Source organism: Cervus elaphus, chromosome 32, assembly GCF_910594005.1.
Source record: "Cervus elaphus chromosome 32, mCerEla1.1, whole genome shotgun sequence".
NCBI lineage: Eukaryota > Metazoa > Chordata > Mammalia > Artiodactyla > Cervidae > Cervus > Cervus elaphus.
In genome coordinates, this window is record NC_057846.1 from 9,530,567 (window position 1) to 9,602,655 (window position 72,089).

At 37.0% G+C, this 72,089-nt stretch overlaps 1 protein-coding gene and 4 pseudogenes across 1 annotated transcript; 2 read left to right on the forward strand and 3 right to left on the reverse strand.

Moving 5' to 3' along the window:
* Positions 1-6,712: 6,712 nt before the first annotated feature.
* On the reverse strand, positions 6,713-7,642 carry LOC122688053 (olfactory receptor 4A47-like). Its single transcript, XM_043893864.1, has one exon. It carries the CDS (start codon positions 7,640-7,642, stop codon positions 6,713-6,715), a length of 930 nt encoding a protein of 309 aa, XP_043749799.1.
* Positions 7,643-17,290: 9,648 nt separating this feature from the next.
* On the reverse strand, positions 17,291-31,334 carry LOC122687742 (annotated as a pseudogene).
* Positions 31,335-32,140: 806 nt separating this feature from the next.
* On the forward strand, positions 32,141-33,078 carry LOC122688067 (annotated as a pseudogene).
* A 7,987-nt stretch (positions 33,079-41,065) lies between these two features.
* Positions 41,066-41,981, reverse strand: LOC122687686 (annotated as a pseudogene).
* A 21,693-nt stretch (positions 41,982-63,674) lies between these two features.
* LOC122688095 lies at positions 63,675-64,572 on the forward strand (annotated as a pseudogene).
* The last annotated feature ends 7,517 nt before the right edge of the window (positions 64,573-72,089 follow it).

A 72,089-nucleotide genomic window follows, 5' to 3' on the forward strand; every position in this document is an offset into this window, starting at 1 on the left:
CGCATTCCAGTACTTTCCCCTGAAAAGTCCCAAGAACAGAGAAGCCTGGCAGGGGTCCATGGGGTCACAAAGAGTAGGACACAGCTGAACAGCTAAGCACAGATACAGTAGCTGTTAGTACAATCTCAAGAGCAATAGTTTGGAGTGAAGTAAGTCAGAAAGAGAAAAACAAATATAATATATTAACGATCTATATGGAATCTAGAAAAATGGTATTGACGAACCTATTTGCAGGAAAGAAATGGAGATGCAGATATAGAGACAGGACTTGTGGACGCAGTACGGGAAGGAAAAAGTGGGTCAAACAGAGAAAGTAGCATCGGCATATATACACTACCTGTGTAAAAGAGATAACTGTGAGAAGTTGCTATAAAACACAGGGAGCCCAGCTTGGCACTCTGTGGTGACCTACAGGGGTGGAGCTGGGGAGGAGAGGGAGGCTCAAGATGGAGGTGGTGCTGGTTCAGTCACTGACCGAGCCCGGCTCTTGCAACCCCATGGTCTGCAGCCTGTCAGGCTCCTCTGTCCATGGGGCTCTCCAGGCAAGAATCCTGGAGTGGGTTGCCATTTCTTTTTCCAGGCAATCTTCTCGACCCAGGAATCAAATCCAGGTCTTCTGCATTTCAGGCAGATTCTTTACCCACTGAGCTATGAGGCAAGGTGACATGTGCATAACTTTGACTGATCTGGGCTGTTGTATGGCAGAAACCAACACACCATTGTAAAGCAATTTTCCTTCAATTAAAGTTAATTTAGAACAAAAGAATGATATTTAGGCAATAAATATCAATATCATCATTTTAAATGCATACACTAACTGACCATTGAATCAAATGTAGTATCAACAATTCTACACCTAGGATTTTATATTTGCAGATATTCAAAAAAATACATTTATTGGAAATATAACTGTCATAGAAAAGTTTAGGAATCTCATGAAAGGGATGGACATTAATTTTGATATAAATTTATAAAGAGTGCTTTGAAAAATGAGAAAATCTAAGAAATACATATGGACTGGTATGGAAATATCTTTAAGATATTGCATAGCAAGAACAAGTGATGCATATAAAGAAAGAAACAAATATACATATATAGAATACACTTGCATCTGCAAAGATTATTACTAGATCATAATTAACAAACAAATTTAGGGTCAGCCTCTGAGAATGAGGACTGGAAGAAGCTGAGAGAAAAATAGAAAATTCATTTTACATTTCACCTCATATTGTATGGATTCTCTTGTGGCTCAGACAGTAAAGAAATTGTCTGCAATGTGGTAGACCCAGGTTCCATCCCTGGGTTGGGAAGATTCCCTGGAAAAGGGAATGGCAATCCACTCAACTATTCTTGCCTATAGAATTCCATGGACAGAGGAGCTTGGTGTATTGCAGTCTATGGGGTGGCAAAGAGTCCGATTCTCTGAGTGACTACACTTTCATAGAATTTAGCATTCATTTATGCTATTTATTATTATCTATTTTACTTCAGTTTCATTGTAAACACTAAAAGTATAAAAGTAAAAATGTTGTATATAATGCAAATGAAATACAGTGTAGGCAAGCCATACACAATTATGCATTTTAAACTATATAATTAAAAATGCTAACTTAAATGACAAGATGCTAAGTAAAAATTACACTGTCTGAAAAAGAATAAAAATATAAATGCATAAGTTGATGAAAAATCAGTGTAACTATATAAAAATTTACTCATTAATTCATTGCATATCAATTCCTTGCTATATAGGCATTACACCTTTCTAGATACTAGGAAAACTGCTGTTATACAATGGTTGTATAATTGTAATCTTTAATTACAATTACCATAAACTCTTTGAAGAAAGAGAAATCAGAACAAATTTTAAAATGACTTTTGCATTATAAGAAAATGAATCTTGATGTCAAATGACTCCTTCATGATGGATGATGCATTTATTTAATATGGGGCATGATGTGTCTTTTCCAGAGCTTCTTCATATCATAATTTAACTCAGAATTTCTTAGACTGTAGATTAGTGAGTTCAGCATGGGGGTTATAACTGTATAGAACATGGTCAATGATTTATCAGTGTAGAAGGTCTTAGCAGGTCTTACATACATGAAAATACAGGGAACAATGAAGCAGACAACCACAGTGATGTGGGAACCACAGGTCTGGAGGGCTTTCCACCTCCCTTCCTGACTCAGGTTCTTCAGAGAGTGCAGGATGACTCCATAGGAGATGAGTAAGAGCAGAAACACAATAGTGTAGATCAGTCCTCCATTTGCTGCTACTAAGAGGCCAATGACATAGTGTCAGTACAGACCAGTTTCAATAGCAGGTACATGTCACAGAAAAAATGATCAATGATATTGGGGCCACAGAATGAGAGCCCAAAAATAGTGCTAAGTTGAATAATTGAGTGCAGAAAACCTCCAACGCAGGACACCACCAGCAACACAACACACACCCTATGTCTCATGATCACCAAATAATGCAAGGGCTTACAGATGGTCACATAGCAGTCATAGGCCATCACCAGCAGAAGGAAGACCTCCAACCCACCAAAGAAATGCTCTGCAAAGAGCTGAGCCATACAAGATTGGAAGGATATGGTATTTTTCCCTACGAACAAGCTTCAAATCAGTTTGGGAGACATAGATGAGGAATAAATGACATCCATAAATGATAAGCTGGCAAGAAAAAAGTACATCGGTAAATTCAGGGTCTTACTAAATGTTACAGTCACCACAATAAGCATGTTGCCCACCATGGCCAAAATGTAGAAGAACAAGAACATAACAAAAAGGACTTTCTGCTCCTTTGGATTCTGTGTGAGGCCCAGGAGGACAATGTGAGTCACATTGCTTCTTGGTTCCATTTCCTTGGTTCCACCTATTCCTTATAGGTGCTGACTTCAGATATGAGGAACAGTTTAACTATAAATCAAATCAAAAACTTAAAAACACCTTTACATGGATTATAAGCTTAACATATTTTATTCATTCAATGTGTTAAACCTGACATTAGGATCACAAAGTCAGATAAGAATGTTTCCTATTTTCCCCAAATGCTTTATTTTGTTTTGAAATTTCATGGGCAGTGAACAAGTGCATTTTAAGAAGAAACCAAACTTGTTCTGACAGTACTCCAACATTTGACCAACAAATAGGTGATAAGTGCATCCAAAGTGAATATTTTTATAATGATGAGTTCCTATTATGGCCTCTCTTCAGATTTCCGAATGCCAACATCAGTATTCCTCTGACAAACAGTGTTTTCTTGGTCCTAAAAAACAGAAATTATCTTTAATACTTCACCAATTTTTAAATATATAGTTTGTTTATTTTACTGTGTAGTGCAGGGAATTCTGCTCAGTGTTATGTGGCAATGTGGATGGGAGGGGAGTTTGGGAGAGAATGGATACATGTATATGCATGGCTGAGTCCCTTTGCTGTCCAGTGCTGTTAATCAGCTATACTCCAATATAAAATAAAACATTTTAAATATATATTTATTTATTTGACTGCACCAGGTTTTAGTTGTGGCATGTGGGGTCTTTAGTTGCAGCATGGGAACCCTTAGTTGCTGTATGTGGGATTTAGCTTCCTGACCAGGAATTAAACCTGGCACCCTGCATTGGGAGTGCAAGTCTTAGTCACTGGACCATCAGGGAAATCCAACTCTTTATTCTACACCTTCAGAAATGCAAAGGTAAGCAGTGTTGTGAAGAAATTCTGAATCAAAATATGACTTCAGAGGGGAAATTATGAAAACAGCACAAAATAACTTTATCCCTTATATGATAAACAGTTAAAATTATTTTCTGTTTTCATTACTTCCCTTCTGAAGTCATCTTTTGACTCAGAACTTCACAGCAATTTTTACCTCTGTATTTCTGAGGATGTGGGATAAAGAATATAAGGTAAGAGTTAGCATAGTATAAAATATAGACATTGATTGAAAAGGATCTGAAGCATATACACAAATATGCAGGGCACAAAGAATAAAATAACCAGAGAGATGCGGGAGACTCAGATGGAGAGGGTGTTGCACTTACCATTCTGTGAGATTTCAAAGTGTATAGGATCACAACATGTGAGCTCATCAAAAGGCATTACATTTAACAGGCAGATAAATTCTTAGTTGGCAGCAATAAAATGTGTAAGTATTCATTTAAACGACTTTCGACAGAGTCATGTTACACATGAATTCTATGTCACTGGGGCAAAAAAAAAGCAGCCAGACTGTAAAAAGGATCCGCAGTGTTACATGAATAAATCTTCTAACCTGGGTGACTCCCATATGTGGCCACACCTATATAAACATGATAGTGAGGTAGTACAGATGGACGCATAGTAGTTGTAGGCCAGACCCATCTGTAGAATGATCTCAGCCACATCAATTGATGGTCAGCAAAGTTTTAAGTCATGAACTTCCTAAAGGAGATGGTTTTTCTTGCAGCAATAATGTCAGCTAGCACTTAAGAGGTCAGCAGCTATCTATAAGGGATTTAAAAACATAGAATATGTAAAGCACTAACAAAGAGGATAAAAAAGACAATGAAAACACCTATCCTCTTCATGGACAGGAGTTCTCAAATCTCTAAAGATATAAACTTTTCCTAAACTATTCTTTGTAAGTCAAAAGTTGAAACATATTTTTTGTGGCTGGGCCTTTATTATAAAGTTAATTTGACAACATATATATGCAAGAACAGACATAATTCTGAAAAAGAAGAGTAATGAAGAAGTTCTGGGCTTATTGGATTTCAAAATGTTCTATAGATGAACTGCAATTATACCATGCATTAAATAGTTCATGACTGAAGAAATCAGTGGAACAAAACAAAGTCCAGAATTGCATCCACATAGATGTGGAATTTTAGAATACAGTAAAGTTAGGATTTCATATCAGTGGTGAAAGATAATTATGCAGCTACCAAAAAAAGTTCATTTAGAAAACAATAAAATACAATTCTTATTTAACTCCGTATGTATCAAAATAAATACCTGATGGATAAAACATTTCATATAAAATATAAAATCACAAAAGTACTAAAATATTAATGTCTAAAAAATATGGAATAATATTATGTTTAGGGAGAAATGAGCAAAGCTTTTAATGATGAAACAAAATCACATAAAATATTCATAAATCTGACCAAGTAAATAACCAAAAAAAAATCTACATAGCCAAGAAAGAATTCTGTATAGTAAAAGAAACTCAAAATCAAATAACAGGAAAGAAAATTAAGTACATAGATAATGTTTTTTTGAAAAGATTATTTCCTTAGTATATACTTGCTCATAGAAGTAAGTATGAAAAAGAAAATAATCAAAAATATTAGTAGACAATTCAAAGATACATACATAAAACTTAAACATGTGAAAAGATGCCTAAAGCAATTATATTTAAAGAATTTCAATTAAAGTACACAAATGAATCATAAATTCGTTAATGAACCATATTGTCATATCCCCAAAACTGATCACTGGTTGTTAAGAAGGTAAACAGGAGATATTCTCAGACTATGGACAGAAGTGTAGGTATAATGAATCATGAATCATTTTGAAAATAACTATGAATATCAACATTTTAAACACATATTCCCTGTGATCCAAAATCTCTACTTCTGGAAACTAACATTTCTAAGAATACATAATCAAGAAGTTACATATTTATTGCAGAATTACACATCATAGGAAAAGATGTGAAATGACATGAAAAGTACTAGATACACTAATTCAGGAATGTTATAAGGGAAAATCACATATTATAAGACTAACTGAGAATGAGTTAGATCTATACAGACTGTTATTGAAAGATCCTCACTGTGTGTAATAATAAAATGTAAATATTTGCTTCATATATTTGTACACAAAATCATAGATAAATATGCTTGTATTTGTAAAAATTAATATTTGAATAATCTTAAGAAACAGACTTGTGACTACTCTGGGGAAGAACACTAGGAAACACTGAAAAGGATGGATAGGAGGTTTGGTTTGGTTTTACAGGTCATTTTACTAAGCTTTCAAGGAACAAATCATTCCAACTGTATATGAACACTTCCTATGAATATCAATTCAGTTTGTAACTTGCCTTTTTGCTTCCTTCCAGGTGTTTTTATTGAACAGAATCTCTTAATTCATTCAAATTTATCATTCTCTCCTTCTTGCCTTGTTTTGAACTATTTTGAAAGAAGGTATTTTTCACTTGCACCATTTCATGTGGTTTCAAACTTTATCAATTATTATTATGCTTTCCTTTTACATTAAAATTGTCACAGAAAATTTCACATGTAATGCAACTGAAATTGAACACATAGGAAAATGTATATAATTAAATATTTTCACTAATAAAAAGAATGGACAAAAATGAAAAAAATATCACTAAAAAATAAAACTAAGTCTCAGAAAATAATTTTAAAGATAAATAAATTGATTAAAAATCATTGAAATTGTAAACATTTTATTTATTATATATTTTTATCAACTTCCTCCTTATACATATTACCCCTTACTAGGCAAAGGGATAACCAAAATGCTATGTACAGAGCTGACATTTTACCAGAGAGGCATCTTAGTAACCCAATTATACAGTTAATTATTATAATTATAAAAATGCTTTAAACGAATGGGGTAGGTGAATCCATTTTAACAAGCTGTTGGTTTCTAAGGAGATGGGCCCTGAAGTTATATGAACCTCTTCATGGTGAATGTCAAACTTATTTGCTACAAGATATGATGTTTCTTCTCCAGAGTTTCTTCATAGCATTTGTCATCTCTGAGTTTCTCAGAGTGTATATTAATGGGTTCAGCATGGGGGTTATGACTGTGTAAAACACACTCAATGATTTGTCAATGGGGAAGGTCTTAGTGGGTCTTGCATACATGAAAATACAGGGAACAAAGAAGCAGACAACCACAGTGATGTGGGAACCACAGGTCTGGAGGGCTTTCCGCTTCCCTTCCTGACTCAGGTTCTTCAGAGAGTGCAGGATGACTCCATAGGAGACGAGTAAGAGCAGAAACACAATAGTGCAGATCAGTCCTCCATTGGCCACAACTAAGACGCCAATGACATAGGTGTCAGTACAGACGAGTTTCAGTAAAGGGAACATGTCACAGAGAAAGTGATCAATGACATTGGGGCCACAGAATGGGAGCCCATAAACAGTGCCAAGTTGAATAATTGAATGCAGAAAACCTCCAACCCAGGACACCACCAGCAGCGCAACACACACCCTATGTCTCATGATCACCAAATAATGCAAGGGCTTACATATGGCCACATAGCGGTCATAGGCCATCACCAACAGAAGAAAGACTTCAGATCCACCAAAAAGGTGCTCTATAAAGAGCTGAGCCATACAAAATTTGAAAGATATGGTATTTTCCCCAAAGAACAGATCAGAAATCAATTTTGGGGTAATGGCTGAAGAATAAATGGCGTCCATGAATGATAAGCTAGCAAGAAAAAAGTACATGGGTGAGTTTAAAGTCTTACTGACAGTGACGGTCACAACAATGAGCAGGTTGCCCACCATGGTCAAAATGTAAAAGAGCGAGAACATAAAAGAAAGGACTTTCTGCTCCTTTGGTTTCTGTGTGAGGCTCAAAAGGACAAAGTGAGTCACATTGTTCCTTGATCCCATCTATTCTTTTATAGGTACTGATTTCACATATTAGAAATAGTTTACCTATAAAACAAGGAAAAATATTTTAAACTATTATAAGCTAAATATGGCTTCTCATGTAGCTCAGTGGTAAAGAATCTGCCAGCCAATGCAGAGATGCAGGTTAAATTCCTCTGTCAGGAAGATCCCTGGAAAAGGAAACAGCAACCCACTCCAGTATTCTTGCCTGGGAATTCCCATGCAGAGAAGCCAGGTGAGCTACAGAGCATGGGATCACAAAAGAGTTGGACACAACTTACTGACTAAGCAACAAGAACAAAGCTTGATATTGTCTTTGTTCATTCAGTCAAAAGTGAATGGACCTACTCTATAGCACAGAGAACTCTGCTTGATATTATGTAACAACCAAAATGGGAAAAGAATTTGAAAAATAATAAATGCATGTATAAATACAAGTAAATCACATTGTTGTACACTTGAAACTAATACAACGTTGTTAATTAACTATACTCCAAAATAAAATAAGAGGTTTTTTAAAGATGCCTGTGGAGCAGCTCTTTGTATCAAACATCCTATCACAGAAATTAGGATTACCATATTGAATAAGATTGTTTCCATACTCTCAGTGATTTAATACATGAAGATTGGATTATATAATTTATAACCAATTTAATTATAAATATATTCCTGTTGTGCTAAGGAACACCTAAATCAAATTGATACCAGGAAATTCTTCCCAGAGGAAGCAATGCTTTGCCTGATTTTAAAGAAGAAGGTAAACAGAAGAGGATAGCAGGGAATAACATGAAAAGATGCAATATGTTTAAAGTCACAAAACCATAATACTGAAGATTCACTTAAGATAATCTACATATTCAGTCAGTAGAAAAAATTTGAATATAAAGATTAAAGGTCACTGTATTAGCTGTTCAGTTCAGTTCAGTTCAGTGACTCAGTCGTGTTCGACTCTTTGCAACCCCATGAATTGCAGCACGCCAGGCCTCCCTGTCCATCACCAACTCCCGGAGTTGACTCAAACTCATGTTTGTCGAGTCGGTGATGCCATCCAGCTGTCTCATCCTCTGTCTCCTTCTCTGTCTGCCCACAATCTTTCCCAGCCTCAGGGTCTTTTCCAATGAGTCAGCTCTTTCCATCAGGTGGACAAAGTATTGGAGTTTCAGCTTCAACATCAATCCTTCCAATGTACACCAGGGCTGATCTCCTTTAGGATGGACTGGTTGGATCTCCTTGCAGTCCAAGGGACCCTCAAGGGTCTTCTCCAACACCACAGTTCAAAAGTATCTTTCTTCGGCCCTCAGCTTTTTTAACAGTCCAACTCTGACATCCATACATGACTACTGGGAAAACCATAGCCTTAACGAGATGGGCCTTTGTTGGCAAAGTAATGTCTCTGCTTTTTAATATGCTCTCTAGGTTGGTCATAACTTTCCTTTCAAGGAGTAAGCATCTTTTAATTACAGGATAGCCCTCAAATAGGCAAAGTGCTTTTCCATCTCTATAGTTCCATTTATTCTTTAGTAGAATGTAATTTCAGAGATTGAAAACATTTTACCTCTAAAATGATGGGACATACTGTAGAACAACATATTGTAAGTTTAATCTTATTTATACAATTTACAAATATTTACCAGTTACTTTATGTTGTGTCACATTTTTCAGATAATGTAAACTCAGAGCCATCTCGAAGTGTCTACTAATTAATTAATGGTCAGGGCATATACCAAGAGTGATACTATCAGAGGACAAAAATAGTAGTGTGACTGTGGAAGCATCTTTTCATTAAACTCTCCTTCATTTCTAGATAAGGATACTTCTTGAGTTTAAAAGATGGCTTCTGACTTCATTTAATTTTTTAACCTTTTTGTGGCAAATGTCATAGAAGTCTTAACCAGCCACGTTCTAATCTTGTTCCACTTGTTACTCAGTGATAGTGAACACTCCTTGAGGTTTCCATTTAACAAACTATTAGATTTGATTATAAAAGTCTCTTTCTACTCCAGTGACCTAGTTTATATGACATGAAAACCAAAAGCCTTATGAAACTGGGTTTTACATAAACTTCATCATTAATATGTGTAACTCGAATGTCTTTAAGTCTTCTTTTAGAAAATATATATCATTTTTATCATGAAACCTATTTCAAAACCAGTAAAATATACTTTATTAAAAAGCAGAGACATTACTTTGCCAACAAAGGTCCGTCTAGTCAAAGCTATGATTTTTCCGGTAGTCATGTACAGATGTGAGAGTTTGACTATAAAGAAACTTGAACACCAAAGGATTTATGCTTTTGAACTGTGATGCTGGAGAAGACTCTTGAGAGTCCATTGGACTGCAAGGAGATCCAAAGCAGTCCATCCTAAAGGAAATCAGTCTGGATTATTCATTGGAAGGACTGATTTTGAAGCTGAAACTCCCATATTTGGCCACCTGATGTGAAGAACTGACTCATTTGAAAAGACCCTGATGCTGGGAAAGATTGAGGACGGGAGGAGAAGGGGCTGACAGAGGAAGGGATGGTTGGATGTGATCACTGACTCAATGGACATGAGTTTGGGTATACTCCGGGAGTTGGGGATGGACAGGAAGGCTTGGCGTGCTGCGGTCCGTGGGGTTACACAGAGTCAGACATGACTGAGCAACTGAACTGAACGGAAAATATACTTTTATAAATCTAGGTGTAATACTTTAAATAAGTGTCAATCACCACTCTGGGTCATACTTTTCATATTTGTAAAATGAGATTTTGATAGTTAACTGAGTTTTTCTGAGTATCTAATGGGCTACATATATGTAAGTAGCAGAGTTCTTGAACCAACATAGATAATCAGTCTTCATTGTTTTTTTTTTTTTTTTTACAAAATATCAGAAATTCAATTTAAGCATATCAGCAAGTTTATATCCCTCTGAAATGTAAAAGATGGTGAGAAAACAAATATTTTTATTCAATTATTTACATTAATATAGACCAAAATATCTTAATGAAAAGAAATAACATGATTAAAAGAAAATAAAAATTTTCACTTGTTATGAAGAATTATACACATGGGCTCAGTCACTTTAGTCACGTCCAAGTCTTTGCGACTCTATGGACTGTAACCTGTCAGGCTCCTCTGTTCATGGGATTCTCCAGGCAAGAATACTGGAGTGGGTTGCCATGCCCTTCTCCAGGGGATCTTCCTGATCCAGGGATTGAACCCGTGTCTCCTGTGTCTCCGGCATTGCAGGTAGATTCTTTACCATTGAACCATTGGGGAAGCCCATATATATACATATAAATATATATAATTATATTTAAAGCATCACATTTTAGGTTCACAATGACAAAAAATCTTAAATTTATAGTTAAAAAAAAAAAGAAAAAGCTGAGGCTCAGAATATCAAATTAACTTTCCCAAAGTTACCTGATTTTAAGTGACAGACCTGGAATTGGAGTCTAAGTTTGATTTATTTAATTTTTCTCTATGGTCAGCTTTTTTTTTTTAGTACAGTTCTTAGAAACTAAAGTGATGTGATTTCTTATGTACTGTAATGCAGAAATTTATACAAATGCAAAGCCTGGTTTCCACTATTAACTATTAAAGTCTTACCTTTTGTAAACTTGCTCACAATTTGAAGAATTTTTGACTTACTCATGAAGACCTGGAAATCTTTGGGCCATCTGCTTAACTCACTGAGGACAAAAAACTGTATTATTCTTTGAAGGCATATTTGATTTCATATGCCTATGTCTGTCCATTTTCTCCGTGATCTTCCAAGTATTTCAGAAAATTGTTACCTATGTTGTAGCTCCATTTCAAAAGAATCATAGTAGAAGAAAAACTAAAAGTTTCCCATTAGAAAATTTTCACAAAAACACACACAAAAAAATCCTATGTCATCCTGCGTCTATGTATGAAGGTAACAGTAGCTATTTTACCAGGGAACTTTCTATCTTATCCATTCTTCTCTAGTAATATCAATAAAGAATAACTACCATTCAGATGTTTAACTAGTCTCATTCTATTGTGTTGGTATGGCCAAACAGTTCTACTTTAGCTTTGGAGATGGCATTCTTGTGTCTTTTTTACATCATAGTTTAAGCCTACTAAAGCATCTCCTGAAATCATTACATTAGCTCTTAAGAGGACAGCATTGTCTACTTAATACAAACAAATGTCGTGATGATTTTGTACATTCTCATGATGTTAATCATAGAATCCTGCAATTGGAATGTATCCAAAACTGATGGTTGTTTAATTCAATTCAATGGGATTTTCCACCAAATCTTAAAAGAACATATACATATTAAAAAAAAATCTGTTAAGCCAATCACATCACATAAGTAGGGTACGGAACATGTAACAAGAGGAACAACAACAACAATAACAACAACAAGTCTCAGAACCATTATGGAAATATTGCCAGCTGAAAATAAAATATCAGCCCTGTCATTTTGTCCCAGTGAAAATGAGTTTGACACTCTCTCTACTTTGCCATAGCAAGACTATTTTTTCTTTGATTTAATCAACTTATTTCCATATAAGTGTGAGGTTGAACAGGTGAAAAATCTTATCTCCAATGTAGTTGTGATAGATATTTAATCATTCATTATTTTTAAAAAAATAACATCTATTTTTTTTTTTTGCCAGGTTTTATTCTATGAACTATTGATGTAAAGAAAGCCATGGCAACCCACTCCAGTACTCTTGCCTGGAAAATCCCATGGACAGAGGTGTCTGGTAGGCTACAGTCCATGGGATCGCGAAGAGTCAGACACGACTGAGCAACTTCACTTTCACTTTTCACTTTTATGCATTGGAGAAGGAAATGGCAACCCACTCCAGTATTCTTGCCTGGGGAATCCCGGGGATGGAGGAGCCTGGTGGGCTGCTGTCTATGGGTCACACAGAGTCGGACACGACTGACACAATGTGTTTGTAGCATGGGAGATCAGTTGGGGAGGCTTGCAGGCTCTAGAGCACAGGCTCGGTAGTTGTGGCACAAGAGCTAAGTTGCTCCACAGCATTCTGGCACCTTCCCAGACCTGGGATCAAACCAATGTCCCCTGCATTGGAAGGCAGATTCTTATCCACTGTACCATCAGGGAAGTCCCATATTTACTCTCAAAAGGGGTAACTGGAAGTGGTAGCTTTTTATTTGGAAAATATTTAGTAAGTATTTACTCTGTTCCAAGTCTATTCTAATCACTGGAAATGCAGTAGTGAGTACAATAGCCAATACCTCTACTACATGGAATTTACATACTAATTAGAAGAGAGAGATAATAAGTACATTAACCAATCAGATGATGAAGATTCTGTAGAGAAAATGTAATAAAGTGATGTGATGGAGAGTAAATCAAGGAGATAGACAATGATTTTATTTCTGGGGCTGAAGAATAGTTCTAAGAAGGTGACGGGTGAACTGCAATCTGAGTAGGGACTATGATCCAACCAGATGGAGGTCTAGAGGAAGAGAATTGTGGGAATAAAGAGATTTAGTTCAAAGGTTCATGGGCAAAAGCAAAGCCATTGCAGCTGGAGCTAGTGAACAAGGTAAAGAATGATATAGGATAAGTTTAAAGAGATGCATATTAAAAAGCAGAGACATTACTTTGCCAACAAAGGTCCGTCTACTCAAGGCTATGGTTTTTTTCCAGTAGTCATGAACAGATGTGAGAGTTGGACTATAAAGAAGGCTAAGTGCCAAAGAATTGATGCTTTTGAACTATGGTGTTGGATAAGACTCTTGAGAGTCCATTGGACTGCAAGGAGATCCAACTAGTCCCATCCTAAAGGAAATCAGTCCTGAATATTCATTGGAAGGACTAATGTTTAAGTTGAAACTCCAGTACTTTGGCCACCTAATGCAAGGAAGTGACTCACTGGAAAAGACTCTGATGCTGGGAAAGATTGAAGGCAGGAACAGAAGGGTACGACAGAAGATGAGACGGTTGGATGGCATCACCGACTCTATTGACATGAGTTTGAGTAAGACCTGGGAGTTGGTGGTAGACAAGGAAGCCTAGTGTGCTGCAGTCCATGGGATCACAAAGAGTTGGATGTGACTGAGTGACTGAATGGAACTCAACTGAAAGAGATGCGTGTTTGAGGGGAGTGGAGGGATTGAAATTCGGCAGAGGCTGATAGACCAAGACCAATTACTTACAGTGTAAATTTGACTAAACGGATAACTTTCTTTCTACTGAGTAGTTTAGTTCAGCTCTTCTAAATGAATGCTTCTACATGGCAGAAATTGAAGAAATTAAAAGAAGTCTCAAAGAGGCAATGTGGAAATCTATGCTGCTGACTATGCTAAAGAGTCCATCAAAGAGAACCCCTGCCTAGAAATGAACACAAGTTCTACGGAAGGAGGTTGCTTGAGTACATATGTTTTATTTCACTTCCTCCTGATTTGAGTGGAACTTAATTAATCATAACATTAAGGTTGTTTGGTGATCTTTGAGTTAGAAAGAAGTCAATGATACTCATCCAGGTCAGATAAAACTTCCCTTCCCACATGAACAAATTCCTCTTGGGTGGTTTTAATCATGACCTTCACCTCAGTGTCTCTCATCCTGGACATTGTTATACAAATGCTATAAATTCTTGCTCTTGTGTCTTCCTTGAACACACAATCTAAAGTGGTCCCTGCCATCTGAGTCACTATCACATCAGGTATTTCAATTTTTTAAGCACTTTGCACTCTGAATGCAATTTTTAATAGGTTTCTTACTTACTGCCTATCTCCCTCCACTAGAAAGTGTTATGAGCTGTGTGATGTGTGTCATTAGTATGATATAGAGTGTAGTCTTTAACAGTGCAAGTTCTAAAGTCAAATTAAATAGGTTCAAGTCCAACCACAGATGTTTTCTAATTGTGATCTCTCGTAAATTATTTAAATTTTCCAAGCTTCAGTTAATTCTTCTGGAAAGCGGGAATAACACTATCGATTTTCATAAGTTTTTTTGGAGATTAAATAAAAACTTGCTTTTGTAGCACCAGCCAAATCGTAGTAAATAACAGTAGCTTTTACTACAATCACTAATTATTGCGCTACAGATTTCTATTTTGTCATACAAAGTTTATCAGATGTTGAGATCTTCCTGAACCTGATTTTAACTTTGGAGATGTCAACATTTTAAGGTGAATTGTTTAGAAAGTGAATCCCATGTTTCTTGCATTAATTTAGGGGGTTTTACTCTTAGAATTTTGAAAGTTCCTCATGACCTCCTAATAAAATAACTGCATAGAGTTGAAAAATAAATGTAAATCATACAGTGTTGTTTTTTTTTTTAAGTCAGATATAAATGGGAAACTGAGGAGGATATGAAGGAAGTGGCAAATATAGTGCCATTTGTTATGCACCCACTGAGTGAAAAGCACTGTCATGGATATTTTGCATACAATGTCTTTGTCTAAAGCTTGAAATAGACCTATGAAATGAACTACCATTTCATCTCACATATGAACTGAGACTAAAACAAAATCCCATGAGCTTATGAAATGCATGTACTGTTACATAAACTAATGAGGTAGAATCCAGTGCAAGCTCTATTCATTCAAGGGAAAAAGTCATCTACACAGTATTGCTCATATAAGGAAGCATCGTTTTCACCTAAGGAACCAAGGTAAGATCCATGGAGGTCCCGATCTGGAAGGAATGATGCTCTTGCTAGTTCAAGAAGAGATACAATCCCAAATCTGGCCTTGCTGGAAGGCAGGTCAGAACCAGTCAATAATTTTTTTCTTTTAAAAACATTTTTATCACATTTACCATGACCTCTTCAAGCACTTAATATCTGTAAACCCACTTAACTGGCCCCATATCATTATGAGATAGGCGTTATAGCTACCGTTGCTGCTGCTGCTGCTGCTAAGTCACTTCAGTCGTGTCTGACTCTGTGCGACCCCATAGATGGCAGCCCATCAGGCTCCCCCGTCCCTGGGATTCTCCAGGCAAGAACACTGGAGTGGGTTGCCATTTCCTTCTCCAGTGCATGAAAGTGAAAAGTGAAAGTGAAGTCGCTCAGTCGTGTCGGACTCTTTGTGACCCCATGGACTGTAGCCAACCAGGCTCCTCTGCCCATGGGATTTTCCAGGCAAGAGTACTGGAGTTGGTTGCCATTGCCTTCTCCCAATAGCTACTGTAGTTATAGATAAATAAAGTATGAGGTAGAAAGATTAAATAACTTTCCCAAGTAACATGAAAACTCAGGAAATCTGACTTGAGTGAAGTCTTACCACTGCACTATACTACATTCTCTACACAAATATCTGGTCATGTTCTGGTTGCCTGTTGTGCTGATCTCAAGTTAATAAAATGACCATATGGTCCTACAATCAGGGAGGTTTAGGGGAAATCATACCTATAAATGGATCAGCCCCAAAGTCTAAGGGACATGAGGCCAATGGAAATCAGAAAAGCAGGAGAGTGGCCAGTAATGACCGAGAATATTGGGCCCCCAAGAAATGCTATAAGGGCAGTCAGCTCAGAGCCTTACTCTTCACAGCAGATGCAGAGAAATCATGTATTATCTCTCCTAATGCTCAGAAACATTAGATTAATGAGTGATTCTATATAGTTACAGAGACTCCAGTAATGATATTCGTGAGAGCTAATAGCTATGGAACACTTATTAGTAATAAAAGATCCATGAGGATTATTTATTTAATCTTGATAAAGTTCCTGTCATTCTCCTTTAACTCAGAAAGATGTGATTTGCCAAAGCTCATACTCTATGTGGTAAAAACTAATTTTTTATCTCAAATCTATCTTACTCAGAGGCTACTTTTAACCATTATAGAATATCAAACCCTATCACACATTCCTCCAAATATGCATATAAAAATGATACATAAAGTCTCTTTCACAGAGAAAAATTGCTTTTACAAGCAATGTTCTCAATATGAATGGTTGAGATTACAATAACAATGAATTTTATTAATAGTCCAAATAACTTAGCAAGAATAAATGATAGATCTTCCCTTTGTAAGCACAAAGAGGAAAAAAAAAACAACAACATACCATAAGTAGCAAAATATTTAAAAAGTATAGAAATAGAAGAAGGAGAATAAAGACCAAAAACATGTCTATTTTCTCAGAATACTATATTTCTTGGTTTGCAGCACAAAAGTAGTAAGCATGCATTGCATGATCTATGAAGAACTGAAAGTTTTATTATTCTCATAACATATGCTATGAAAGATAATCCCCAGGAAATTCTTTAATCAGGTGATCCATTAATTGGTTGAGGATGCATATAGTATCTACTGCACTATTATTCAAAGTGTATGCATAAATCACCCACTTAGAAACATCTGTAAAAATTTATTTAGAGTGTAGATATGCTAATCCCATAGTCCTATTGAATTAGAATCTCTAGTGCTGTGTCCTGAGAATGTACATTTTAATAACTATTCTGAATAATTCCGAAAGTATACCCAAGTTTGACAACCAAATGGGCACTCAATAAATCTGAATAGGGTATCTGGAAGTTATAAATAATTTTCTGCCTGAAATGTTACTCAAAGGATTTATATGCCAACACCAACATACTTTTACATACGGTATTCACTTGGTGCTGAACCAAAGAAATGATATTATCTTTGTATTTAAAAGATAAAGTCATTTTATGCTGCTGTGATTATTTCTCAGGTGAAATCACATTTTGATCCAGAGCTTCTTCATAGCATTTTTCACCTCTGCATTTCTGAGGGTGTAGATTAAAGGATTTAACATAGGTGTTATCATGGTATAAAACACAGCCACAGCTTTATCAATGGAAAAGGTGATCACTGGACGCATATATACAAATATGCAGGGTGCAAAAAAGAGAATGACCATGGTGATGTGGGAGACACAGATGGAGAAGGCTTTGCATCTTCCCCACGAGCTATAGGTCCTTAGGGAGCACAAGATGACCACATAGGAGACCATCAAAAGGAGGAAGTTCAACAGGCAGATGAACCCACTGTTGGCAGTAACAAAGAGACCAAGGGAATGAGTCTCCATGCAGACCAGTTTCAACAAAGAGTTCCAGTCACACATGGAATGATCTTTGACATTAGGGTCACAGAAGGGCGGCCAGACTGTAAATAGGATCTGCATGGCTGCGTGGACAAAGGCTCCAGCCCAGGCCCCTCCCACAAGAAGGCTACACACCTCCTGGCTCATGATGGTCATGTAGTGCAGGGGTTTACAGATGGCCACATATGGTCACGGGCCATCGCCGTGAGAACAATAATCTCAGCAGCACCAAAAAGATGCTCAGCAAAGATTTGAGTCATACACCCCCTAGAAGAGATAGTTTTTCTCACTGTAAAGGAGTCAACTAACATCTTAGCGGTCATGGAGGAAGAACAGCAGTCATCTATAAAGGATAAATGAGACAAGAAGAAGTACACAGGGGATCCTAGGGCTGTGCTGGCACTGATGGTGGTCATGATGAGCAGGTCGCCTGCCAAGGTGACCAAGTAGACAATTAAAAACACAGCAAAGGAAATTTCTGAAGCTTCACAGTTTGAGTCCAAGTGAAAGTATAGGTGGCATTTATTTTGTTATTTATAATTTACTAACTTGTTTTTAACTTTCGGTGACAAAAAAAAAATGTGTAACTTTTAAAATCAGAGAAGAAGAAAACACATCAAGCTTTAAGAGTCAATCCATGATGTGGCCACATAGGTGGCACATTCACAAATAACCAAAGATGTATGAATTCTGTTCCTGGAAAGGCTGGGCATGTCTACCAGTGAGAAACAAAAAAAGACTCGAAAGATAAGATCCTCATGAGCCATATCTTTTCCTACTTTGCCTGTCTGATAGCTTCTCCACTTCCTCAAGACTGAGAAACGGTGCCTCTTCCAGATCTCAGAGGCTGCAGTCAACATTCATTATAGTCCTGGTCACACTGTTTCACACTCATATCTCTTTTTCTCAACAGTGTGTGCCATTGAAGGCAAAAAGATGCATTGTTACAATTGCAGTCTTATTCATAAACTGTTTCTCCTCCCCTGGTCAAAAAGTAAACATTTACTGAGAGACAGAAATAAAAAACTAAAAAAGAGGAAAAGAGAAAGTGGGAGAGAAAAAAGAAGAAAGGTAAAGTTAGAAATACATTAAAGAGCAAAGAAAGAGGAACTTAGAAATCCAAAGCCTTAGTTTAAATCTGGGACTTACATCTTATTAACTATATAATATTGATTTATTTAATCCCTCTTTTCCTCAATTTTTTCACCTGTTAAAGGAGGGTTATATATTACTGTGTTTAGGGTTACTGTAAAGATTAAAACATTTTAAACATTATTATTGTTGTTGTATGATTTAACTCTTTTCATGAATTTATCACTAAAGAAAACTTGAAAATTCTCTCTAAACATCTCCAAAAGGCAAAGATTCTGAAAATGCAAACTAACCAGTTGAGGAGAACATGGATAAATGTCAAAAAGGAAGGTCGTCAGATTTTAAAAATTGAAGCAAGCTATTAATAGAATCTTTAAAATAAAGATTTAATTATTGCTTATTTGTTTTACTTTTTGTGTGTTTTCCTTTCATTATTTGTTTCTTTAACTCATTTGCTAAAACCATATTCCAATACATAAGTAATTTAATCCTTCCAGTTTCAGCTTATGACTGGGTGTGGAGTTTTCTGGGAAAAGAGGAACTTTAAACTTAATTCATTATTCAAATAAAGACTTCGTAGAAGGGAGGACAAATGTACACCAGTGACTGATGCATGTTGATATATAGCAAAACCCATCACAATATTGTAAAGTAATTAGCCTCCAATTAAAATGAATAAATTATATTTTTTTAAAAAGGGAAAAGAAAACATACAGACCAAAGCAAAAATAAATACATAAATAAATAAATGTAAGTGGAAAATAACCTTTAAAAAACAAGCAAAAGACTTCATAGAATGTAGTCTTATGATGTATTTACTTTTTTCCCAATATTTGGTATTATAAAGCATTTAGTGAGAGAGACAGGAAATGTGGAGAGAAACAGACAAGAGAGGTGAGGGAAAAGGTGAAAGGAAAAAACAAAGAAAGGAAAAGATAAAAAGGGAAGAGGAAAAAGAGAAGAAAAAGGACATCCTGCAGAGTGATCTGAGAAAGACATCTGAAGCAGGTGCTTCGTAATATAGCCAACAAATGCTGCACTTGAATTCCAAACTATTTAACTTTTTATCTTAACCACTAAGATCAACAACACACAAAAGATAATGACAAATAATTCATCAGTTGTTCTTACATGCAAAATGATCAGAAAAAAAATTATTTTTGCCCAGTTCAGTACTGAGGGTTTTAAACTACTGACCTATCAATATTTGGTCCTTTGAAGATTCCATAATATTTAAAAGAAATTCCATCAGGGTTTTCTTCAACCCAAGGTGTGTGTAATCAAAGTCATGAACATGTTAATTTACTGCAAAAAAATTTTTAAAAAATCAAAGTTTTTCCAGAAAAGAAAACCCTGAAGTAAAATTTCTAAAAAAAGAACTGTACTTCTCTTACATATCAATTCGCATTAGATCCTAAGACTTCTCATCCTGGCCTGACTTGCTCAGCTAATAAACTAGCCCAGACAGAAGACAAATGCACTTTGTATTTAAAAGGAATTTGGGTTTTAGAGAGAGAGGAAAGATTTCAGCAGCTGTAGCACATTTCTATTTCTTTGGAACTCATAGATGTTTATAATATTTTAAGTTTGAACTCAGACAGTAAAAGCATCCGCCTGCAATGCAATGCGGGAGACCTGGGTTCAATCCCTGGGTCGGGAAGATACCCTGGAGAAGGAAACGGCAACCCACTCCAGTACTCTTGCCTGGAAAATCCCATGGATGGAGGAGCCTGGCAGGCTACAGTCCATGGAATTGCCAAGAGTCAGACATGACTGAGCGACTTCACTTTGGTCTGCTAGGCCCTAAGAACATAATAGCCATATCTAACACTAAATAAAAAAGTAAATCCAATTATAAAAATTAGCAGTGGATTAAAAGTACTTTTGGTTAGAAACTTCTAGAAGCCATTTCTTCCAACTTTTTTCAGATCATCTACAATCAATGAAAACTCAGGTATTTTGGTCCTTGGGACTCAACCTGCCATCTCTCATCATTTCACTAAACATCACGGCTAGCCACAAAGAATATCATTGCCTTTGTGCTTCACTCACCAAAAAACCTTCGCACTTCTTCTCAAATCCTTCAATTCTTGCAATATAGAGACACTAATTTTATTCAAGTGGGTGACTCACCTCTGTTATTTTCTCAAGGGAAGAGTAATTAACTTGGAGAGACTTTGCCAAAATGACAACCAAATGCCTTTCCCTTCCCTCTATGGTTCTTCTGACCAGAGAATGATATCTCTGACAAGGGTTAGAATTCATCTGTAGGAATGGGATCACCAGGCTACAGTCAGAACTTGGAATCTTCATTTCATTTTTTTTTCAATAAATGTTTGTGGAATATCTAAAATGAACCAGGCTGTTTTATTCAATAATAAAAATGATAGCAGCAAGCTATTGAGTGCTAAAGGTGAGACTATATTAAACACACTATGTGAGGTACACATTTGGTGGGTCCTATTTATTATCCCACTTTACAAATGAGCTCTATGAGTTTAGATAATTTACCCAAGATCAAAAGTGAGTAGTGGCAGAACTGAAATGTATATACAAATCTGCCTCCAAAGCCTCAATAATATTCCTGCCATCATGATGCAATTCATGATGCAAGAATTCAAATATTAAAAAAGAGAGATAGATAGAGAGTAGAAAAGTGTGTGTGTGTGTGTGTGTATTTGTGTGTGTCAAGTATGTATCTGTGTGTGTCAAGTAGGATGGAAGTGAAATGCTCAGGTAAGGTTTTCTTTAAAAAATTGATATTGAAGTTGAAGCCAAAAAATATTATCCAAGGCCTGGATTAAATAAATTGAAAGTTTAGGAATATTGACAGGTTTAAGAATTGAGCCAGACTGTATCATTGTTGGATACTGAAGAAAGTATCTCTGTGAGTCTACCCAGTACATTGGCAATTCCATCCTGTTATGAGCCAAATCCATTCAACTGTACTTTTTGAAACACTCTTCAAGCATACCACATGCTTTCTCTATCATTAATAATTAACTGGAAATTGCATAAGAAGAAGAGTTCAAATTCATTGAGCAACTGAAAACCAGTTATAGGTGATTCACTGAAATATGAATAAAGACAGCTTAGTTAAAGCCATGTGGCTGTTAGGTAAGCACAGACCCAATCTCTAACCTAAGCTGTGCTGTCAGTTTTACCTTGAAATGAGTTACTCAAGCTTCCTCAGCCTGTTTTCCTCATCTTCATTGTTTCAAGAATTAAACAGACAATTAAAAAAAAAAAATCAACAAATGGGAGCCATATTTTTGCTAACTTAGAAAAGCAGGATCCAAACTCTAGATAAAATTTCCATTAAAATTTTGAGAATTTGTTTTCAAGTGACTAAAGAAATGTACCTTCTCTGACATTCCTCATAAATGATTTTCCATCACACAACAAATATGGTCACCTTTTCTCCCTGGAGCTTTTTGTTCTACAGGTCACCAGTGCTGAATTCTGCAGTATTTTGGGGGAAACCTGTGGTCTTAGGCAGTGTTCATGGTAATACTTCAGAGCTGATGTTGGTTCACAGATTTCTGGGTGGTTCCACGTTTTATATGCTATTGACAATCTACTATAAGGACTAGTACACAATTCCAATTGTGTACAGGTGTAAGCTGTTTCTTGGGTACACATCTAGGAGGTGAACCTAAGAATTGAGGTTATGTGAATGTTTAGATAAAACTAGATAAAACTTATTTCTGAAGTATTTGTATCAATATATACTTCCAATAGCAATGTAAAAGACACCAGTTGGTTCATATACTCTACATCAGACTGTCTCATACAATTCAATATCAAAAAACAAACAACCTAACTAAATAATGGGCAGACAACCTGAAAAGACATTTTCAAGGCAGAAGACCTGAGAAGACATACAGATGGCCAACTGCCACATGAAAAAATGCTCAATATCACTAATCATCAGGAAAATGTATATCAAACCCACAATGAGGTAGCACTTCCACTCACATCTATCAGAATGGCTCCCTTCAAAACACCACAAATAATAAATGTTAACAGGAACGTAGAGAAAACAAAAATTTAGTACATAATTTGTAGCTTTTTTGTTTTGTTTTGTTTTCTTTCTTTCTTTCCTTTTTTTTTTTTTTTGGTAGTTTGGTGCAGACATTATGGAAAACAGTATGGATGTTACTGAAAAAACTAAATACAGAAATACCATGCTGCTGCTGCTGCTAAGTCGCTTCAGTCGTGTCTGACTCTGTGCGACCCCATAGATGGCAGCCCTCCAGGCTCCTCTGTCCAAGGGATTCTCCAGGCAAGAACACTGGAGTGGGTTGCCATTTCCTTCTCCAATGCATGAAAGTGAAAAGTGAAAGTGAAGTCGCTCAGAACTACCATAGGATTTAGCAATTCTACTGAGTATCTCCAGCATTTTTGCCTGGAGAATTCCATGGATAGAGGAATGTAGCAGGCTACAGTCCACAGGATATCAAGAGTTGTACACAACTACGTGAGTAAAACACCACCACCACTCCTAAGTATCAGTTCACTTCAGTTCAGTCACTCAGTCGTGTCTCTTTGTGACCCCATGAGCCGCAGCACGCTAGGCCTCCCTATCCATCACCAACTCCCAGAGTCCACCCAAACCCATGTCCTTTGTGTCAGTGATGCCATACAACCATCTCATCCTCTGTCATCCCCTTCTCCTCCTGCCCTCAATCTTTCCCACCATCAGGGTCTTTTCAAATGAGTCAGCTCTCCGCATCAGGTGGCCAAAATATTGCAGGTTCAGCTTTTGGCATCAGTCCCTCCAATGAACACCCAGGACTGATCTCCTTTAGGACAGACTGGTTGGGTCTCCTTGGAGTCCAAGGGACTCTCAAGAGTCTTCTCCAACACCACAGTTCAAAAGCATCAATTCTTCAGTGCTTGGCTTTCTTTATAGTCCAACTCTCACATCCAGACATGACCACTGGAAAAACCATAGCCTTGACTAGATGGACCTTTGTTGGCCAAGTTAATATCTCTGCTTTTTAATATGCTGTCTAGGTTGGTCATAACTTTCCTTCCAAGGAGTAAGTATCTTTTAATTTCATGGCTGCAGTCACCATCCACAGTGATTTCGGAGCACAGAAATATAAAGTCACCCACTGTTTCCACTGTCTCCCCATCTATTTCCCATGAAGAAATGGGCTGGATGCCATGATCTTAGTTTTCTGAATATTGTGCTTTTTTTTTAATTTTTATTTTTTGAATATTGTGCTTTAAGCAAACTTTTTCACTCTCCTCTTTCACTTTCATCAAGAGGCTCTTTAGTTATTCACTTTCTACCATAAGGGTGGTGTCATCTGCATATCTGAGATTATTGATATTTCTCCTGGCAATCTTGATTCCAGCTTGTGCTTCATCCAGCCCAGAGTTTCTCATGATGTACTCTGCATAAAAGTTCAATAAGCAGGGTGACAATATACATCCTTGATGAACTTCTTTTCCTATTTGGAACCAGTCTGTTGTTTCATGTCCAGTTCTAACTGTTGCTTCCTGACCTGGATACAGGTTTCTCAAGAGGCAGGTCAGGTGGTCTGGTATTCCCGTCTCTTTTAGAATTTTCCACAGTATATATTGCCCTAAAATGAAAACACTAATTCAAAAAAGTATATGGATCCCAGTGTTCATTGCAGCCTTACTTACAGTAGCCAACATATGGAAGCAGCCTAAGTACACATCAACAGATTGATGGATAAAGAAGATGTGAAATACACATACATACACACACACATAATGGAATTCTACTGAGCCATTAAAAATAAAACTGTATCTGCAAAAACATGGATGGATTCAGTGGATACCATGCTTAGTGAATTAAACCAGACAGCAAAAGACTTATACTGTATGTTTTTATTCATCTGGGAATCATGAAAAGTCCTTAGAGAGAAATTAGAACCATAAAATACCTGTATTAGAAAGTCAATAGTATCTAGAAACAATTATCAAAGGTTTTGATTCAGAGATGTAGAAAAACAAGAGGAAATTAAGCAAAAAGTAAGTTAAAAATAGGAAATAATAAAGTGAAGAACAAAAATTATTGAAACAGAAGATGGAAAAACAATAGAAAAATCAATGAAGAAAAAACTGGTTCTTTGGATATCTTAAATAGAATTGACAAATCATTAACTAGAATAATAAGGAAGAGAGGAGGTAGAGATGAAGGACAAGAAAGTATGATAGTGAAGAGACAAATTATTCATATGAAGAAGAAATAAAATACAAGTATGATTTAAATGAGATTTCCCTGGTAGCTCAGCTGGTAAAGAATCCGCCTGCAATGCAGGAGACCCCAGTTCAATTCCTAGGTTGGGAAAATCTGCTGGAGAAGGGATAGGCTACCCACTTCAGTATTCTTGGGCTTCCCTGGTGGTTCAACTGGTAAAGAATTTGCCTGAAAGACCTAGGTTCAATTCCTTGGTTGGGAAGATCCCCTGGAGAAGGGAACAATTACCCACTTCCATATTATTGTCTGGAGAATCCATGGACTGTATAACCCATGGGGTCACAAAGAGTTGGACATGACTGAGTGACTTTCACTCACTCATGACTTAAATGGGTTTCTCAGGTGGCTCAGTGGTAAAGAACATGCCTGCCAATGCAGGAAACACAGGAGACATGTGTTCAATCTCTAGGTCAGAAAGATCCCCTGGAGAAGGGCATGGCAACCCACTCCAGTATTCTTGCCTTGGAGAATCCTATGTACAGAGGAGTCTGGCAGGCTACAGTCCATGGGGTCGCAAAGAGTCAGATACGACTGAGCATGCTCCATCCGATGTCACCATTTTAAAAAATAAAAGGGTAATTCATGAGCAAGGACAAAATTATATACATATATACTGAACTGAAGTCACTCAGTCGTGTCCAACTCCTTGTGACCCCATGGACTGTAGCCCACCAGGCTCTTCCATCCATGGAATTTTCTAGGCAAGAGCACTGGAGTGGGTTGCCGTTTCCTTCTCCAGGGGATCTTCCCGACCAAGGGATTGAACCTGGGTCTTCTGCATTGCAGGCAGATGCTTTACCAACTTATATGAAGAATACATCATGAGAAATGCTGGGCTGGATGAAGCACAAGCTGGAATCAAGATTGCCGGGGAAAATATCAATAAATTCAGATATGCAGATGACACCACCCTTATGGCAGAAAGTGAAGAAGAATTAAAGAACCTCTTGATTAAAGTGAAAGAGGAGAGTGAAAAAGTTGGCTTAAAGTTCAACATTCAGAAAACTAAGATCATGGCATCTGGTCCCATCACATCATGGCAAATAGATGGGGAAACAGTGGAAACAGTGTCAGACTTTATTTTGGGGGGCTCCAAAATCACTGCAGATGATGATGGCAGCCATGAAATTAAAAGATGCTTACTCCTTGGAAGGAAATTTATGACCAACCTAGACAGCATATTAAAAAGCAGAGACATTACTTTGTCAACAAAGGTCTGTCTACTCAAGGCTATGGTTTTTCCAGTAGTCATGTATGAATGTGAGAGTTGGACTATAAAGAAAGCTGAGGGCCAAAGAATTGATGCTTCTGAACTGTGGTGTTGGAGAAGGCTCTTGAGAGTCCCTTGGACTGCAGGGAGATCCAACCAGTCCATCCTGAAGGAGATAAGTCCTGGGTGTTCATTGGAAGGACTGATGCTGAAGCTGAGACTCCAATACTTTGGCCACCTGATGCGGAGAGCTGACTCATTTGAAAAGACCCTGATGCTGGGAAAGATTGAGGGCAGGAGGAGAAGGGGACAACAGAGGATGCGATGGTTAGGTGATATTACCAACTCAATGGGCATGGGTTTGGGTGGACTCCGGGAATTGGTGTTGGACGGGGAGGCCTGGTGTGCTGCAGTTCGTGGGGTCACAAAGAGTCAGCCACCACTGAGAGACTGAACTGACTGATTATTTATATTTGTGTGTGCATGTAAGTCACTTCAGTTGTATCCGATTCTTTGCAATCTTATGGAATGTAGCCTGCCAGGCTCCTGTGTCCATGGGATTCTCCAAGCAAGGATCCTGGAGTGAGTTGCCATGACCTCCTTCAGAGCATCTTCCCTACCTAGGAATCAAACCCCTGTCTCTCATGTCTATCTGAATTGGCAGGTGGATTCTTTATTATTAGCACCATCTGGGAAGCTCCATTACTCATATGTGGAATCTAAAATAGTCAAACCCATAGAAGCAAAGAGTAGAATTCCAGGAAGGGAGAAATGAGCAGAGATTGATAAAGGGGAACCAAGTTTCAGTTATGTAAAGATAAATAATTTATGGAAGTATGCTATGCATCAATGTGTTGATTGTTAACAATATTGCATTGTACACTCAGAATTTGCTATGAGGGTGGATCATGTTATCACCAGAGAAAATGGTAACAACATGATTGATAAACATGTGAATAATTTGATTCTGGTGATTATTTCACAATGTATACTTATATCTAAATGCCTTTATACACCTTAAAAGCAAATTTTTATTTGTCTGTGGTACAATAATAAATCTGGAGGAGGTGGTGGAAGAGAGAAAGTAAAACAGATTTTAGATTCAAAAACTTACAAAAGGCTGTCATTAATTGTATGTCCTCAGTGATCTAGCTCTCAAGAATCAATAATGGTTTCCAATAAAGTTTTAATAATTGATAAGAAAATACAAACTCTCCTATAACAGGAGTTAATGGGGATTCTACATCACATGTCACACACAGGAATTATGCCACTTTGCTAGTGACAAGATATTCAGTTTTCTTAACAATCCAAATGCTGATACAAAAGAGGGAATCTCACAGATTTAGGTTCCAGGTGAAGGGAATACTAAGCTTCTCCAGTGGCTCAGCTCGTAAAGAACCTGCCCGCCGATGCAGGAGACACAAGAGACGTGGGTTTGATCCCTGGGTCAGGAAGACCCCCTGGGGAAGGAAATGGCAACCCACTCATGTAATCTTGTCTGAAAAATTGCATAGACAGAGGAGCCTGGCAGGCTCCATGGGGTCACAAACAGTCGAACACAACTGCACTCCCATGCACGCACATGAAGGAAAAACTATTCTCCACTTCACAGTGAGTGTTTCTCCACACTGTCTCTCCAGAATACTTGCTTCTGGACAAAATCTTTCCATCAAAGGAGATAATTCCTAGGAGAAAGTAGCAGCTATAAGACAAGGTATCTGACCTTATCGAAGCTTCTTTGAATATCTATGAATATACAAGAGCAAGGTGGAAGTGATTTGTGTTGCTGTTCACCTCTCTAGAACAAGATCCATCATGGTCAGAATGAACCATTTGAAAATGCATCCTCCAACTGTCTGCTGATTCTTGTGCTACAGAACCACTGACATTTATTCAAAGTCATTTCTCCATAGTATTTCCAAAGAACCCATTCTAAATTCAAAATCAGAAGGCAAGTTTTCTATGAAGAACATTTGAGGCTTTAGAAGCTAGATGGAAAGAACACTTATAAGAACACTTTTTTCTTTTAAAACAGGCTTCATGAGATATAATTGATATACTATGAATTTGTTCATGTTAAATGCATATGATTTCTTAACAACTGTTCATTTCAGAGTTAACAAGCTCTTCTCCAGTGTTACGCCTTTTATACTGAAAGTTACTTGTTATAAGAAGTTTGTTCTGGGCATACACACCGAGGAAACCAGATCTGAAAGAGACACGTGCACCCCAATGTTCATCACAGCACTATTTATAATAGCCAGGACATGGAAGCAACCTAGATGCCCATCAGCAGATGAATGGATAAGGAAGCTGTGGTACATATACACCATGCAATATTACTCAGCCATTAAAAAGAATTCTTTTGAATCAGTTCTAAGGAGATGGATGAAACTGGAGCCCATCATACAAAGTGAAGTAAGCCAGAAAGATAAAGACCAATACAGTATACTAACACATATATATGGAATTTAGAAAGATGGTATTAATAACCCTATATGCAAAACAGAAAAAGAGACACAGATATATAGAACAGAATTTTGGGCTCTGTGGGAGAAGGCGAGGGTGGGATGTTTCAAGAGAACAGCATCGAAACATGTATATTATCTAGGGTGAAACAGATCACCAGCCCAGGCTGGATGCATGAGACAAGTGCTCGGGGCTGGTGCACTGGGAAGACCCAGAGGAATCGGGTGGAGAGGGAGGTGGGAGGGGGAATCGGGATGGGGAATACATGTAAATCCATGGCTGATTCATGTCAATGTATGGCAAAAACCACTACAATATTGCAAAGTAATTAGCCTCCAACTAATAAAAATAAATGGAAAAAAAATTTAAAAAACAAACAAAAAACAAATCCTTTCTAGACACTGTGAAAAGAGATATATGATTAATAAATCTTGAAATAAATATATGAAAATTTTAAAAAAAGAAGTTGGTTTGAATATGGAACTGCTTCTGAACACAGTCAAACATCACTAAAGTCACGTGAAGAGCTAAGGTAAGGTTTTCAATAATGCTGATGCTTATTTTAATTTGCTACTTCATATGTACAACTCATTATTTTTCAACACTTTTCAATAAAGTAAAAGACTTTTATCTGAATTTCAATTTTTCAAAAGATATTCATAAATAACTTAATTTGACACTTGAAAATTTTGAGACTCAAAGAGGTTAAGCAATTTGAGGAACCCAGCTCTGTGACACCAGGAACCATGCTTGGCTGTGAAACATCTTTTTTAGTAATCAGGACTCATAATGAGGATGAAAACAAAATTTAATTATACTTCACATACGTAAAAGAGGAGATTACACATATCAGTAGCATAAATCACAAGTTGTTTCATCAAGTACAAATATGGAGACCTTTCCTGGGAAAACCTGCTATGGATATCATCCTATGCTGTTTCTTTGAGAGTAAAATTAGCAGAAGTTCTCCTGGAGCTTGAAGCATGGTTAAGCATTTCTCTGTATTACTGCTCCAATTATTAATTCTTCCTATCCCTCAGGTGTATACACAGTCACGAAAGTAACTAAAAGTTATTTTTGTGTCCACAGCAGTTGGGTGTGTTCATATACATAATCACTCAACTATTGATCTATGAAGTGGATATTATTATTCTTACTTTATAGCTGAGAAAACAAGAATGTAAGGTGCCAAAGAAATGCACTTCAGGTGAAAGAAGCTGCAATTAGAAGAACCAGGATTCAAAATGGGTCTTTTCTGATTCTCAAACCAAGCCATTTAACTAGTGGCATAGACTTTCTCAACATTCTGCAGAGAAATCTGGGGGCCCATTCTTTGGAGTGGTATCATTGAAGGGAAAGTTAGGTCTGAGGAAGAAGTCAAGATGAAAGGGCCATTCAATAAATTCAGTACCGCAGTTTACTTACTACTTGGGAGTTCAGAGATATCAATGTCTGTGTTTCTGTGTGTTTGTGTGTGACAGAGAGAAAGCAGATGAGATTTCTCAATATAAACTTGCCTCTCAAGTAGTAATAAAGTAGTCAAAAGTATAATAGTTATGGTCATTTCAAAAGGAGGTTATTAGTTCTCCATTGTTTACTATAACATGACAATATAGAGCATGGATTAAGAATTTGGAGCAAAAAATAAAGATGCATAATCTGAACTAATCTTAACTCTGCCTAAAATTTTAGCTGTTTGACCTTGGACAGAATCCTTAATTTCTCTATGCTTCTATTTCCTAATGTGTAAAATAAGCATAAAAATGATGGTAGTAACCATCTTGTAGGTTTGTACCAAGGATTAAAACTAAATGTCTTCATAACACTTAATGCACACTAAGTGTGCCATTTTAGTTAATATTAGCACTTTTATTGAACTGTTCACATTAGTCTATGAGATTGCTTCCACATCTGCAAAATGGATGATACAATACCAACCATACAAGTTGTTATCTCTTGGAAAAGTAAGTATGTGCTGGTATACTATGAACATTGCAATAAATCATTGGAATGTACATGTTTTTACCTATTGCAAAGTAATTAGGTTTAGTCAACATGCATTATGAATACTAATTAGCTCTTGCATCCATTCTTTGGGCTTTCTTGGTGGCTCAGTGGTAAAAATACGCCTGCCAATGCAGGAGACATGGGTTTGACCCCTAGGTCAGGAAGATCCCCATGGAGAAGGAAATAGAAACCTGCTCCAGTATTCTTGCCTGAAAAATCCCATGAACAGAGGAGTGTGGAGCAGCTACAGTCCACTGGGGTCACAAAAGAGCCGGACATGACTTAGCAACTAAACAGCAACAACAACCTGTTGGGAAGATGGCAACCTGAGGGCATGGCAACCTACTCCAGTGTTCTTGCCTGGAGAGTCCCATGGAAGGAGGAGCCTGGTGGGCTAGAGTCCATGGTGTCACAAAAAAGATGGACTGAAGCCACTTAGCACATGCACATTATAGTGTTACTCCTGTTTCAACTATTCTAAGTACTTTGCTACTGTGGTTTCTATCTTGGAGACATCTTCCATCCATTTACTGAAACCCTGCCAACTTCATCCTAGACACACAAAATCTTTACTAGAACAACATCCAAGATTCCCTCTTCATCAGATTTCTTCCATCTTTCCATTCATACTTTCAACTACCTTTCATGGCCCCCATTTCTTAGTAAAAGGACAATTCCTAAGCTTTACATCCATCCTCTACCTCTTTTCACACTTAGTTACCATTATCTGGGAAGTTAGACTCTGAACCATTTCAGATGGATTGAGGTCTCCCACCCATAGATTTACAAAAGATCCTCACATCTATCCTATTAAAAGAATCTTTTCCTGGAGGTAAGTGGATTAATCTTAAGAACTCAGAATCTTTTCTTCATAAAAAAATAAAAATAAAAAGCAAGAAAGAATTCATACTCAGTAAAGTCTGGGTATTCTTCACTTGTTAAAGTGAAGAAGTTTAGTAAGTTTAAGAATGCATAAATTAAAATTATGCATAAATTAAAATTATATACTTTTTACCACACCAATATACATCTTAAATTCACAAGATTAGAACTCACAATAGAAAGGTCTTACCAGACCCACTCCCACAACATAGATAACAAGATTAATCAGAAGGTTCATGTTAAGAAGGAGAAAAACGCCCTTGAGGAAGATACATTGTTGTTATATAATCAGTAGTACAGAGCTTAAGAAAAAGCATACCCTTTAGCAAGATGAGTTGTTTCCTTGTGTAATCATTAGCTCTGGGCTTAAAGAAAGTTAATTTTAAAGATTATTGTCACAAAAACTCAGTTTAAGAAAAAAAAATTATGTGACTAAGACAAAGCAATGTAGAAAAAAAAAATGTTTGTCCTTTTCTCCTCCTCAAGGGTCCTGGACCCTTTCTCTTTGGGGGCCCCAGACTCCTTATCGACCTACCTAAAAATTAGCTCTCTCACTTTTAGGTCGTGAATAAACCATTTCATGGAACACATGGAGAACAGGAACAATGTGACAGAGTTTGTTCTACAGGGGCTCACAGAGAATCCAAAGATGCAGAAAGTTGTATTTGCCATGTTCTTTGTCATCTACATCACCACTGTGGTAGGAAATGTGCTTGTCATGGTCGCCATCACAGCAAGCCCATCTTTGGGGTCCCCCATGTACTTTTTCCTGACCTATCTCTCCTTTATTGATGCCTTCTACTCCTCTGTATGTGCCCCTAAGATGATTGTAGATTCACTCCATAAGAAGAAAACCATCTTATTTAATGGATGTATGACCCAAATCTTTGGGGAACACTTCTTTGGAGGTGCTGAAGTCATCCTTCTTACTGTGATGGCCTATGACTGCTATGTGGCCATCTGCAAGCCCTTGCACACACAAGCATCGTGAACTGGCGGGTGTGTTGGTTGCTAGTGGGAGTGTCATGGGTGGGAGGCTGTCTTCATGGATTCATACAGATCCTCTTCATTTTCCACTTACCCTTCTGTGGCCCTAATGTCATAGATCACTTTATGTGTGACCTGAACCCTTTGCTCAATCTTGCCTGCACTGATACCCACACTCTAGGGCTCTTCATTGCTGCCAACAGGGGCTTCATCTGTCTGTTAAACTTCCTTCTCCCGCTGGTCTCCTACGTGGTCATCTTGCATTCCCTAAAGGCCTACAGCTTGGAAGCAAGACAAAAAGCCCTCTCCACCTGCATCTCCCACATCACAGTGGTTGTTTTATACTTAATGCCTTGCATATTTGTGTACCTGAGACCTGCAGCTACCTTACCTATTGATAAAGCAGTTGCTGTATTTTATACTATGATAACTTCCATGTTAAATTCTTTAATCTATACCCTGAGAAATGTCCAGATGTAAAATGCCATTAGAAATTTGTGTAGTAGAAAATCTTTTTCAGGGAGCAAATAAATGTGCTTTAGAGTCAAACACTGGTCAACTGATACATAGGTCAAAGGACATTTTGGATTATCTTAACAAGTAATGTGTAAAGAATAAAGAAGTAAATTGACCACAACAAATTATGCATTCTGCACTTAGGTGAACAGAAAGAAGGACACACCCCCCCCCAAAAAAAAAGGAAAGAAAAGAAAAACATATCCCAGAACCACCTTTTCCATATTGAGAAAATTCTACCGAATTGGGGTTTAGTTTTACTAGCAGAACCATGTATGCGGATTCATAGATTTTTTCGTCTAAAAAAATGAAAAAAATACTAAGGTATATTGGTATTAACCCATAATCTCTATAACAACCAAAAAGACTGGTAGATAGCTGCTATTATCCCAGTTTTACAAGTGGTGAAATTGTAAGAAAATGGATGGTATCAAAGCACATATATTGAAAAGACATTAATCAGAATCATACCCATTTCCCTGACCGTAACCCTAACTGCCTTGATACACTGTTAAGAAAAGATAGAAAAGGAAGATAAAAATTAATTACCTTTCATTGACACAAGGACTATGCTGGAAAGATTGCAAATAGCAGTTTGCTACTGTAACTAAAAATCCAACTATTCATTGATAACTCTTCACTTTATGCATCATAGTTGACGGTGACCTGTTATCTATAACGCCATGGTATGTGACTATTTTATTGTTATAAAACCCAACACAATATGTAGAGAAATTATTCTCCAATTAAAATGAATACATTTAATTAAAAATCGTCCATTGAACATTTGTAATAGTTGAATGGAAATTGTATGATTTTTTGAAATTATCTTATAGGCTTTATAGCACTTAGTATTGTTCCTGTCACCATCTTAGGCTGAAAAACCGTCTGAAAGAGTAATGACTCAAATAGAAGAAACTCTTGATGTCAGATAGGAATTTCTATCTATTAAAGGTATTCCATAAAGAACTTTACTGGTATATAATAATAGTTGCTTCAAGGTAGCAAAATTTCTGGTTAATGATAAATACTGAATTAATAAAAGTTTAAAGTAAAATAAAAATTCAACAAAATATAGAAGACAAAAGGCACTGTAGTTCAGAGGATTTTTTTCCTAATTCAGATCCTGAGAATTCTAGTTGAACTATTTAAGGAAATCACAGTTTCTTTGTACTGCTTCTTTTGAGGGACAGAAAGAAAGGAAAACTGAGATCATCAGCAAAATGAGCAAATAGTTTACCTTGATGTTTTTCCTGTCTCAGCAAGGTTTCATTATCTTATATATATGAGCTATTCATATTATATTTCTGTTAATCTTTACCTTTTGGCAACATTTCACTATTAAAAACTGTTTGTTTGTTTTAATTTGTGCCTACATCTATATACAAAACCATTTAATAATATTTCCAGTATTCCTCTGTCCTTCATTCATTTATCAGTAAATATTTTTGATCTCAAGTAATGAATTGGACACATGGATAGTTGTTGGGTCTTCATTAATTAAGAAAAACTGATTTGGTACTGCTTTCTCAGAGTGTAGGGTGCATAAAATTGTACTCTAGAGCTCTCGTGACTACAGGCTGAATCCAGAATTGAGCTTAGACTACACCCTTTCTTCTCCTACCATAGTCACTTCACTCTACCCTTTCTCCTTATAAATCACTTCTGTAAAAATCCCATCCCAGGATCTGCATCTAGGGATCCCCATCTAACATGGAGAGATAGAGTTCAGGAAGTATTTGCAAATTATAGACAAAAGAACTTAATAGAAAGTTGGTGAATAAAATTGTGAAATAGCCTTTTGAAAGCAATTACATGACCAGATAGGGGACAATTCATAGTAAGCCTGGGACAAAGTGCTCCAGAAGGCTGACATGCTCTAAATCAGCAACAAATGTATGCCACTGTTTCTCCCATAACCAAGACTTATATTTAATGATGAAAGGCTGAAAGCTTACCTCATAAAATCAGAACATGCACCCTTTCATTACTTCTGTTTAATATTTTCCTGAAGATTAGTGCCAGAAAAATTAGACTAGAAATAGGAATAAAAGGCATACAAACTGGAAAGGAAGAAGTAAAACTATACTAACAAGTGACATAATCTTATGTAGAAAAAAAATCTAAGGAATCCACACACACACGAAGAAGCTCTTAGAACTAATACAAAATCAGTTACATTTCAATATACTAGGGATTAATAGTCTAAAAACAAAATTAAGAAAATAAGTGTGTTGACAATACCATCAGAAACAATAAAATGCTTTGGAATAAATTTACCAAAATGGTGGATGAATTGTACACTAAAAACTAAAAAAAAAAAAAATCACTAAAATAAATTAAAGAAGACATAGGGCGGCTCAGTGGGTAAAGAATCCTCTTGCAATGCATGAGACACCGGAGATACAGGTTCAATACCTGAGTCAGGAAAGTTCCCTGGAGGAGGAAATGGCAACCCACTCGAGTATTTTTGCCTGGAGAATCCCTTGGACAGAGGAGCCTGGTGGGCTACAGTCTATGGAGTTGCATAGAGTCAGACATGGCTGAAGCAACTGAGCACAGCTAAATATAAATGTAACCCATATTCACAGACGTGTAGACTCAATATAGTTAAGATAACAATATCTCCCAGAGTGCATATTTAATACAATCTTTATAAAAGATCATTTTATGCAGAAATGGAAACACTACTACTAAAATTTGTGTGAAATTGTACAGAAGTTTCATATGGAATTGCAAGAAATCCCAAATAATCCAGAGGTTAAAAAAAAACAAACAAACAAAAAACCAAATAAGAAATATGAAAAGTGAAGAATAAAGTTGGATGATTCATACTTTCAATCTCAAAACTTAATGCAAAGATATAGTTCTTATGAGAACTATAAGGACTTGTAGAAATGTGTACCCCAAAATGAGGTTAATGAAGAAATAAAATATAACACATGTATCTTCACATATGAAAATTTACTTTCATTTTAAAATTTTAGAAGAAAATTATGATATAATTGTTATATAATATAATGTCTATGTTTAGAATACCAGTGTTTGTGACTTTTACCTGCATAAGTCCAAACTGTTCGTAAAAATCATAACCACGAGTGACATTATCTCTGACTGTTGATGGCAATGATTAGCAATACGACGCAGTACAAAAAAACATGCAGAAATGAGTTGCTGATGGAAACAGGGTGATCTGAGGAACATGGATGCTTAGATGCAAAGGGAAATGAGATATATCTGATAAAATAACAGCTTTTTATATTTTTAATGAGAATTAAAATTACCCTGTGATATAAGAAACAGAATTGCAAGGAAAATATGCTTAACAAAAGCAATGAAGTGTAATGTGATTGTTGTTATTATTGTTGCTCAGCCACTAAGTTGTGTCCAACTCTTTGCCATCCCATGGACTGTAGCACACCAGTCTCCTCTGTCCTCCACTACCTCGTGGAGTTTGCTCAAATTCCTGTCCATTGAGTCAGCTGAGTAGAGACACTATTTGTTAAGCCTGCCTAACTAATCTCTGTGACCATCTTATCATGCTCAGTGGGAATCTCCATGAAGGTTTATAACCAGTTTCACTGACCTTGTTCCTGTACAGACTGGACATTTTTATTAATTTCCTTACAATTATAGAATGAGTAGGAAAACATCACAGAGTTGTGCTCCATAAATTTTCCAAGTTCTACTTTTTTCCCACTGCTCTGCAGTGTCTTGGTGGCTTGGTGTCTGTTATCCATCTTGTTGACTTATGTATGATTTTGTCTTTCTGCCATGTTGAAATTTCATTCACCTTTGGATATCATTTCCGGTTTTGTCCCTGGATGCTAGCTACTTTAAATCTTTACAGGACTTCACCTTCTCAAGATATTCCTGCCCCCATCCTAGTGCCAAACTCTAACTCTATAAACTCTTTTGACAGTGTAGAAAAGACTAGACCCTTCATTTATACTTTGAAAAGTGCTAGACTTCATCCTAGGCAGCGCTACTGATAAAGAACCCACCTGCCAATGCAGGAGATGTAAGAGATATGGGTTTGATCCCTGGGTCAGGAAGATCCACTGGAGAAGGAAATGGCAATCCACTTCATTATTCTTGCCTGGAAAATTTGATGGACAGAAGAGCCTGGTGGGCCCATAGGGTAGCAAAGAGTCAGACATGACTGAAGCAGCTTAGCATGCACATGTACTTACTGATAGATTATTAAACAGCAGAGACATTACTTTACCAACAAAGGTCCGCAAAGTCAAGGCTATGGTTTTTCCAGTGGTCATGTATGGATGAGAGAGTTGGACTGTGAAGAAAGCTGAGCACCAAAAAATTGATGCTTTTGAACTGTGGTGCTGGAGAAGACTTTTGAGAGTCCCTTGGACTGCAAGGAGATCCAACCAGTCCATCCTAAAGGAGATCAGTTCTGGGTGTTCATTGGAAGGACTGAGGCTGAAGCTGAAACTCCAATGCTTTGGCCACCTGATGCGAAGAGTTGACTCATTGGAAAAGACCCTGATGCTGGGAGGGATTGGGGGCAGGAGGAGAAGGGGATGACAGAGGATGAGATGGCTGGATAGCATCACCGACTGGATGGAGATGAGTTTGAGTAAACTCTGGGAGTTGGTGATAGACAGGGAGCCCTGGCGTGCTGTGATTCATGGGGTCACAAAGAGTCTGACATGACTGAGCAACTAAACTGATTAACTGACTGTACTTCCTGTACTTACTGATCCATGAAAATTCAGAGTTTAAAGTTTTTTGTGCCTGTATCAATTTTCATTTTATGTATACATTGAAGCAATGTATAAAAGTTCAGCTAATTCACATCCTCAACAACATTTGGTAGAGTTAGTCTTTATCTTTTTTTTTAATCATGAAAGTATGATAGCACATTTACAAGAGACTTGGAAAATGCAGAACAAAGTTGCATATAGTTCCACTATATATTACAATTATTTTTCAACAGATAAATTTAGACTTTTATTTGGAGTTTCAACATCAAACTCACAAAAATTAATAGAATGAATAGGCAGAAAAGTAGAAGGATAAAGTAGACCTGAAAAGCACTATTAAGCAATTCAATATAATAAAGATTTATACAATTTTCACAGAACAGTGAAATGCCAATTCTATTCAAGTTCCCATAGACTATAAACCAGAAGACACTGGAACATATCCAGGGGCATAAAACAAGGTGCAAAATTTTCATGGTCTAAAAGAATTGAAATCATACAGAGTCTGTTCTCTTATCAGTGTTGAATTATGCTAGAAATAAATATTAAAATATATTTGACAATAACTCACATAATTGCCAGGGAAGGCAATGGCAACCCACTCCAGTACTCTTGCCTGGAAAATCCCATGGGCAGAGGAGCCTGGTAGGTTGCAGTCCATGGGATCGTGAAGAGTCAGACACGACTGAGCGACTTCACTTTCATTTTTCACTTTCATGCATTGGAGAAGGAAATGGCAACCCACTCCAGTGTTCTTGCCTAGAGAATCACAAGGATGGTGGAGCCTGGTGGGCTGCCATCTATTGGGTCGCACAGAGTCGGACACAACTGAGGCAACTTAGCAGCAGTAGCATGCACACTTACATGCTAAGTCACTTCAGTCATGTCCAACTCTATGCAACCCGATGGACAGCAGCCCACCAGGCTCCTGTGTCCACAGGCTTCTCTAGGCAAGAATACTGGAGTGGGTTGCCATGCAGCGCATAATCGCAAGTGCAATGTGACATTCACCAAAAGATCTTTGACTTAGCCATTAAAACCTCAGAAAAGCTAAAAGACTGAGAAAGAACAGAGGGTGATTGCAGAGAAGATACCATTTAAATGAAAAATTAATATCAAAGATTCTTTTAAAACCCCATGTTTCTGGAAATTAAATGTCCACATTTAAATGATGAGTGGATCTAAGGAGCCATTGCTGTTGTTGTTCTACAGTCGCTAAATCATGTCTGAGTCTTTTGTGTCACCAGGCTTCTCTGTTCATGGAATTTACCAGGCAAGAATACTGAAGTGAGTTGTCATTTACTTCTCCAAGAGATCTTCCTGACCCAGGGATAAAACCTGGGTCTCCTGCATTGCAGGTGGATACTTTACTGATGAGCCATCTGGGAAGCCCCTCTAAAAATCCATAACAAGAAAAATTAGAAAATATGTCCAACAGAATAATTCACTCAAAACTTTGATACAGTTCCATTTATTCTTCCATCTAGTGATACTATTAAAAGTCTAGAAAGTGTATTATCTTAGGGATGAAAAAAAAATGAATGAGGCTTGAAACTTTTGATCCAATTCTGAGAAATACTATGTTGTAAAAAACAAAACAACAAGAAGAACAACAAAAAATAAACAGGAAATTAACATGTGATACAGTTTTATTAATTAAAGTAGATATTTTGTTCAGATTCCCAAAATTTTATGCTAGCACCCATTAGTTGTTTTCATACCTTTTAAAGATTTCACATTGTATTTAGTTGCATTGAGCAGCTTCAACTGCATGCAACAGATTCTAAGTTCTCTTTTCATTTTGTTTTATTCTGTTACAGAGCTAAAAGTTTAAATAACAAAGATGCTTAAATCTGTTCTACAATAACCACCTCCAAGTGATTGTACATCTCTGTTTGAGCATCTTTACTGAAAGGATTAATGAGATCAATGATCACTCAGCTAGTTGCTCAGTGTTGTCTGATTCTTTTGCAACCTCATGGGCTGTAGCCCACAAAGCTCCTCTGTCCATGGAATTTTCCAGGCAAGAATATTGGAGTGGGTTGTGTTTTCTGCCAGCCTTGCTGCACCTACACCCAAAATGGATTTTTCTGCTTGCCACTCAAGGTCATAGTTCTTTATTCATGAGCCTCAGCCAGCCAGCACTACAGTGAAAGGCTCCATCTCACCAGTCCCAGAAACACTTCATTCTTGCCAGCCTCTGTTCACATGTGAATTATTTCTCTCCCAAGGCAACCCAGTTAAACTTTCCCACAGTTCATTGGGAAACTATACCTTCTCCATAAGAATAGAATCCCAAACTTGGGGAGGATACTCACATTCTAAGTATGTTACTTTCTTCTAAATTCATCTTGCATCCCCAGGTCCTTCTTTAGAGAGCTCATTACACCCTGTTATAGTTAATAGCTGTTTTCGTTTAGTCACTAAGTGGTGTCTGACTCTCTTGCAACTCCATGGACTGTAGACCACTAGGATCCTCGGTCAATGGGATTTCCAAGCAAGTGTACTGGAGTGGGTTGCTATTACCTTCTCCAGGAGATCTTCCCAACCCAGGGGTAAAATCCAAGTCTTTTGCATTGGCAGTAGAATTTTTACCACCCAGCCACCAGGGAAGCCCCTTGTAGTTAATACCCTGATACAATTATTTATTGCATGTGAACTCTTTCTATTCAATTGCACTGTGGTCTGTCTCCTGGCTGAACCTTAACTGATATCACATATAAAATACCAAACACAATGCCAGCCTTACAAACATTTAAGAAACACTATTTCTTTTCACTGTACAACAAAAATTCAATGAACAAGAAAATTCCACAAAATAATTTCTATTGAGTCCAAAATAAATGAATATTTTTGACATGTTATTTTCAATAATCAGTAGTAACCAACATCTCTATGTTACATACTAAGACAATTTGAATACCAATCCAATGTTCTAGGTTCTTAGCTTGTAGCTTCTAAAGACATTTGAGATAACCAGATAATAGATAAATATTGATTAAAAAGCATTAAGTTATGATGAGAGTGTGGGATGGGAGAAAGTAAATCTGGATTTCAGTCTAAACTTTAGGTCTGTGCGCAAGTTGCTGTTCAGTCCCTAAGTCATGTCCAACACTTTACAACACCACAGACTGCAGCCTTCCAGACTACCGTGTCATTCAGTGGCTATCTGCAATTATTATTCAGTGTTTTTTAGAGTTGATGTATTCATCTATAGATCAAGAGGATTGGATGAGATTATCTCTTTTACTTCTATCTATAAAGCTCAGTGAATCTCTTTAATCACTATCTGCAGTCACTTTCTGTCTCCAGTGTTTTTTCATAGCATCTTTTATCTCAGCATTTCTTAGGGTATAGATTAAGGGATTTAACATAGGGGCCACCACAGTGTAAAAAATAGCAACAGCTTTATCAATGGGCAGAGTGGTGACTGGGCAAAGATAAACAAACATGCAGGGCACTAAAGACAAAACAACTACTGTGATGTGAGAGACACATGTAGAAAGGCTTTGCCTCTCCTCTCCAGGCTATAGTTCTTTAGGGAGCACAAGATGACCACAGAGGAGACCAACAGGAGGAGGAAGTTTAACAGGCAGATGAACCCACTGTTGGCAGCCACAAAGAGACCAAGGATGTGAGTGTCCATGCAGACAAGCTTTAACAAAGGGTACAAGTCACACATGAAGTGGTCTATGACACTGGGGCCACAAAAGGGCAGCCAGACTGTAAAGAGGATCTGAATGGTTGTGTGGAGAAATCCTCCAGTCCAGGCCGCCCCCAGCAGGAGAAGGCTCATGATGGCCGTGTCGTGCAGAGGTTTCAGATGGCCACATAGCGGTCATAGGCCATCTCTGTGAGCAGGATGATCTCAGGAGCATCAAAAATGTGTTCTGCATAGACTTGAGACATACACCCATTAAAGGAGATTGTTTTGATCTCCTGAAGGGAGTCCACAATCAACTGAGGAGCTGAAGAAGACGACTAGATTGCGTCTACCAAGGAAAGGTGGGTCAGGAAGAAGTACATGGGGGTGTTCAGAGCAGGGCTGGTGGTAATGGTAACCATAATGAGCAGGTTGCCTGAGAGGGTTACCATGTGCAAGATCAAAACCATGACAAACACTATTTTTTGCATTTGGGGGTTCTGTGTAAGACCTACTAGAATGAATACAGTCACATTCCTTTCATTCTCCATCTATGTAGTGTGGGTAATAAAAACTCAGGGAAAGAATACTTTACCTTAAAAAGAAAATGAAAAGGAACCATAAAAGAGTGAAATACACCAGAACTCTGCCTTTTTAACAGTTCTTTGATAATCTCACAGATGAGTCTTGCTTTCCCAAAACTCTGTAGGAGTAGTATCTTAAAACTTCTTTTAGTTGACTTAGCCTTTTTTTTTTTTTTAATTCTAATCTCAAGCTATTTTTGTAAGACATAGAATAACCAGAAGAAAGAAATTCAATTTCCTTGACCATAGTGTCTGAAATATTTCAATGGAACATCAATATAATGGAAAAATTGGGCCATTAGACATAACAATTTTGAAGGACAATCAAAGTTTATGTACAAAATAACATGAATAAAAAAATCACAAAAGTCTATATTTACAAATTATGTAAAAATAGGTAAAATTTTAGTGAATGTACTTACTGAATTAGCATTTAAAGATTATAGGTTTTATATGCATCTTTTAAAAATAAAGTTCGAATTCAAAATTTTCACTTATAAAATTGTATATACTTTTTTAATCTATGTTAAAGCATATGCATAGAACATTGGTAAGAAAAATAATTTAATGCATTGAGGACATTTGCTCCTGAATGTGAGATTATGGTTAATATTTTATTTCTCATGTTTTTCAGTATTTTCTAAATTTCTACAGCTTGCATTACTAATTCTATCATGAGAAAATAAATATAATTTTCATGTTTTTTCTTAGAGTTGTGATGTTGAAACTATGTCATTTTAAATTGATTGGAATATGCATGAGAAAACAGATATAGGGAATTGTACTTTTGTATATCATGGGACCCCAAGAAATATCTGAATATAATTTTAGTTAACTGCTCTAGTGTACTTACAATTGTTATCAATTCACCAACTAGACATAGAGTGAGGGCACAACTGGCACTCACTGACTTCAGAAAATTAGAATGAAGGGTGAGGCTGCCCCGACTGCCCCATGGGTCACTTACAATTACCTTAGATCCCACCTTTATTCTACCAACAAAAATGTTGGTCTCTGCTTTTAACTTATACCATTTATACTTGTAGCCAATAAGTCCTCTGAATAATCAACCATATCAGCTTAAAGCAAAGTCTATTTCAACTACTTGATGTAATAGTAATACACACATTATTCAATTAAACTTTAAGGTAACATATAAAACTAAGTTTTATAGGACATTAATGTTCACTTTTTTCCTGGATCTCAGATTACATTATTCTCTTTAGGCATTCTTAAAGCAAAAAGGCAGTGAATAGTAAAATGATTTCTCCCAGTTACACATAGTCAAGTTGAATAATGAGTTATGTGGAAAGGAAATCTCTTCCAGATGATCCCACAAACTCTCCATTGAGAAGCTAGCTTTAGAGTTCCAAGCCCCAGGATAGTGGTCTCGTTTTTGGATAGCCCAGTGCATCACAGAATCCTTCCAGGGACAAGAACACTTGAGGAACAAGTTTAATATACTTCTATTTGCCAATTTTTCCCTAGAGAAGATGGCCTTTGGGAGAACCAAGAACCAAATAATGTGTTTTTATAATTCCTGAAGGTCTGTACCAAAGGTTGGATTTCATGATCAAAATCAGATAGAAAATTCCAAACATAACCCACCTGTTCTCATTATTTCACTTATTGCTTCCATTTCTTGCAAACTTTGCAGTGATTAGAACTATGTTAAAAATAGTCCTATCTTATCAATTTTTTGATATCCTCTATTAACTGACAGACTCAAACACATGATAATTTTCATCTTCTGTATTAGACTTAACTGTGCCTATTAACACTCAAATCCTCTATGATACATATTTTTGGAGAAATGAGAAATAGTGTTAATCTCACAGAGTAATTCTTATCTCTCATCAAGGCATTAATACTGCAATTGAGAGGCAATAACTTAAGCAGATAAATTTCCTTCCAAGCAGAGAAACCTCTATTATTTGTTTAAATTCCATTTACTCAAACATTATAAGATACAAACTTTTACTATCAATCTGCTTTTTCTCATTCTTAATAGAATGCAGAGATTAATTTTCCACCATGTGGTTTTTATAGGCTTCCCAGGTGACACTAGAGGTAAAGAACCTGCCTGCCAGTATAGGAGACAAGAGACACAGGTTTAATCCCTGGGTCAGGATGATCCCTGGAGAAGGGCATGGCAACCCACTCTAGTATTTTTGCCTGGAGAACCCCCAAGGCTAGAGAGGCCTGTCCAGCGATAGTGCATAGGGCTGCAAAGAGTCGGACAGGACTGAAGCAACTTACCACACATTGTTCTTATAATAGTCTTTAAATTTTGTTGAAATTTTGCTATGTGTTATCACTATACTACAACTTTACATGCACTATTCCATTTAACAACACCTTCACAACAATCCTATGAGTTTGGTACACTATTATCTATAGTCTAAAGAAAAGTAAATGTGGTTAGAAGGTAAATAATTTGTCCAAGTCAAAATGATTAAAAAATAAAATAAAGTCTGTATTAAAAACCAGGATGTCTGGCTCTAGTTCTTTGGAATTTAGCTCTCCAGTATATATCCAGTTTGCTTCTGGGAATCAGCAATGTCAGAGTTTGGACAAAGCTACCACCTGAGACCATATGTAATCCATAGCAGTTATTTGGCTAAACTATGAGATGTACAATTAGATGTTAATGAGTTCAGGATCTATTTAACAATTTCAGAATTTTTGTGCCCTAAAATTCTTCCAGTACCAAGAAAAAGGGAGTTTTGGATGGACATGTACACATTGCTAGATTTAAAATGGATAATCAACAAAGACCTACTGTAGAGCACATGAAACTCTGATCAATGTTATGTGGCACTCAGGAGAGGAGGGGAGTTTGGGGGAGAATAGATACACATATTATGTGTATGGCTGAGTCATTGTTAATTGTCTATACCCCAATACAAAATTAAAAGTTTAAAAACTTTTTTTCCAGGACTTGCATTTTATCAACTCATATTCTCTTTAAAGATGAGGCAGCTGAGGTCCAGAGAGGAAACACAGCTGATTGGTAGCAGAAAAGAATCCAAGTTTTCTAATGCCCAACACAGTGATTTTTTTTTCCCCCACCACCACACCTTACCTTTCTTAAGATGACTTAAGTCCAGTGTATACAAGGGCAAAAAAAACAAACAAACAAACAAACAAAAAACACCTTAAGGTGACAAAGAAAATTAACTTTCATCTTTTATCTTCAGCAATATGCATCTTGACTCTCTAAGATAAAGATCTAAGTCTGAGGTCAGGGATGAAGAAATTCAGTCATATTGCAGAGACCACATCCATTCCAGCAGAAATAAGATCTTACCTGGTTAGAAGATCCAAGAGTGTTTAAATATAATCAGAATAAAAAGTTCCCCAGAGCTTGGGATTTAATGCATATTCCCAACTAAAGCGAAGGGTACATTCTTTATAGCATTCTTGTATATGTCATATATTAATACATTTTACACTCAGAATTCAATATTTGAGCTGAAGATTTCCTTCAAAGAACAGAATCTAAATGCTGATTTTCCCTTTAGCCCCAGGCTTACTTAAAAATTGACTTCAGAATCCACAAATTGTAATCCTATTTTGGGTAAATTACAGATAATTCCATATACATGGAGGAGAACAAATATTTCTGCAAAAGATCCCAGGGTATCTAAAAGTAATCCATAAAATATTAGGAAGTAAGTCTTTAATGAGTTTCATTGTAAAAAAATCCCTTGGAGGAAAACAGAATTGTAAAAACTTGAAAAAAAAAAAAAACAGCAATTCTAGTTCACTTACCATGGTTGCCCCTGTAGTTAAGGAGAATGCCCAAAGTATGTAGTAATAAGAAATAATCATTACTTGTAATGTCAAATCATGCATATTTCTCAAGTCCCCACTGCCTGGACAATTCTACAGGAAGCAGAGATGTAAAGATGACACAAATTTATTTAAATGGATTCAGCATCCTCCAATGTCTTGGAAAATCAAGTCAAAAATAAAAGAAAATGGTATGTTGAATTTGAAACCCAAAGTGTGAGGTACTAAGAGGAATCTTCTGATCTTCAGAACTTAGTCTATGGCTAATAGAACAAGAGACACACATATTTCTGTTACCTAATAAGCTTTTCTTAGACTTCTCTTCACCCTACTCCAGCACTCTTGCCTGGAAAATCCCATGGATGGAGGAGCCTGGTAGGCTGCAGTCCATGGGGTCGCACAGAGTCAGACACGACTGAAGTGACTTAGCAGCAGCATCAGTCTTCTCTTGAAATAAGGAAACATCTTCTCCATGAATCTTAGTGTTTAGAGAGGATACTGAGAACATCAAAGAACCAATCTTTCTATCTAAGACTTTATCCTCCCTAAAAATAATTACCTCTGTTTTTTAAGATTTTGCCAGAAGCAGATACTTGGGAGATTTCATCCATGAACAACACATTATCACCTGATTGGCTCTTTTCCTGCACTTTAACAGCCTGCATTCCTGGTCTGGAAAATCATGTGATAAAGCTGAGGCATGAAGGACTCTAAATGATGGAACCATGGGGTTTCATCCAGGTGGACTATCCCTAAGAAAATTTACTCACTGACTGAGGTCACCAGAGGAGGTTGAGATACATATAGCTTCATGATTATTATATCTTGAGTAACTGATTATTTAACCATTTTAAAATGTTTTTCTTGGTCTATAGCAACACCTTATGGCCTAAAGCTTATTTTGCCCTATATTTGCATTGTCTATTCTTTCACCTCTCTGTTTGTTACTATTTCCATAATATATATTTCTTGACACTTTCACTTTCCACTATCTGTGTCATTGAATTATGGACCTTGTAAATAAAATACATATGAATCACGTTTTTTGTCCATTCTGCCAATCTCTGCCTATTAATTGCAGTGCAAGGAGATCCAACCAGTCCATCCTAAAGGAGATCAGTCCTGGGTGTTCATTGGAAGGACTGATGCTGAAGCTGAAACTCCAGTACTTTGGTCATCTCATGGGAAGAGTTGACTCATTGGAAAAGACCCTGATGCTGGGAGGGATTGGGGGCAGGAGGAGAAGGGGACGACAGAGGATGAGATGGTTGGATGGCATCACCGACTCGATGGGCATGAGTTTGAGTAAACTCCGGGAGTTTGTGATGGACAGGGAGGCCTGGCGTGCTGCGGTTCATGGGGTCGCAAAGAGTCTGACACGACTGAGCGACTGAACTGAACTGAAACCATTTCTATTTTATATAATTACTGGTAAGATAGGATTTACACCTTACATCCACTCCTGCTAGTCCTTTCTCCTTTCCACTTCTTCATCCTTTTCCCTGTGTAGGTCTATAAAATTATGGAAACCTTTTATTCAGGGCTCCCTCAACAATGAGATGACTCCCACAGCTGTGCTAATCCACCTGACTCTTTTTTTTCCCCTTTCTTTTTTTTTCATTTATTTTTATTAGTTGGAGGCTAATTACTTTACAATATTGTAGTGGGTTTTGTCTTGACTGTGCAGTGCTTCATGAGGGATAATGGAACAGGGGGAAGCTGATACTTACTCTACTTTTAACCTGTCACTTATACTATGTCAGCAAATGATTAAGGCTGCTGCTTTCATTTGTGGCTTATTAATTTATGCATTCCTCTGTCATCTGACAACTCAGTTCTCTCTTCCGCTTAGCTGACCTTTGAGTCTATATGTAAAATTATGATATCTGTGAATAACAGTGGTCTTATATTTTATTTTCCCATCTTGATGCCTTTCATTTTATTTTCCTATTGTATTGTGTTGGATATGCTTCCCAGATCGTGCTAGAGAACCCACCTTCCAATGCAGGAGACATAAGAGATGCAGGTTTGATCCCTGGGTCAAGAAGATCACCTGGAGGAGGGTATGGCAAGCCACTCCAGTATTCCTGCCTGGAGAATCCCATGGAAAGAGGAGCCTCGTGGGCTACAGTCCATAGGGTTGCAAAGAGTAGGACGCGACTGAAGTGACTTAGCACGTTATATTGGATAAGACCTCCAAAGCTATATTAAATATAATCTTTTATATATCCAATGCTATATTAAATTTCTGAGACTTTCCAGGAAACCATGCCCCAGAAATCCACAGATTCTATCCTTTGACTCCTGGTCAAGCCATTAAATTAAAATTACTCATAATTATTTATTTTCTGCATATATCATTTATAGAACAGAAAAGAACAGATTGGCATCTGTCAAACTGCTAATGCCTTGCATCATCAAATGAGGTGTGGGCATTTTTAAAAGAAGTATTTCAGTTAACCAAATATTTCACCACAAACTCGTTCATAAGGATGCATGAGTTTGATACCTGTTTTGTCTCTTCCGACCACTAAAACTTAAACTTAATGAAAGGTATCAATATTTTGATTATGTAACAATTATTCATTGATTGTTAACTAACTGTAGTTCCTCCTCTAACAAATCAGCTGTCATTGGATGAATATCATGGGGAGATTTTAATTCAATTTCCTAATATGTTTGATCATCAATATCAGTATTATCACAGATTTCATTGAAATCAAATTAATCCTACTAGTTGTACTTGTATTAACCCCCCCCAAAAGATACATTATGATTTATCAGTTCCCTTTATAGCAACAATTATTTCTTTCTATTATTTGAATTAATTTTCACTTAGATCCACCCATTTGATATAATCCAGGGTTCCTCTTATCTTCCAGTTATCTAAGACCCATTTTGCAGACTCTATTACAAACCCATTGGATACTTAGTAAGAATCAGTACAGTCCATCTGATGCCACTACCATTATAACCCATTTCTCATTCCACAAGGAACACCACTCTTCATTCTACTCATTGAGTGGATTTACATTTTCCTCTTCAGTGAATTAGTTTCTATGCTGCTACTTACCAGATTGTAAATAATACTGATTTAAGGCATCCTCCAATAACTGATCATAGGGAGGGACTCCTTCAGCCATGAGGTTTAGATCGTCTTCAGGAGGATCTAATATAGGGCTTGAAGGCAAAGTAGCCATTGTTCATACATGCAATGATTACCACATTCACATATTCTTAAATTTGATTTCCTATTTGATCAAATAACTCTTCTGTTCATTTCCCTACATACTAGAATGATTATCTGACATAATTTGGGGCATTTTAGATCTCAATAATATATGTCCTTTAGTAATAAAAAGCAGTTTCAGGTAAAGTTCAATTACCAGCTAGTAAATCATCTTTCAGTGTGTTCTTTTTAAGTGTTTCAGGTAACTTATCAGTCAAAATTCCACTGATTAACAATAAGTGGCAGTTCTGGCATCCCCTTGCAAAAAAAGCATTATTCAGAAAAGAAAAAAAAAATGTTTTTATGACTCTTTTTAGGAACAGAGAAGCATCACTCAGAAGTGCACCCACATGTGGAGAAAAGGGAATGCTCCTACACAGTTGGGGCAATGTATACTGGTGCAGCCGCTATGGAAAACAGGATGGAGGTTCCTCAAAAAAAAAAAAACAAAAACTAGAGTCGCCATATGACTCAGCAATTCCACTTCTGCACATATACTCAGAAAAAAACTAATTTTAAAAGATACAGGCACTCCTACATTCATAGCAACACTATTTACAATAGGCAATACAAGGAAACAGCCTAAATGTCCATAACAGAGGAATGGATAAAGAAAGATGTGGTACATATATACAGTGGAATATTTTTCAACCATCAGAAATGAAACAATGCATTTGCAGCAACATGAATGGACCTAGAGATTATAATACTAAGGAAAGTAAGCCAGAAAGAGAAACATAAATACCATATGATATCACTTATATGTCGAATCTAAAATATGACACCAAAAAATGCGTGGGTATATGTATATGTATAATTGCTTCACTTTGCTATACACTTGAAACTAACACAACATTGCAAATCAACTATACATGAATAAAAAATTTAATAAATAAATAAAATATGACACAAATGAACACATCTACAAAACAGAAACAGACACACAGACATAGAGAACAGAGTTGTAGTTGCCATGGGGGAAGTTGGGTAGGGGAGGGAAGGAATGGAATGGGAGTTTAGGATTAGCAGATGCAAACTATTATATACAAGATGGATAAACAAGGTCGTGCTATTTAGCACCAGGAACTAAATTCAATAGCTTGTGACAAATCATAATGGAAAAGAATATATATATATATACATACATATATATATATATACATATGTATATATATGTATGTATATATATATTCTGAGTCACTTTGCTGTACAGAAGAAATTAACACAATATTGTAAATCAACTGTAATTCAATCAATTTTTTTAAAAAGTAATACCCATAGGTTTTTTTTTTTTTTCTTTTTCTTTCTTAGCTGGAATCGTGTCACATGCCTATCCCTAAGTTTATCACTAGAAAGGAGAAAAACATAGTCATAGTTACTTAAACTAATTCAGATTCACACTATGGCCTGGGGATGGACCCAGATTCCCCCAAACACATGGCCACCTGGCACCAGGACAAATGGAGCTTTGGTTGAAAGAAAGAAGATGAGAAATAGCTACTCTGTGGACAACTAACACTGTCCCATACCTAATAAGCCTCTACTGATTACTCCCTTCTCACTCCTGTATCTATAACTTTATCGCTCCTTCCCTGCCCCCTCCCATTTCCCTTCCCCTCCTCCTTCCTATACCTCTTCCTTTTTTGCTCTGTCCCAATTTCTCACCCTCCCTCATCTCCTCTCTTTTTAAGCTCTTCCCATTGGTATTTAGACATGACCAACTTTCTCCCATTTTGAAGAACAATCATCTTCAATCCCATATCCCAAGACAGTACCTAAGTACCTAATTTGATTCTAATCAACCTATGAGGTACTGTTATTATCTCTCTATATAAGATAGAGGAAACTGAGCCACAGAGAAGTTGAATAACTTACCCAAGATTACACAGCTTAGCCAGGATTCAATAAATGATGATCAACAGTATTATAGTAGTGGAGAAATGCAAAATTTTCTCAACTTATTTCAGGAAATCTTTTTATGCATAAATAACTAATGGGTAATTTTATTTTATATGCTATTTTTTTATGTTCCTCCCAATAACCCCTATTTATTTAAGATGTATTTAATCTGTTTAACAGGTTCTGGTAAGTTCAATGACAAGCATAAAATCTACAGTAAATAGAACTGATCATCAATACCCAGGTTCATGTCTTTAGTATATTATTTCTCTAGGACTCCACCATGCCCCATTCATATAGAGAATATCCCTGGTCCTAGGTCTGAACATCTGCTCAGTCTTCCCTTCTACTCTGAAAACATCAGGAAATTTCCAGAATGAAAACTCCCAGGAGAGTGCTTAGGAAGATATCCCAGATGGGGACCAAATGTGGAAAGGAAGATGAGAAATATTCTCTTTTCTCAATGGTCCTTTCTGGTCAGTGCTACACAGGGGGTCTGTCTGAGGAATACGTCCTCCCTGCCACTGGTCATAGAAGCAAAGCCTCTAAATAATGCACAGTTGGTCTGAATCAGCACCTCCTCCCCCACCAATCCCAGTGCAAAAAGCACATCACAGAATCAGTGTCCAGTGCCCTCCAATAACATAATTGTTAGAGCTCAAGCTTAGAAATTAGACCAACTTGTATTTCAATCCAAGGTCGACTTATTATTAGCCTTTTGATCTCAAAAGTTGCTCACAGTAAACATCAATTTTTATGTACATAAAGTAGGATTAATATATCCCACATGGAGATTATGTGAGAATTAGATGAAATACCACCTGTAGAACAGTGATGTAAATACAGAGTGCTCATTATCTGTTAGTTCTCATTGCATCCACATTTCCTGTATCTCCTACAACCTTTCTAGGACTCGACTACACTGTCAGATTTTTTAGTGAGAGAAGGCTGAACATCCATAGATATCTGAACTATAATGACTTATGAATCAGTATTCAATACTTTAAAACTTAACCTTCCTTCTCTCTTAATTTCTGTATTTGCCCATATTTTACCAACCGTAAGAATAAAGAAGCCATGTATGTGTGTTGAGACAATTCTTTCCAGATACTTGAATCAGTCAAGCCTCTGATTTCCTCTGTGCTTCCTGATTTCCTCTGATTTCCTGATGCGCTCTGGTTTCCTATACAGAAAGTGACAACAGACAACAGTGAGCTTTTGCATTATGCCAAGCACCGTTGTAAGCACTTTACATGTGCTAACTCATAGAAACCCCACAATATCCTGTTACAGGTACTCCTATCGCCCTCTTCTTACAAGTGTTAGAACTCAGGTATAAAGAAAGAGGCTGAGGAGCTTGCCCAAGATCACGTAGTTAGCAAACAGAAGAGACAGCAAAACTCTTACAGTTAATCATGATTCACTATTCTAAAAGCAGTTTCTCTAGCCTGGCAGTTGCTCAGTCGTGTCTTACTCTTTGCAATCCCAAGGACTGTAGCCCCCTAGGCTCCTCTGTTCATGGAATTCTCCAGGAGAGAGTACTCGATTGGGCTGTCATTCCCTTCTCCAGGGCACCTTCTCAACCCAAGGACTGAACCCAGATCTCCTGCACTGCAGGCAAATTCTTTACCATCTGAGCCACTCTACTCTACATGCCTTTATCTACAGGGCATTAGCAGTAGAATAGCAGTTCTGCAGGGACTTAGATATTTCCACATGTTCTCTTCCTCAATCCCCTCTATAACTCTGTGAGACAGGTATGAATAAAGCTGTTTTATGAACACTAGGGAGCTCATGCATCCATTATCCCATGACTAGAACCTTCTGTGCCTTGGGTCCAGAGTCCAAGATCATTTTCTAAACACAGTCATAGAGAGCCTGCAAACCTAGCCCATATGCCCCTCCCTCGTCTCCTTGATCACAGGTGCCATGACCACAAGAGAGAATGGATAAACTGGTTTGGTGGCCATCTTGGTTGAAGCTGCTAGTTCTAATCCTCTGGGAGTTGAGAGATCAGAGACTCCCTAACTCCTTGCACTTGAGTAATACATATTTAAATATTTCCCTGTAACCACACTGGAAAGTGTGGATAAAGATGAACCCCGGAAGACCATATAAGCAGAGCCATCCCCAGATCACAGAAACTGTGTGGTTTTGAGTCTCCAACACATTTGGATCCAGACTCCCAGGAACCAAAGAATATATCTAAAGGCTGAGAACAAGTTTAGTAAGAAAAATATTTGAAAGAGCTAACTTCAGGGAATTGCTACTTCAAATCAACTTTTATTTGTTGCTGATTTTATGGTGCTTGCAATTCCTAATTTTTCTACTTTAACAGTTTGCTATTTCCAGGGCTTTAAGTCAGGATAGATCTCAGACCAAGTGGCTCTTTTTAATATACTTTGGGCACCAGAAAGACTGTCAAATGTATAATAAGATAGCATAAGTGAAAATTCCCTCCATTGGTTAGCTTTTTTTTCCCCCATCACTTTTTTTTAAAGCCTAAGGCTTTGGAAGGTGTCTGAATAAAGAAATTTGTTATCTGAGCTGAGATGTGTGTGCCTTACTCACATGATGGTATGAGCCAATGAAACAAACCTAAAACCTAGTCCATGAACTCAGCATTATTTAGGAATTCTCTTTCAGCAATCATTTTCAAATAATTAAGTAAAGAAAAGGAAATTTACACTTAAGATAAAAAACGAATAAACCTTTAAAGCAGCAGTTATTGATAGGTCAATGATCACTGCATCCAAGCAAATTATGCTCTACAAGTAATGTCTTGTTATGAAATGAGCATCTTACTTATTTCCCAAATGCATCCAGAGAGGTAAGCATAATCTGAGATTTCTTTATCACGTTTTTTCAAGGTGATACTTCATTGTTGCTGTTCAGTCGCCATGTCCAACTCTTTGTGACCCCATGGACTGCAGCACGCCAGTCTACTCTGTCCCTTCATCATCTCACAGAGACTGCCCAAGTTCATGTCCATCGAATCAGTGATGACAACCATCTCATACTAGGGTATTCAAATTACAGGTGAGTTAGGTTTAAACATCCGTTTATACTGTCACAGATTTGTGTGAATAATGACCAACATACTGAGAAAAGGAGTCACACAGAATATTATCTCTTTTATTAAATTATTTTTCTTATTATAAAGATAACCAAGTCTGGCCTTTGTGGAGTACCTGAAAACCCGAACCTGAGTGGCTTAGGCCTGGGAAGCGCACGCAACTCAGGGCCCGCTCTCTGTAGAGCAGCCTGGAGCCTGAGCAGTGTAGATGGGAAAGCACACATGCCGTGAGTGGGGGGCAAACCCAGTGTGGCCAGAACACTGCGAGTGCTCCACACACACACACCAGTGATATTTGTTTCAGTGCCCCTCACTCCCCACAGCACGACTGAGCAAGCTAACCTAAACAAGAGACCACCTCCACCACTTGTGTCAGGGCAGAAATTAGACACTGAAGAGACCTGCAAACAGAAGCCAAATAAACAAAGGGAACCGCTTTAGAAGTGACAGGTGCAGCAGATTAAAATCCCTGTCGTTAACACCAGCTACACCAGAAGGGGCCTATAGATATTGAAAAGAGTAAGCTGGAGCAAAAGCTATCTGAAACTGAACCAAAGCCACACTGCCTGCAACAGGTCCAGAGAAATTCCTAGATATATTTTTACTATAATTATTTTCTAATTATTTTTTTCTTTTTTTTAAAGTCCTCTATTGCTCCTGTATTACCCCTTAATTTTCATTTTTATAATCCACTAAAACCTGGCCAAAACAAACAAAAAAAAAAGACTCTATTTTAAAAGTAAACTTCATATATATTTCTTAAATTTTTTTGTATTTTTTTAATATTGTATTTTTAAGAGTCTAACCTCTACTCTAGATTTTTAATCTTTGTTTTTCAGTATTTGATATCAATTTTGGATATAGAATCCAACCTTCAGTACCCATTTTTACTCAGGAGTGTGATTACTGATTTGATCCCTCTCTCCCCCTTTTGACTCTCCTTTTTCTCCCCAGATCGTCTCTATTTCCTCCCTCCCTCTTCTCTTCTCAATCTAATTCTGTGAATCTATGTGAGTGTTCTGGGCTGCGGAGAACACTTAGGGAACAGAGTACTGCCTAGATCTGTCTCTCTTCTCTTGAGTCCCCCCTTTTTTCCTCCTGCTCACCTCTATCTGCTTCTTCCCTCTCCTCTTCTTCATGTAACTCTGTGAACCTCTCTGGGTGTCCCTCACTGTGGAAAATCCTTTCACCATTAACCTAGAAGTTTTATTATCAGTGCTGTATGGATGGAGAAGTCTTGAGGCTACTGGAAGAATAAGACTGAAATCCAGAGGCAAGAGGCTTAAGCCCAAAACCTGAGAACACCAGAGAACTCCTGACTACAGGGGACATTAATTAATAAGAGATCATCCAAAAGCCTCTGTACCTACGCTAAAACCAACCACCACCCGAGAGCCAATAAGTTCCAGAGAAAGGCATGTCACGCAAATTCTCCAGCAACGCAGGAACATAGCCCTGAGCGTCAATATACAGGCTGCCCAAAGTCACACCAAACCCATAGACCCATCTCAAAACTCACTACTGGACACTCCATTGCACTCCAGAGAGAAGAAATCCAGTTCCACCCACCAAAACACCAACGCAAGCTTCCCTAACCAGCAAACCTCGACAACCCAAACGTCCAGCCACCACTGGCAGAAACCTCCACAATAAAAAGGAACCACAGACTACCAGAATACAGAAAGGCCACCCCAAACACAGCAATCTAAATAAGACGAAAAGGCAGAGAAATACCCAGCTGGTAAAGGAACAAGAAAAAATGCCCACCGAGCCAAACAAGAGAGGAGGAGATAGGGAATCTACCTGAAACATAATTTAGAATAATGATAATAAAAATGATCCAAATTCTTGAAAACAAAATGGAGTTACAGATAAATAGCCTGGAGACAAGGATTGAGAAGATGCAAGAAATGTTTAACAATGACCTAGAAGATATAAAAAAGAGTCAATTAAAAATGAATGATGCAATAAATGAGATAAAAAACATTCTAGAGGGAACCAACGGTAAATAACAGAGGCAGAAGATAGGATAAGTGAGGTAGAAGATAAAATGGTGGAAATAAATAAGGCAGAGAGGAAAAAAGAAAAAAGAATCAAAAGAAATGAGGACAACCTCAGGGACCTCTGGGAAAATGTTAAATGCCCCAACATTGGAATCATAGGATTCCCAGAAGAAGAAGACAAAAAGAAAGGCCATGAGGAAATATTCAAGAAGATAATAGCTGAAAACTTCCCTAAAATGGGGAAGGAAATAGTCACACAAGTCCAAGAAACCCAGAGAGTCCCAAATAGGATAAACCCAAGGTGAAACACCACAAGACACATATTAATCAAATTAACAAAGATCAAACACAAAGAACAAATATTAAAAGCAGCAAGGGAGAATAACACAGAAGGGGATTCCCATAAGGATAGCAGCTGATCTTTCAATAGAACCTCTTCAAGCCAGAAGGGAATGGTAGGACATACTTAAAGTAATAAAAGAGAATAACCTACAACCCAGATTATTGTACCCAACAAGGATCTCATTCAGATATGAAGGAGAATTCAAAAGCTTTACAGACAAGCAAAAGCTGAGAGAATTCAGCACCACCAAACCAGCTCTTCAACAAATGCTAAAGGATCTTCTCTAGACAGGGAACAGAAAAAGGTTGTATGAATGTGAATCCAAAACAACAAAACAAATGGCAACGGAACCATTCTTATCAATAATTACCTTAAATGTAAATGGGTTGAATGCCCCAACCAAAAGACAAAGACTGGCTGAATGGATACAAAAGCAAGACCCCTAAATATGTTGTCTACAAGAGACCCACCTCAAAACAAGGGACACATACAGACTGAAAGTGAAGGGCTGGGGGAAAAAAAATTGTTTCATGCAAACGGAGACCAAAAGAAAGCAGGAGTCACAATACTCATATCAGATAAAGTAGATTTTAAAATAAAGGCTGTGAAAAGAGACAAAGAAAGACACTACATAATGATCAAAGGATCAATTCAAGAAGAAGATATAACAATTACAAATATATATGCATCCAAATAGGAGCACTACAATATGTAAGGCAAACGTTAACAAGTATGAAAGAGGAAATTAATAGTAACACAATAATAGTGGGAGAGTTTAATACCCCACTCACAACTATGGATAGATCAACTAAACAGAAAATTAACAAGGAAACACAAACTTTAACTGACACAATGGACCAGCTAGACCTAATTGATATCTATAGGACATTTCACCCCAAAATCAATTTCACCTTTTTCTGAAGGGGACGTGGAACCTTCTCCAGAATAGATCACATCCTGGGCCATAAATCTATCCTTGGTAAATTCAAAAAAAAATGAAATCATTCCAGTCATCTTTTCTGGCCAGTGCAGTAAGATTAGATCTCAACTACAGGGGGAAAAAATGTTAAAAATTCCAACATATGGAGGCTAAATAACACGCTTCTGAATAATCAACAAATCATAGAAGAAATCAAAAAAGAAATCAAAATATGCATAGAAACAAATGAAAATGAAAACACAACAACCCAAAACCTATGGGACACTGTAAAATCAGTGTTAAGGGGAAGGTTCATAGCAATACAGGCTTATCTTAAGAAACAAGAAAAAAGTCAAATAAATAATCTAACTCTACACCTAAAGCAACTAGAGAAGGAACAAACGAAGAACCCCAGGGTAAGTATAAGGAAAGAAAACTTGAAAATTAGGGTAGAAATAAATGCAAAAGAAACAAAAGAAACCATAGAAAAAATCAACAAAGCTAAAAGCTGGTCTTTTGAAAAGATAAATAAAACTGACAAACCGTTAGCCAGACTGATCAAGAAACAAAGGGAGAAGAACCAAATCAACAAAATTAGAAATGAAAATGGAGAGATCACAAGAGACAACACTTAAATACAAAGGATCATAAGAGACTATTACCAGCAGCTCTATGCCAATTAAATGGACAACTTGGAAGAAATGGACAAATTCTTAGAAAAGTATACCTTTCCAAAACTGAACCAGGAAGAAATAGAAGATCTTAAGAGACCCATCACAAGCACAGAAATTGAAACTGTAATCAGAAATCTTCCAGGAAACAAAAGCCCAGGACCAGATGGCTTCACAGCTGAATTCTACCAAAAATTTTGAGAGGAGCTAACACCTATCTCACTCAAACTCTTCCAGAAAATTTCAGAAGAAGGCAAACTTCCAAACTCATTCTATGAGGCCACAATCTCCCTAATACAAAGATGCCACAAAAAAAGAAAAGAAAAGAAACTACAGGCCAATATCACTGATGAACATAGATGCAAAAATCCTTAACAAAATTCTAGCAAACAGAATCCAAAAACATATTAAAAAGATCATACATCATGACTAAGTGGGCTTTATCCCAGGAATGCAAGGATTCTTTAATATCTGCAAATCAATCAATGTAATACACCACATTAACAAATTGAAAGATAAAAATCATATGATTGTCTCAATAGATGCATAAAAAGCCTTTGACAAAATTCAACATCCATTTATGATAAAAACACTCCAGAAAGCAGGAATAGAAGGAACATATCTCAACATAATAAAAGTTATATATGACAAACCCACAGCAAACATTACCCTCAATGGTGAAAAATTGAAAGCATTTCCCTTAAAGTTAGGAACAAGACAAGGGTGCCCACTCTCACCACTACTATTCAACATAGTTTTGGAAGTGTTGGCCACAGCAATCAGAGCAGAAAAAAAATAAATCCAGATTGGAAAAGAAGAATTAAAACTCTCACTGTTTGCAGATGACATGATCCTCTACATAGAAAACCTTAAAGACTCCACCAGAAAATTACTAGAGCTAATCAATGAATACAGTAATGTTGCAGGATATAAAATTAACACAGAGAAATCCGTTGCATTCTTATACACTAACAAGGAGAAAACAGAAAGGGAAATTAAGGAAACAATACCATTCACCATTGCACCAAAAAGAATAAAATACTTAGGAGTATAACTACCTAAAGAAATGAAAGACCTATATATAGAAAACTATAAAATGCTGATGAAAGAAATCAAAGAGGACACAAATAGATGGAGAAATATGCCATGTTCATGGATTGGAAGAATCAGTATTGTGAAAATGACATTACTACCCAAAGCAATCTATAGATTCAATGCAATCCCTATCAAATACCAAAGGTATTTTTCACAGAACTAGAACAAATAATTTCACAATTTGTATGGAAATACAAAAAACCTCGAATAGCCAAAGTAATCTTGAGAAAGAAGAATGGAACTGGAGGAATCAACCTGCCTGACTTCAGACTCTACTACAAAGCCACAGTCATCAAGACAGTATGGTACTGGCACAAAGACAGAAATATAGACCAATGGAACAGAATAGAAAGCCCAGAGATAAATCCACGAACCTATGGACACCTTATCTTCGACAAAGGAGGCAAGAATGTACAATGGAAAAAAGACAACCTCTTTAACAAGTGGTGCTGGGAAAACTGGTCAACCACTTGTAAAAGAATGAAACTAGAACACTTTCTAACACCATACACAAAAATAAACTCAAAATGGATTAAAGGTCTAAATGTAAGGCCAGAAACTATAAAACTCCTAGAGGAGAACATAGGCAAAACACTCTCCAACATAAATCACAGCAGGATCCTCTACGATCCACCTCTCAGAATATTGGAAATAAAAGCAAAAATAAACAAATGGGACCTATTTAAACTTAAAAGCTTTTGCACAACAAATGAAACTATAATAATGGTAAAAAGACAGCCTTCAGAATGGGAGGAAATAATAGCAAACGAAGCAACAGGCACAGGATTAATCTCAACAATATACAAGCAACTCCTGCAGCTCAATTCCAGAAAAACAAATGACCCAATCAAAAAATGGGCCAAAGAACTAAACAGACATTTCTCCAAGGAAGACATACAGATGGCTCACAAACACATGAAAAGATGCTCAACATCACTCATTATCAGAGAAATGCAAATCAAAACCACAATGAGGTACCATTACACCCCAGTCAGAATGGCTTCTATCTAAAAGTCTACAAGCAATAAATGCTGGAGAGGGTGTGGAGAAAAGGGAACCCTCTTACACTATTGGTGGGAATGCAAACTAGCACAGCCACTATAGAGAGCAGTGTGGAGATTCTTTAAAAAACTGGAAATAGAACTGCCATATGACCCAGCAATACCACTCCTGGGCATACACACCGAGGAAACCAGATCTGAAAGAGACACATGCACCCCAATGCTCATCGCAGCACTGTTTATAATAGCCAGGACATGGAAGCAACCTAGATGCCCATCAGCAGACGAATGGATAAGGAAGCTGTGGTACATATACACCATGGAATACTACTCAGCCATTAAAAAGAATTCATTTGAATCAGTTCTAATGAGATGGATGAAACTGGAGCCCCTTATACAGAGTGAAGTAAGCCAGAAAGATAAAGACCAATACAGTATACTAACGCATATATATGGAATTTAGAAAGATGGTAACGATAACCCTATATGCAAAACAGAAAAAGAGACACAGATGTACAGAACAGACTTTTGGACTGTGTGGGAGAAAGCAAGGGTGGGATATTTTGAGAGAACAGCATTGAAACATGTATATTATCTATAGTGAAACAGATCACCAGCCCAGGTTGGATGCATGAGACAAGTGCTCAGGGCTGGTGCACTGGGAAGACCCAGAGGGTCGGGATGGGGAGGGAAGCAGGAGGGGGGTTCGGGATGGGGAACACATGTAAATCCATGACTGATTCATGTCAATGTATGGCAAAGCCACTACAACATTGTAAAGTAATTAGCCTCCAACTAATAAAAATAAATGAAAAATAAAAATAATAAAATAGAAAATAAAGGTAATATATTCTCTCTCTAGAAAATTCAGTTCAGAAAATTTTAAAAAGATTACAAAATTTATCTTAAATCCATAATCCAAATAGGCATTACTAGTCTTTAGAGCATTTCTTCCAGGTGATTTTCTATGTTTATATGTCATTTTTACCATTTAGATCAAAATAAAGAAGCCTTTTAATTACTTGTGTTTTCCACTCAATATAATGTTGGAAGAATTTTTTCACACCATTAATTTTTCTTGTAAATAACCTCAATGTTCACCTGATATTTCATAACCATAATTTGCTTAATTCTTCCCCTTTATGTATATATTTGAATTGTTTTCACTTTATCATACAAAATATGAAATATAGCCTGTATGCACAATTTTTGCCCATAACCTTTATAAAGAATAGATTACCAAGCATAAGGAGTACCAGATCAAGGGGCATGATCAGTTATAAAGCCTTTGTTATACAAAGTCAAAATTCTTTCCAGAATATTTTATATCAATACAATACTGACTAATAGAACTGTCATAAATCTTTGCTCATTTTCCAGTTTAAAATATTTCACTGGTTTTAAATTGTATTTCCTTGGTGACTTATGAAATAGGGATTTTTTTAGGCATCTAATGCTTTTTCTAAGAATTTTCTCTTTATTAAAAAATTTTGCTAATTTTATAATTGTGTAGATAGAATATGTTTTTGGTAAAAACTACTTCCATGATCATAGTTATCTGTCATACTTGCTGCAAATAGTTTTCCAATGTCTTCTATACCTTTATGTAGTTAAATCTATTAGCGTTGTCCTGGTTTTTGTACTGTTGATTTTTGCTTAAAATGTTCTTTCCCACCTAGAGATTATATATACATTTGCCCGTTTGATTTTCTGTTGAAGAAATCTGTTTTATTGAAAGTCGTTAATGCAGGCTACACTTTCTTCTCTATCTCTTTTTCTTTTTATTTATTTATTTTTTGGTGATGGCATAAGAAGAGAGACTTTATTTGAAAAGTGCCTATTTAGTTGTTAAAATATCTTTTATGAACTACACATAATATTTCTTCAAATTTTCTTTAAAAATAATGACCTTTTACAGTTTGACCATACTTGCCTCTTATTGAGCTTGTCTGTGCTCATTCTTTTCATTCATATTTTTAAAATGCTAAAAAAAACCTTTGAATTCATTTATTTAGCCTACTAGTTTTCTAGTATTTAATATATTTATTTATGCATACAACTTTTTATGAATATAATTAGTTGCTTTTTTAACCTCATGGGTTGAGTACTTAATTCACTTTTTCTCTCTTTGTGTTCTTTCTAAATACTACCTATAATAATCAACTATTTCAAGGGTAAGAATAATGATATGTGTGTTTTTTAACTTTTATCAAAAATTGGGAGTATGTGTAAAGTTATACATTTTACTTTTAGTGTAACATTTTGACCTATGTAATAATAATATTCTTCAATTCCTGCATACCATCTGTTATTTTTCCTAATTTGTATATGAAAAAGTTTAGGTGCAGTAAGACTAAAGTCTGTATATAACATCAGATAGCTGCTAATCAATGAAAACAGAATTTAAAAATACCTGACTGTATATAACACACTCTGATAAACAAATTATAATGCTTTAGTTTCCTTACTTTAAAAGTATCCATTTTCTAAAGAGGTCTAGAGAATTTTTCACAATCTTCCCTAAACCTAGCTTGATTTGCAAAATTCCTCTGAAACCTAAACATAATAGAAATTCTCCAAGCAGTGAATCATAATGTTTCAAATAAATCTGTGGGATATTGCATTGCATCATGATATTTTATCCCCTTCAGAATATTTTTTTTCCTTCTTGTGTGATGGTATTCTTAGAGAGTTTTACTTGAGTGTAATATAAATTCACAAATCTAATTGCCAGTTATACCTTGAAAGTGAAAGTGCAGTTGCTCAGTTGTGTCCAACTCTTTGTGACCCCATGGACTGTAGCCTGACAGGTTCCTCTATCCTTGGGATTCTCCAGGCAAGAATACTGGAATGTGTTACCATTTCTTTCTCCAGGGATCTTCCCTAGCCAGGGATTGAGCCAGGGTCTCCTGAATTGCAGGCAGATTCTTTACCATCTGAGCCACCACGGAAGCCCTCATTATACCTTAAGTTAGGAAGCATACCTTAGGTAAAGAAATTATACCTTACTGGAGCCTTAAACATTCATTCAGTTCAGGTTTTTTTTGTTTTTGTTTTTGTTTTTTTTTTTTCGAGGTGTAACTATATTATCCCTTATTTTGAGTTGAATTTACCTGATGTTTTATATTCACCCTGAAATGAGTTAAAAGTAGGAATAATAAATTCTGCAGCCTAACCTCATCAGCCCAAGTGACTAGAGAAGAGAGACAAGGGAATAAATTATCATGAACTCAAGTCTCTACTCCTTTGTATGGGTCCTCTTTTTATTCCTCTTTTCCTACAGGAGAAAATATACAGGCATTTTGGTGGGAATATCCATCAGTGTACAATTATAGAAAGATGACTGGAATGTCAACAGTGATAAAACTGTGTTTGTGTATATGAATATGTATATTCCTATGTGGGTGAGTTGGGGTGTGTGCGAGAGAGAAAGACAGTTAGGTGTTCATTTTGTGGCTAATAAAAATATGGCCCAACTTTAAGTCTTGGTTTTATCTACTTGATGTTTTTATCAGCTTTACAAAAAATAATTCTGAGAAAACAGTGAGATTGGTTGAAATTGATCCTCACAATTGTGATCCCTGTGCTATTCTCAGAGAAAACAGTTACCTGAACGCCACACTGGATTCATGGAGCAAATGAACAATGTGACAGAATTCCTCTTGCTTGGCCTGACACAGAATCCAGATGTACAGAAACTCCTGTTCGCTCTGTTTACCCTCATCTACTTTCTCACTGTGGCAGGCAACCTACTCATCATTGTGACAGTCACCACTAGCAGAGTCTTAGGTTTCCCCATGTATTTTTTCCTGTCTTTCTGTCCTTCATAGACTGCTACTGCTCTTCTACCATGGCCCCCAAAATGATATTTGATTTACTTGCTCTAAAGAAAGCCATCTCCTTCAGTGGGTGTATAACTCAGCTCTTTGCAGAGCATTTCTTTGGAGGAGTTGAGATCCTCTTGCTCACGGTGATGACCTATGACTGCTTCGAGGCTATCTGCAAGCCCCTGTAGTATGCCATCACAATGAGTAAGCAAGTGTGTGGCCTCCTGGTGGCCATGGCCTGGGCCGGAGGATTTCTTCACGCTCTGATTCAGATTCTTTTTATAGTCTGGTTGCCTTTCTGTGGCCCCAACATCATTGACCATTTCATCTGTGACCTTTTCCCTCTGCTGAAACTCTCCTGCACTGACACTCACATCTTTGGTCTTTTTGTTGCTGCCAACAGTGGGCTGATGTGTATGCTCATCTTTTCTATTCTTATCATCTCCTATGTGCTTATCCTTTGCTCTCTAAGAACACACAGCACTGCAGAACAGCAGAAAGCTCTCTCCCCTTTGCCTCCCATGTTACTGCAGTGGTCCTGTTCTTTGTACCCTGTATATTCGTATACCTTCGGCACACGATCACCTTCCCTATCAACAAAGCAGTGGCTGTGTTTTATACCACGGTAACACCCATGTTAAACCCTTTAATCTACACCCTCAGAAACTCAGAGGTGAAAAATGCCATGAAGAAGCTCTGAAGCCAAAGAGTAACCTTGGGTAACAATTTTTGTGAATAGAGAAGATTAAACAAAATCTATCCATATCTTAAGGACAAGAGTGACAAATAGAAAGGATAATGATTTTGAAGTTAAAATATGTGACTTTAAGTATATTATTTACCCCCTTGCTTTCTGGAATCTTTAATGGTTCATCTTTCATAAAATATCAAGGTTTGATTAAATGATGACTAAAGCTCTTCAAATAGAAACTTCTTTGCTTCCATAAATTACTTCCATAAATTACTAATCAAGGGGATGTTGTTTTTTAAAAAATAATTACTTTTAATTTTATTTTTTAAGGTGTTTTTTTTTTTTGTTTTTTTTTTTTTTTTGGCTACACTGAGTCTTCATTGCAGCACACAGGCTTTCTCTGGTAGCAGTGAGCAAGGGCGTCTCTTTAGTTGAGGTGCTTGGGCTTCTCATCACAGCTGCTTCTCTAATTTCAGAGCACGGGCTCTAAGTGTCAGGGCTTCAGTAGTCGTGGTGCATGGGCTTTTGTAGTTGTGGCACACAGGTTTAGTTGCTTCTCAGCATGTGGGATCTTCCCGGATCAGAGATTGAAGCCATATCCCCTACAATGGCAGGTGGATTCTTAACCGCTGGACCACCAAGAAAGCCCTCAAAGGGACATTGTTAATCAACTTAAAGAATCACAGAGGCTAGAAAAACTTTGAGTTACTGTTTTCAGTAGAACGATTCTCTGTAAAGCTTCAGATATAGAGTATATAACCAATAGGCCAAATAATTAAAATAAGCCCTAACAACCACAATATTTAAATAAACAATAAGTCCTAACAACTACATATTTTTTTTAAATGAATAGTTTTAGTACTGTAGGCAAGGTAGAATTATTATTGTGTGAGATAATGACCAATGAGAAATGAATGAGTTTTGAGAAATGAGAGTGACATAAAGGCAAGACTCATTTCAAAATTAGTACCAAGTGTTGCACAATTTCAGTGGCACCCTTTATAGTGTAATCTGGGCTGTTATCAAAATGAATTATTTTCTATGCCTAAAGTCAAGAAGGGATTTAAAATTCTTCCAGGCACAACTGTAGAGCTATCTTGCACACAATTTCCCAGGCAGAGTTTTGTGGAGCACTGTTTTTGTAAAAGATATCCAAATAGTTTTGGGGGGACTGATTTGTGCTTTAGCTAATGGATAGAAAAAATATCCGGTACAAACAAAAATTAAGTTGGTGATAGGTAAGTTATCAAGTCAGAAACCATGCACATTCAAATTTGAATGGAAAATTTATACCAATTGTAAACCAATGATGACATGGACAATCATTTGAGATATAGACACAGTGCAAGTTTAAAGGAAATAATCCCAATAAAAGAAAGGGATCCAAATTGGGGCCAGGACTTGAGTCTTGCAAATCCATAAAAGTTACTTCTACCTTCAGAAGGACTTGAATTTAACCCAAATGACTCCATAGGCATACCTAAGTGTTCATTGCATATACATTAATCTTCAATGATTTAGTAAGTAATTTTTTCTAAATGGGAGACACTCAGTCATGTCTCACTCTTTGACTCCACGGACTGTAGTCCACCAGACTCCTCTGTCCATGGGATTTTCCAATCTAGAATACTGAAGTGGGTTGCCATTCCCTTCTCCAGGGGATATTCCTGACCTAGTGATTGAACCCATGTCTCTTATGTCTCCTGCATTGGCAGGTGGACTCTTTACCATGGCACCACCTGGGAAACCCCTGAAATGGGAGATTTTTTTTTTTTCAAATGTTACCAATCACTAAGAATCCATATGTTACTACCATATTTTCCAGCCCCTTTGTTTTTATACAGGAAGTGATGTGTGTCACAGTTAGGCTGAAACATTGAGAAATCAGTATGTTCCTCACCAGGACTATTTCAGTTTCTTTTTTCCTGCTGCAGAAAACCTGGAAGACACACACTGAGATGGCAGGGCCACCCAGTGAAGCAAGCTGTGTCAACCAGTAGCTATCTGGAAGAGGGCTATTCTAGAGGAGCAACTATCTCTCAGTGAAATAGGCCTGAACAGAACATGAAAATTGAAGTGTTAAGCCACTGAGAATTCAGGACTCATTTGTTGCTACAGCAAAATGATCCTATCCTGACTAGTTACATTGACTCATTTCATCTTTTAAAAGACTTATAAATATCAAAGAGAGAAAAGGTTTCCATCACTTTTGCAGTTATCTTCGTTCTCAAAACGCGGAATGAATAAATGGCAATCTTTACAAAACCAAATCCAAATAGAACATTTTTGCTTCAGTGTAATGCACTACAGTAACTGAAGTATTTAAACCATAAGTTCATACACATTCATGTCTTTTCCTCTACCTGAGATACAAGGCAATCTTGAAGAAAATTATTAACTAGCTATTGCTGCTCAGCCGGTCAGTCATACCTGACTATTTGTGACCCCATGGGCTGACTGTAGCCCTCCAGGCTCCTCTGTCAGTGGGATTTTCCAGGCAAGGATACTTAAGTGGATGGCCATTTCTTCCTCCAGGGGATCTTCCCAACCCAGACATCTAACCTGAGTCTCCTGCAGCTCCTGCATTGGCAGGCAGATTCTTTTCCACTGAGCCCCCTGGGAGGCCCATTATTAACTAGGAGTGACAACAAAAATTTCAACTCTAATGTGAACTACATCTTCAAAAATTCTTGAGCAAATGTTCTGGCTGTTCCAAACAGTTCCTTCTTCCTACATATTCTTTTTAGTATATGTTCTAAATTTTCACTGATTTCCTATAAACTTTCCATGTATTTCAGGAGGATGCTATGTTCCCTACTTCTCAGCAAAAACCGGGACAAAAACAGAATCTTTCTCTCAATCTCAAGCCTCCTCATCAATAATTACATCTATATCCCCTTTTACCCTCTATTGCAAGTTATTAATATATATGCAAGGGTTCCTATTTAGTTTTAATGTAGCTATCTGTGTTCTGCATGCAATTGCCTTCTCTCTTCTTAGAAATCTTAGTTTGTTAACTATCAAAATTTTAACCTTTGGTTATTAATCTTTATGCTGTAACTGAACCACCATTCACACGCAATCTGGGGTCAAAACAAGGAACCAGTACCTTTGGCAATCACTTAAATCCCTCCTCAGTTATTCTTAACCTCACCCCTACTCTTCCGTCTCCCACCAAATTCTCATTATTAGCTTATTTCCCTTTCCAATACATCTTTCTATAAATTAGGAGACCAGCTCTTCCTATTGAATGCACCATCTCTTTGCATGATTTCACCATTCTATCAACTATCATATCACACTCAAAGTGTCCTTGTTGTTCAGTCACCAAGTCATGTCCCCCTCTTTGAGACCCCATGGACTGACTTGAAATATGCCTGGCCTCCCTGTCCCTCACTATCTCTCAGAGTATCTCTGGGTCTTGATAAATCTAAGGGATTGTGTCCTAGAAGAAAAAAAAAAGAATAATTACAAAAGCAGTTCCCTTCTTGTCCTCTTGAAATCAATGATCAATCAGAATTATAATTATTCTGTGTCATTGCTAGGAAGTTCCCACTATGGGTCAGTCATCCTGTGTCTGCTGGCATAGTCTTCCCAGGACAAAATCCCAACCAACCAGTCAAGCTGATGGTTTTACTTATGTGAATAAGTGTTTCTCTAAATCCCCACGGACTCTGACATTTTCCTCAAAGACAGTCTCTCAGTAGGGCATTGTTCTGTGGGTAGGGAGCATAACCTTTCCTACTCCTGATCAATTCCTTAGGTAGACGAACAACCTGAACTCAAATGCCCAGTGAATTACATCACTCCAGATGATTCCTGGCAAGGTTGCAATCAACTCCACATCAGAGTCTGAAAAAGAGAAAGCAGAAGCAAAGCTTTCCTACTTACAGTGTTTTTCTTCATTTTCATACAGGTGTATTCTACAAAGTAGTTTGGCTGAGTGTGATTTTCTCAATCACTTCTGTACATAAGCATAATCGTCTACTCTATGTCCTCAAGATTCCCCATCATAGAGTAGGAAGCAAACCTTTATTCTCCCAAACAGATTATGATATATTGACACCTAGACCCTCATGAAAAAAAAAAAAAGTTATATAATGATGGCTAGTACCTGGGGGGAGGGAAGAATGAGAAATAATTATTTAACAAATACGGAGTTTCACTTTGAGAAGGTGAAAAATTATGAAGATGGTTGGTGAGGCGTTTGCACACCAATGTAAATGTATTTAATGCCACTCAAGTGTGTACTTAAAATGGTAAACTTCATTTTATATGTATTTTATGACAATTAAAAAAATCAGGGGAGTGGGACAGACTGAGAGTGAGGGTGGCCACTAACAGAAGCAACATCGTTTACTGCTGAGAACAGATCTGAAAGCACTGCTTCCTTCTCTGTTCTGAATTCCAGTAATGTATCAGTTTAGTTTAAAGTTAAAGGTAGATGAGAAAGAAAGATGATTCTGTGCAGAGTTCCAGCCAGCCCTTCATCACCTTGAAGCTGAGGGAGAGAAGACTATAGTGGAGCATCCTTTCTGTAGTGTTTCTGTTCTTTCCCTCTCGATGTCTTTACACACGAGTGCTTGGCTGAGTGTGACTTTTTTCAAAGGCTACCCTGAGAAAGCATAGGGTACAGTAAAATTGTATACATTCCTATGGTTCTCTCTGTGTGTGGCAGAGCTACAAGCTCTATAATACATCATGAGGCCCTGTCACCTAGGTACTCATCCCAGAGATAGTTTATATGTTTATGACTCTTAAATTACTCGATGTCTGGGAGTTGGGAACCTGCTATTTAAGTCTCCTCGGTCAGTCACTAATAAACATGTCACGATGTCCGAGGGTAATCTGGCCCATAATTTTAAAGACTGGCATTTCTACTCTCAGGGTAACCATATTGTACCAAACACTCATGTTTTCAGAGAGAAATCCAGCCTCTGAATTCTGCCCTATGTCTAAAACCACCCCATATATCCTTTGGCAAGGTCACCAACATCAAAATGAGCAACAAAATCCTAATATCAAGATTTTCACTTACCTTACCTAAGTATCATCCTAAACTATAGTCAGAAGTGTGTGTATATGTGTGTGTGTGTGTGTGTGAGTCAGTTATGTCTGACTCTGTGACCTCATAGACTGTTGCCCACGAGTCACCTCTGTCCATGGGATTTTCCAGGCAAGAATACTGGAGTGGGTAGACATTCCCTTCTCCAGGGGATCTTCCAAACCCAGAGATCAAACCAGGTCTCTTGCATTGCAGGCAGGTTCTTTACCGCATGAGCTACCAGAGAAGCCCATAGCCAGAAGCATATGCTTAACCAAAGCTCAACTGCATTCCTAAGGCTGGTCTCTAATATTGTTTGTGGGAGTCAAACAGGACCAAAAAAAAAAAAAAAAAAATGTCCTTGGCTGATGATTCAGAAAAGATTCCTACAGGGCCAATAATCCTCTGAGGACTTGAGAGGTCAATGTATTATCAAACCCTGAGTTTTTTGAAAGTCTATTTAAACATTTCTCTAGAGTCAATGAAGAAAGAACTACAAACAAGGACCTTGAAGTAAATAACAGCCACAGAGCCATGCATGAACAAGGTGAAGGTCTGTTTGGGAGACACTGCTGTCAAGGTCAGTATGAGTTAGAAGAAGGGCTTAAATCAGGAATAGAAGGAGTTTGATCCTTGGGTCGGGAAGATCCCCTGGAGGAGGAAATGGCAACCCACTCCAGGATTCTTGTCTGGAGAATCCCATGGACGGAGGAGCCTGCTGGGCTACATGCATGGGTCGCAAAGAGTCAAACACGACTAAGCGACTAACACTTTCACTTTCATATACATTCCACAATTTCATATACAAGTTTTTCTTAATTGTAAGAATCAAATTTGAATAATTTGATGCATATATTTGAATAATATATGTTTTGAAGATGCATCTATAATCTCACAATAAGCCCAGAAAGTGAGTTAAAATTAAATCGGAAAGATATCAAAGTTTCCCAACTTAAACAGCTTGTTTTTTGAGTAAATCCAGAAAATGGGAGAGTTGTCTAGAGACATAAGAATTCCACTGTCCTCCTTGTTAGCTTACAGTCTATTTGCAGCTGCAAGGCAAATGCCTGGTGGGAAGAAACTGATGTCTGGGTTTAACCTAAAAACTGAAGAATCCACAACCAACTGATCCAAGTTAGTGATAGCTAATTCTTTTCCCAAAATTTAAGAAGGTTAAAATAGCCAATTTCATTTCACTGAAATAATATTTGTAGTTAGATTCTGTAAATTGAAACTTAATCTTTCTCTCTAAAAATGACTTTGGACACAATGATGTGAAAATGTCAATAGAAAATACTGTCTGGAATGTTCCCAGGCAAGATTCTGTTGAGAACCAATAAAGTCATTTTTACAAGATTGGGTTTAACATTTATGTCTCACTAAGTAGACTGATTCTGAAGATCTCTGTAATTATTAAAAATTATTTCTGTTTTTCATGACTTCCATGTCACCACACTGAAGTCAGGATTTCTGAATTAAATCTTTGAAGAATGATTGGCCATAGTCACCATTGTTGGAGTCATGAAGAGAGAAAAATAGCTCAGGCATAAGCTTTCCTGAAAACTATAAGCTATCTTTCCTCATCTTTACTGAAGCTCAGAGATCATGATGCTGACTTCTGTGCCCAGAAATTGTTGTGGGAAAAAAATGTGATTATGTTTTTGGCAAGGATTAGGGAAAGAAGAGAAAAAGAAAGATAATGAAGAAAATAGCTAATGATCTTGGTTACAGCAATGTGTAATAAATCTTGAAAACCTATATACAGGCTCACTCCCCAAGAAAAGGATGTATTCTTATATATATTCAATATTTTTACCAGTTAGTAAAGAAAATTTCAAATTTATCTTAATTGATAGAACTTATTCCAAAGGGAGAAATTGTATTATCTCAGGTGGTCCTAACATTTCTGTCTGGTCCATGGGAAACTCAGGAAAACTTCATGACTTACATCATTTTATAGCAAAATGTGAATAGGGTAATATAGCTAATCCAAGCATTATTTTATATGTGATGAAAGAACAACTACACAGAAAGCTCATTTCAGAAATATTGAGAACTTTTCAGGGAATTTTGCACCACTTACAAGTTCACATTCAAAGATGTAGAAAGAGTGAGTATAACTCTCTTGTTGAGCCAGATATAACATCTGGGGCTGTTGAGTGAATGCTGCTCAAAGAGCTATTATAAAGAGAGTTTCTTGGCATTTTGAGGTACAAAAACTCCATCTGCAGCTCTGTCTGCGTGTGCATGTGCATTAATGTGAAAGAAAGGAAGGTCACAGAACACAGTTGTTATAGAGTAAGGTTTGATTGGTATTTTTCATGTCTGATACAAAGTTGATTTTTAAAATATTGTGTCCATATACCTATGAATATTCATTCTGATAGACAAGCATTAATATAACTTTATAAAGAACTGTTAATGAAATTTGTCCCCCAAACTAAAAGAAAGCTATCTGTGAGAACTTCAGAGCTAAAAGGAA

What these genes read in the sequence shown, in the direction of transcription:
- LOC122688053 (XM_043893864.1), bottom strand. Translation starts at nt 7,642, where the DNA reads ATGGGATCAAGGAACAATGTGACTCACTTTGTCCTTTTGAGCCTCACA.